Source organism: Populus euphratica, unplaced genomic scaffold (assembly GCF_000495115.2).
Source record: "Populus euphratica unplaced genomic scaffold, PopEup_1.0 scaffold18.1, whole genome shotgun sequence".
NCBI classification, from domain to species: Eukaryota; Viridiplantae; Streptophyta; class Magnoliopsida; order Malpighiales; family Salicaceae; genus Populus; species Populus euphratica.
The window spans coordinates 157,873-227,324 of NW_011499881.1; the positions used below are offsets into that span (position 1 = coordinate 157,873).

Consider the following 69,452-nt stretch of genomic DNA (forward strand, 5'->3'; position numbering starts at 1 on the left):
TGGCACGTGTGCTTAACAACCCTTTAGCTTGGCACCAATGATTTTTTTCAGCATTCTTTTCTCTCTGTGTTTTGATTTTCACACTGTCCCTAAAGATTTTTAGAGTTGTCCTTCAATTTTTTTTTTTAGATTTGATTCTTATTGTTTTTAGTTAGCACAGCTCAATGGGTGGCACGTGTGCTTAACAACCATTTAGCTTCACACCAATGATTTTTTTCACCATTCTTTTCTCTCTCTGTTTTGATTTTCACACTGTCCCTAAAGAATTTTAGAGTCGTCCTTCAATTTTTTTTTTCAGATTTGATTCTTATTGTTTTTAGTTATCACAACTTATTTTATGTTAAATAATTCCTAAAATTAGATTTTTTAAAATTTTTTATTATCTTTTGATTTTTTTTGTTTGTGAGATTTGATCTATATTTTTTATTTTTATTTATTTTATTTTTAGTTATTTTTTTAATTGATTTTTTTCAATTACATCTTTTAACATTTGATTTCATCTAATTTCCATGTCAAAATTTATTTTTATTTTTTAATTATTATTTATTTTATTTTAGATAATTTCTTATTGGAACTTTACATTTCAATTTTATCTCTTTATATTTTATTGATTGAGATTTTAATTTCATGATTTTTTTTAGATTTATTTTTTATGGGATAATTTTGAACTCAATACTTGAATTACATGTTTGAAATGTTTCCCGAGTTAATTTAATTTTTTTTATAATTTTTTTATAATTTTATTCTTTAATTTTATTTTAATTTAATTTTTAATTAAAAAACAAATAATTGACTCCTGGAGGACATGATTGTTTTTTAAAAGTGTACCGTTCTCGGATTGATTCTTCCGTAAATAAAAAAATTTGTTTTATTTTTAAACAACCCTACCATTCATGTTGAAAATACATTGAGCACAAATTTTCTTTCCGAACAAAAACCCAAATCAACATATCCACGTGTAAAATCAAACATGCTTGAACAAAATGAAAAAACACTTTAAATATATAAATCACTCAAATAAATATTTAAATAATAAAACGAGAGAGAGGAAATAACATTTTTATCCTTGAAGAAATGCTGAAGATCACAAGAGCAAGCGCCGCGTGGATTGTATGCTGTGGCAGCTAAAGAGACACTGCAGGTTCAGGCTGTGGTGAGGTTAATTTTTAAAATGTTTTTATTTAAAAAAATATATTAATAATATTTTTTTTATTTTTAAAAAATTTCTTTTGAAATTAATATACCAAAATAATTTAAAAAATATTAAAAATATATTATTTTAAAATAAAATTTTTTAATTTTTTAAAAATATCTTTAAAACAGTGCCAAACACGCCAAAAGCAATGGCAGTGAGAGCGTACACGCGCTTGGAACGCATGTACGTAAAGAGTCTTTTTATGTCTGGAAATGTAAATGTTTATATTGTCTGGGCTTCTATTCAAAAAGGAAAAACCTAAACCAGAAAAATAATAATATATATTTATATGTTTTTTTGAACTAGAATCTCTCTGCAATCATGATTTTCCATATATCGTTCTCCTTTTTTTTTTTCCTTGCCTCTTTTTTACTCTCTAATTTTTTATTTGTCTTTTTATTATTTTATTTTATTTTTAATATATGTTATCACACAAAATAAAATAAATAAAATACTAAAAATGACAAAAACTGATTGAACTTCATTAAAAATATATTTTTGAAAGACTTTTATATTATTAAATAACATGAAAAAATTAGGGAAAATCTAGGTTATGATCACATTATTTATTTATGGTATCAAGTTATTCAAAAATTTATTTTTAGTAAATTTGAAAATACGAAATCAAATCAAAGTGGTTTGATTGAAAAGTAACAGATGTATAAAAATTTCAAGAAGTTAAATAAAGATGTAATCAATTTTATTATAAGTTTAAAAATAAATTAAAATTCTTAGATAATCAACCTCTACATTAAATTTTAAAATAAATCAAAATTATAAGGTAACTAACCTTCACATTAAATTTAAAAAGATTTATCAAACTTTTTGAGAGACCCGCGCGCCATATCAATCTAATTTAACCAAATTAACTGTCTTGATCAAGATTAAATCTTGAATTAAGGAGCAATTAAATTAACCACCAAAACTACGATGAGTTTAATAACACTTTTCTTAAGCGTGCATTCGCTTTGCTCTCCACGTATCTCTGCTTCTTTGCCTCTCCTCGAGGAAAGGAAGGTGCAGAGAGTTCCTTGAGAGAGGGTGGGAGATTTGTAAGATAAAGATAGCCAACAAATTAAGATAATGCAAAACATGAAGCTAAAACCACCCATACTCGTGTACTTCCTCTTCTCTCTCGTCCTCTCCCTCACTCTCCTTTTCTTCTTCTTTTCGTTCAAAATCACCACCCACCCACCAACCCTATAAGGCAACTCCGACCTTAGAATCCGACCCGGTTACATCTCTTACGGTTCCTACAGACAACGCCAACTAAAGAAGACCCTCAACCCAAAACTGAGAAATATATGGACAACCCGTGACTGGGACCGCAAAATCCAAGTCTTTGCTGGTTTCTTTCAGGTTTGGAAGCAAAAAAACCTTCTTTTAATCGAATCCAAAGCCTTGTGTTTTGGTGCCCGTGTAGGGCAAGAGTTGGTGATTTCCAACACCAGCCGTTCGACAATAGGACTTTTGATTTTGAGTTTTCAAACTTGTTTGATCACGCGCTGTTACCGGACAGGTTCGTTGGAGAGGTCGAGCAGACGTTGAAGCCTGTTGGGATATGTGTCCTACACGTGACGCTTTCTAGACGGGCTGATAAGTATTCGGCTAATGATTTGTATGGTGCTAAACCGCTGGCCAAGTTGTTTACGAAATCTAAGGTTGTTCATTTTTAGATGGGTTGTGATTAGTTGAATTTGATATCTTGTTATCATGCACAAAATCTTTTGGAATTTCTGGTGTTTTTCTGTCCTATTCAAGATTGGTGAAAAGAACAATGAAAGAAAAAGCTCTCAAATACGTGCAGAAAAAGCTTGACAGAGTCTGATCAATTTGTCCATTGATACGCTTCCTCGCACAAACCTGCTAGCCAAGTTCACGAAAAAGCTAATCAATGTACCTGTCCCGGGCAGTTTAAAGCTCCAATATCAGTGTTTATGTCATTGATTGCATCTTTTTTTCTTATATTTCACAAAATGAAGTTCGTTGTTCAAACGAAGAAAGTCTTACAAGAACTTTTCGAGATCTTGGAAAAAAAGAAGACGAATAATTGTAAACACAGAAGGTTATTGACACAACCGAACTTAAAGAATAAGAACCAAAGAAGAAAGAAGACAGAAATCTTGAAAGAATGAATCACACAAGCATGATTAAGCAATTCTCAGTTGTTTAACTGTTTATCGAGAGCATAGAGGCCGCGGGAATTTTGAAGACATGAACAGGAGAGACCTTTTAAGAATAGTGATGGATCCATATGGTAACCTCAATGACCTTTTAAGAATAAATTTTGGGTAAATTATAACTTTCTGAGGTATCGTGAGATTAGTAATCTATAAACACTATCTAAAATTTGAAGATTCCACCCCAACTCCATTTAAATGTTCAAGAAGCTACTGGAAGAATCTCTCTCTGCCTAAAATTCAACCCCAACTATATAATTTTAACCTTGAGCTAATGAGGCTGAGGTGGACAATGGTTCAAGGTTAAAATTGTTTTGACTAATCTAAATTTAAAATTTTACCTTTATCGTTGAAACCATCCCCGTTCGCAGCCCTCTGAGGCTCAGTTGGAGCGGCGTCAGCAGCTGCAGAGCTTCAAGCATGTTCAGTACTTTTCTGATGTTGTGGTCAACAAAAATCACCATCCTTTTGGATTGTGTCTCAGGATTCAGTGATTCACAGTTCCATTAGCCTTAGACGGATTGACTGCTTTTTCAGATCTCAGGTCAGATGGTTTGCAGTACTTCTCATGTCGCCTAGATTATAGGCGCAATGAGTCTCTTTCCTCTCCGAGTCCATCAGCCTGATCACCTGCAGGTTTCAGATTATCGTGAAGGATGATATTCTTCGAACTCTTTTCATGCTCCCCACGTTCAGGGGCATCTGACGTGGGAAGCATGTCAAAAGTCCATGTTAAAAAAGAACTATGGGTGAGCGAACGAGCTTATTGACTATAACTGATATAATTTTTAATCCAGCCCTCAATTGAGCTAAGATTTTGTTTGCGTGTTTATATTCATAATAAGCCTAGAAAATCTTGTTCCTATTTTTTTTTATTCTCCTTATTATTTTGAACTATTTCTAGTTAGATTTCAGAATTTTGTTTAATATAAGTTTCGTTAAATAAATCGGTTTTAGCTACTACTTAAATAGTTTTATATGTTATTTTAACAGTACAGTTTCATTTTTATATAGTTTTGGGTTTGAAAACCTTTTTTTTTTCCCAATAGAAAATAAATCGTATATCCACTTTTGCGTTGGTGGTCTCTGTGTGACTCGTATCAATGTCCACAAGAGATCACCATGAATAAACATCAATGCATGTCTTCACGCTTTTCTCCTTTTTGTCAATTGAAGAGAAACAGAACATGAACGTTTAAGATAAGCGGGCACACTCCTTGGGACTCACCTAGTAAAGAGGGGCTTTCATCTTCTTGGACAGGATCGACATATGTTTTTCCTTCACAGAGAAAGCTCAAGACTCTGAAATTGTTACTCCCTGGACAGGAACAGGTGCTGCATCAGGTTCTTTGCTGAAACCCTTTGGGTTAACTTCCACGTACATTCTATCCCTATACATCTTCAGTAGACGAACTCCCTCCAGGGATTTCTTGATTATGAGAATTTTTAAAGGATAAACAGTCTACCGCAGCATGTGAACTTTTCTATATTTAAAAGCATATTAAAATTAATAAATGTAACATGCAGACAAAGTGCAGGTAACTTAATGGGGGATAAGTAGCCATAATTAACATTGAAATAGAAAGAAAATGAATAATCATAGTAATTTAATTTCATATATCTAATTAATTATAACTGTAAATTAATCAATAAAGTGGCGTGTTTATTTTTATTTTTGTGACTTCAAATGATAAGTACACGATCAGCATCCTGAAAGTTTAATCCACAGACCAAATTCCCAAGCTAACCAAAGTTGAGCTTATACTGTTCATTCCATCTTCCTGGAATCTTTAAGTTGTCCCTTCTTTCGAATCGCGAGGCAAAAACTCAGTCTCCAGAAATCAACAATTGATTCTGGCAACAATTGTATCAAACCCCAGAGAAGGGAATGGGGCCAGTAAGGTGTGCAGCGAGGTTCATAGCCTATGGCACGCAGACCTGCCCGGGCATAACCATCTGCTGATGGAACCCAAAAGGAAGATCTCCTTATTGATGCCATCTTTGTTGCCACGTAAAGCGGAACCTGCATCAAGAAAAACCTAGATTGATCAAAGAAGCATAAAACAAAGAAAATCGGATGCTTAAACCAATACCTGATAGTAAGCAGAATGTTTATCATTCTACCTGATTAAGATCTGAAATTATACTTGAGATATTTATGCAAATCAAGAGACTAAAACTCAAGATGGGAGACCTGCATCTCTCTTGATAAGCACAAAAGAAAAGAAAAAAAATTATTTGCAAGATGACTGGTATGGTCAGAAAGGGCACACAGATCACAGACATCAGATAGGCAAGGCTTGGTGATTCAAATACTCAAAGCTAAAGCCTTGTCAGTTATCAAACTCGCAACTTTAAGAATGGTTGACCAGACGGTAGCTCTCTTGCATGTGGGGTGGCCACAGTACTGTTGGCTACTCTATACTAGCTTGACAAACATCTATTTGGTTATTTTTTCCTACATGCAATAAGGTGTAGGCTTTTCAGTATGCTTTGGTTATGATTCCTCGGCTAGAGTTGTCTGTGTGTTTACCGAGCAAATAGCCATCTCATTGACGTTTCCTCACATCATCACTTGCCAGCTTTAAGTCAGAAAACATGAATTCAATTAGCAGTATGTTCTAGTATCGTCTCACATCTAAAACTCTACCGCTTCTCTCATAATTATACCAGCCAATTCAGACAAATGTGTAGAATCCAAGGAAGAATTCAAAAGACACGAGCATCAAAAGAAGAAGAAGAAAAATTATGTGCAATGTTGGATAGAAAAATATGATTAGCATGGCATATATACAGCATTTCCACATGATAAGTTCATCTTAAGCTGATAATGATAGGTACATTAATCAGGTTTATAACACTAAGGCATTCAGCAGAGCCAACAACACACGAAGAAAAAAAAAGTAGTTAAAACCATGAAGTGCACGAAAGCATTTGTGTATCTATAATTTTGTCATGAAAACGAAAGAAAGATGGCCTCTACCCAACAACTGTATTATAAAATTCAATCATGATCTTTCTTTTTGACAAAATAGAGCATCAGCTTGCATAGAAATTGATCATAATCCAGATTTTGAATTTTCAAAAATAAAATAAAATAATAAGATAGAAAATGAATGAATAAAAAATATTTGAGAATTGAGTCTAGACCACACAAATTTGAAGTTTGAGGATTGAATTATAAATTTGGGGGTAAATTTGGTCAGACATTAGAAGAATGGGAAGTTTGGGGACTTAATTGAACTTGATATTGTTTAATTAATAAAATCAGGGATCCAATTGTTAAATTTCATAAGTTCAGGGGCCACGTTGAAAATAGCCATTTCCAGAGACACAAACGGCGCCGTCTTGAACCACTATTCATCATCACCTTCTCCAGACCAGGGACCGATTCAACAGGAAACCAAAACCGTTTTGGACCACGTCTCCCATGAATGTCTCCTCAGCTGCCCATTTTCTTCCAGAGGCCACGTTGAACAGTCCTGCAATAACAGGACTGTTATTCCCCTGTTTCTTCTCAAAGAAACAGGGGCGTTCCTGCCTCACGATCGTGAGGCACGAATACATGAACAGAGGCCATTCTCTGGCTTTATAAAAGCCAGAGAAGGCCACAGAAAAGGGGAAACCAACGAGGTAAGACACTGGAAGATTACACACGGCAAGACGCAAACAAAGGAAATTCAAAGGAACTGGGGGAGCTTTTCCAGAAGAGAAAACACTAGAGGACAGACGCAGGGGACGAAGGAATAGCAACAACACAGGGGACAGAAGAAGACCAGAAAAAAACCCAGGAAAAAAAGTAAGAGACAGACACGAAACGAGAAGGGAGAAGACATCGTCCGGCCAGAGCTAACCGGTCATCAACATCGTCTTCGTCTTCAGCCCACAGCTGCACCAGGTAAGTTTGCATCTTTCCCTCTCTTTCCATTTTAATTACACAGGCACTGTGCACTTGCAGTTTAAATTACTCCCACCGTGCTGAGCGTGCGTGAAGCTTTTCACGCGTGTTACTGAGTGATTGGGCTGGATCTGCTGAGTCTAGCACAGTCTTTATAGGTTTGGTCAGACCCCAAGAAAAAATTACATGCATTGATTTAAATTATTTTAATAGTTTATTTACTGAAATAGAGTTAAAAATATTATATAATATTTATTAATACTAGAATAGAAAGCATAGATAATTAAATATTTAATTAAAATAATAAATATTACAATCAAATTATCATAATATAAACAAATAAATTTTTAATAATTTAAAATAGAATTAATAATATAATTGGTTCATAATTTAAGATTTGATAATATCTTTTTTTTTTTATATAACCAGTTTTATACCAAAAAAATTTTGTTGATCAATTAAAATTTTTAATAACAATAATATTAAATCAGGATTTCTTTAATAAAATCTTCCTATTTTAAAAAAATAAAATACGAAAAATTTATTATTTTTATTAATAATTTTTAAATAGAAAGAAATTTCGTCACCATTTATATTCCAAATTTCAGATGCGATCACATAAGCACATTCATTCAGACATAATCACAGATTGACCAGAACATCAGTGTAAACTAAATCTATTACATGCAGATCAGGATTAGTATTGAGAGCAGCAGAGCATTGTATAGTATGGAGAAGCACAGTACCTGACACTGCACATCAATCCCACTTTTCTTGTATTCAACATAAAGGCATCTTGAGAATTGATCAATGTACCTGATAAAATACACAGATTAAATAAATGAAAACTAATAGCAACCTGCTCCAAATCTCCACAAATTAGATCCTTATAAATAAATCACGACGAAAAATAAGAAGAGAGGCTTACGCTTTAGTAGCAGCATAAACAGCATAAAGAGGATCAGAAGGAATAACAATGGCAGCACCAGAACCAATATTAACAATAGCACCTTTCTTCTTCAACATCCCATGCAAAACAACTTGCGTAACTTTGGTAGTGCCTTCCACGTTCACTTTAATCAAATTCTTCAACAACCCCTCATCAACCTCATGAAAGAACCTCGCATAAGGATAAGAAACCCCAACATTATTAATCAAGACACCAACATCCAATCCTTCAATAGTCTCCTTGATCTTTTGAACACCCTCGTCAACATCGCCGCTGAAATCAACAACAACGTTCTTGATCTGAACATTACTGTATCTGGATTGAATAGAACTTGACACGTCTTTGAGTTTATCAGGATTCCTGCCCACCAGGACTAGATTGAGACCCTTTCGAGCCAATTGGAAAGAGAATCCCTTGCCAATACCGTCAGTGGGCCCAGTAACGAGAGCCCATGACCCATATTTCTTGAGATTCTTGGCAGGTCTGAGGAAACTAACGTAGACCCATTTGAGAGTAGCGGAAAGGAATTTCAGAAGTGAAAGAGAACCCAAAGTGAAGAGCAGAAGAAGCCATAAAGGCTGATCTTTGAGCTGGTCCATGAAACGGAGACCCATTCTTTAGTTATGCTTTTGGATCCGAGACGTGGTATTTGATGAAGACTTAAATAATAGAATGCTATGAAGAAAGAAGGAGAAAGAAAGGTAGGGAAGCTTCTGTTAATGTTAACACTGCAGAATTTTTGGATTTAAAAGCGGAGCTAACGAGGAAAACAGGGCGCGAGTGTGAGAGGAAAAAGCGAGTGGCAGAAGATAAGTTAGGCGAGAACAGACAGATGAACGGGGGAATTAACTAAGATTTGATGGAGAAAGCGAAAGGTGGCTGAACGGAGTGTGGTGAAGTAGATGAGATGAAAACCGCCCCATTAACTACTTATGGTGACGTTCATTCACAACATGGCTTCGTTGTGACAACTGCCAAAGGCCTTCCTTGTTCAAGATTCTTGTCTCCTGTTCCTCCTTTTTTGGTTCTTCGATGCTCGTCTGACGGGTGCGCCTATGTGACACTGTGATGTCAATTCTGAAAACCTGGGATACAATTTATCGTGAATAATTTTTGTGCTATTTTTTGTTTTTAGCATATTTTTAAAAAAATATACTGATAAAATAACATATTAAAAAAATTAAAAAAATAATAGAATTTATCATACGAGGCCACCTATCAAATCAGTAATTTACATCAAAGTAAAATTATTCATTGAAGCTTTCATTTTAATTCTATTTACAGCTTGATAAATATATATAATATAATTATTATTGTGCTTGTAAGTATGGTTCAGGAAGGATCTTATAATTCTGCATGAATAACTGATAGTTGTTTAATTATGATGAAATCTTTTGAATTTATATTTATTTTATATTTTATGTATAAAATAATACGAATTACTGATTTACTTTGTCGAGTTTTGCAATAAAAATCTCTTAACATCTTAAATGTAATGGATTTTATAACAATTACTAAAGCATTACTTCGAACTTTGAGAGATGTTGGATTTGATCTTTTTACTGGAAATGTGCAATTTGTTTGCACAAAATATGAAATTGACATATCACATATGAATACTTTGTATTAAAAAAACTACAGATCATTCATATTAATAATAAGGTTCAGTGACAATTTACCAACATTATCATCATGATATATTTAACCCAATAATATATTTTCAGTTGGAAGAATTAAACTCTAAATTCAGTAATAGGATAGTGAAACATGTTAAAATTGTAATTTGCAATAAAATGAAAGAGGAGTTCCTAACAGATTTTTTAATGATTTACATTGAACAAGAGCTTGTTAAAGATATTGATTTGGATTCGATTATAAATGAATTATATTTTACAAAATATTGAAGAATGCAACTTTAATAGTATAATTTATTTTTATTTTAAATTTTATATACTTTAAATTTTATTTTTTATATATTTTATATTATGTATTTGAATTAAAGTTTTACTGTTAACCTAGCAAATTTATATATCCAGATGAATGATTAATTTTAAAAAATAATTTATATATATTTATATTATAGCTCAGGATAGGAAAATTTTCTACTCTATCTTTGAATTTGTGTACATCATGTTAAAGAATATGACTTTTATAGTTTGTTACCTAACAACATCCAATAAAAAATATTAAGTAAAGTGAGGATAAAAATAAAATAAAATAAAATTAGAATACACCAAAACTTTAATTACAATAATATATATATCATCAAAAATAAATATATAAATCATCCTCCATATTTACATGGAGAATATATATTACAAATGCCATAAATTTTGTTTAAGTAGAGTATAAGTTACTTTTTTGGTTAAATTTGTCATGACATTCTATTAAATAAAAAAACTAAACATTTCAATATTAAATATGTCAATCTATTTATTTTATTAAATGCACATTTAATTTTTGTTCTGTACTTTCTTGATATTAAAAGAAAAAAAACCTCTTGATCCCATCAACGGGAGAGGCGCGAATGAGGTGAGTTGTTATAACTACATTTATGGTGAGGTTGTTTCCGATGAAAATTAATCTCCCTGATCTTGAGGAAGTACCTATCATAGGTCCTCCCCTTGTCGAGGAGTAAACATATTCAACAACTTGGGAGATTTGAAATTAAAAAATTCGTTTTTTTATAATTTTAAGTTTGAATAATATGATTGTTAATATAATATTTATTAAAAATTTTATAATTATTCATTTTAAAATTCATAAGATTAGTTAACTTATACACAATATCTATATTAATTTTAATTCATAAGATTAGTTAACTTATACACAAGTTAATATAAATATCTATATTAATTTAAAAACAAAAAATAAATAGTCTGTTTACACAACACAAATTGATTTGTATTAAGCCTTTGATGTACATTGATTCACTAAAAAATATATTAAATTGGTTTTTTAAAATATTTTTTAATAATTTTAATTTATTCTATAAAAATTAAAAAATAATTTATTTTAATTTATTTTTTAAAAAAAACATTAAAAAAAAAAAAACATTCTAGCTCACCGCTCCAAAAACGCCGCGTCGTTGGAAAAGACACCTTAATTTTTTCCCCAACTTGTGCAGAAAATTCTTCTCTCCCCCTTCATTCTAATTCGACTAATTGACCCCAAAATCGATAACGGAGGTTGAATTGACTGATAACTTGCTGGTATTTATGGGATTTTAGATTTTAGAAATAAATCTAATGATTTCTGAAAGCATGCATAATTGAAAAAGAAACATGAATAAGAGAAGTTTTTAAAACAGCATAAAACCCCATCAAGGATAGACTAGCTGCAAATTTCCTCAGACTCGTGCTGTGAGCTTTCCTCTTCGGTGGATACCAACAGAGAGACGCCAGGCATCAAGAACGCGCTCGGGAAGCAAGCAAGCCAACCACCATTGAAACGAGTGAGCCCAGTAGGGAGCACACCGTGCTTCATAGCCTATTCGGCCAATCGCAGCCTTGGCGTAAGCTTCTGGTGATGGTATGAACAAGGATGGTTTCTGAATCGAAGCTACTCTTGAAGTCATTTTTGTTGCAACATATAGCGGTACCTGTGTACGGCGCCTTGATTACATTAGGTATGTTCATCATGAATATTACCTCCTCCTTTTTTCGTATCCCACCATCAATATGTCATAAAACAAAGGTTTTTGATGAAATCAAAATTTATGGGAAACCTTCCCTTTGTTCTTTGTATTTTTTTCATTAAGCGAACGTATCAAGATGTTAATAGTCGAAGTGACGAGTATATATTAACATTAGGTATTTTTTTTCAATTAAAAATATATTAAAATAATATTTTTAAAATTTTTTTGGTATCAAGCGGTTAAAAATCATAAAAATACCTAAAACTACATTAATTTAATATTATTTACATGATAAATAATTTATTTTTTTAAAAAATAAAAAATTACTACAATGTCAAATGAGTATCTTAATACTATTATTTCTTCATAAAATGTAATGTTTGTACATTAATAACAAGATAGCTTATTTTTTCAATTGAAAACTTATCAAAATTATGCTTTTTTAGATTTTAGTATTTGACACATTAAAAATCATAAAAATACTTTGAAAAATATTAATTTATTTTTTTTCACAAGAAAAACAATTTAATATTTTTTTAGAGAAAAAACAGAAATTATTACAATATCAAAGAAGCATCTTAGTAGTTGGAGTGACATTTAGTTTCTTCATTCAGAAAATTTAATGTAGTTATTACACTTTACTTTGATTTATAACCAGAAAGACAAGTATGGTAGTAAAAAGTTATGGCGATACACAGAGATGGAAACTGTAATACCTGACACTGTACATGAATTCCACAGCGTTTGTACTCCACGTATAAACATCTTGATAATTGATCAATGTATCTGCAAGGACTCAGCAGCTCAAAAAATATCAGTTAGGTCATTATTAATAATTGAACAGCCCATTAAATTCTAATAAATCTAATTTCTCTATCCATTAAATAAATCTATCTATTTCACTTAGATTTTCATTATTAATATATTTTTTTTCAAAATATTTTTTTATATCATAACTACGTACTTAGAATACTTTTGGAATTTACTTGCTGGAATATGTGACTATAATTATGTAGACATATTCTTTCCAATAAAAACAATTACATTATGCACTTTTAAATTAAATAATAAACTAGACATTATAAACTTGCTATAAATATAATTACTTGGTATATATAATCATACTTCATTTGATTTAAGCAAATAAATCCATGTGAGAAAAAAATAAAAAATACCAAGGATGGCAACCCATTTGATTTCAGCCAAGCACTTGATTTTAAGTAGCATTTAATTACTATACCGAGATAAAAAAAATTATATATTTTTTATTTTAAAATGATATAAACTTATTTTAAACTTATCATGTTTATTTTCCTATTTCTCTAATAAATATGTTTATAGTTTTAGTTCTTAATTGTATTATAATTATGGGTGGTTGAAGTAAATTAATAATCTTTTTAATTAATACACTAAACCTAGCTACCAAACCTCCAAATTTGGCCAACCTCAAAAGTACACATAAAAATTGCTTCCTTGTTTTTCTATTCTCTATCACTAGAAGCCATCAAATGAATGAAGCAATTAAAGTTCATAGGAGTATTTCTTTTTTTAATTTTATGTGCTGCCCTTAATTAACTATTTAGTCGCTTAATCAAACTTTAATTTTTTTATTATCTATAGTAGCTTGTTTTATACATTAATTCAAGGCTTCCCTTTTAAATCTCGTTAGTTTGTTTTTTTCCTCCCCTTGAATGCTTATTATCAAAATCAAAAGACAGAGTAGAAAAAATAAAATTTTGTGTTTGAAATTGAAAATCAGTACTGGAAAAAGAAAAGGGATTATCGATGCTTATGGCATATATGCTCACGCTTTAGTAGCAGCATAGATGGTGAAGAGATGATGTGAAGGCATGGCACTAGCAGCTCCAGAGCCAATATTAATAATGGCACCTCTTTTCCTCTTGATCATCCCTGGCAACACTGCTTTAGTAACCCTACTAGTGCCCGCCAGATTTACTCGAGCAATATCCATCCAAACTTTCTCATCCACCTCGTGGAAAAAACTGGCTGCAGGGTACGTGATTCCCAAGTTATTTATCAGCACACCAACATCTAGCCCCTCTATGGCCTTCTGTATTATCGACTGGACACCAGCCCAAGTTATTTATCAGCACACCAACATCCAGCCCCTCTGACTGGACACCGGCTGAGGCTTTGCTTGAAAAATCAAACACCACAGTCTTAATCTTGGTGCCTGGATGCCCAGCTTGGATTTCACTCGAGACTGTTTCGAGCTTGGTGGGGTTTCTACCGACTAATATTAGGTTTAGATCCTTTTGAGCTAGCTGGTGAGCAAAGGCTTTGCCTATGCCTTCTGTGGCTCCGGTGATTAGAGCCCACGAGCCATAGTCTTTGAGATTGTTTTTTGGTCTGAGAAACGTTGCATACACCCACTTGAGAAGAGAGGTTGAGGTTTTGAGGAAGGAGAGGAAACCAAGTGAAGAGACAAGAATAAGCCACATGGGCTGCGTTAGGAGGTGGTTGATCCATGCTGAGACCATTTTTTTTTTTTTCACTTTTCAAGAACTCTTGATGAGAGAGTCTGCATGTCTATATATTTCCTAAGAATTTAAACACGTATGAGGATTTTTGGCTGGTCCCTGGTATTGAAAGTGATGTATGAATTAGCGATGAACATTTGGGAATGAGGACTCGGTTTGTTTGTCTGAAATATTTTCCAAAGACACTTTCTTAAGTTTATCATGTTAAGTTTTTTTCCACTTTCTTAAGTTTATCATGTTAAGTTTCCCCCCCCCTCTCTTTTTAATCTATGTTTGCTTACAACAAAGCAGGAAACTAGATAAAAAAATCATTTAAGAGATTCTGATTTAAAGAAAATCATCATTAGAGATCAAAAAGATCACTAAGAGATTAAGATTTTAAATTTGGATTTTAAAATTAAAAATACTTTTTTAATTAATTATATATTAATAATTACAGTCAAGAAATTAAATTAAAATCTAATAAAGTAAGTTAACAATATTATAATTAATGAATGATTTAAATAAAATGAGAGATATATATAATATAAATCAATAAATTAATGATATAAAGTCTCATAATAAAACTTTTCAATACAAGGAAATTATTGAATAATAGAAAATATACATGAACCTAATAATAACTTGGTTGTTCCCATCATAATAAGTTCTAACAGACTCTTTTAGGTTGCAAGATAATAAACCTAAATTAGTAATTAACTAACATAAATTCAATAATAAAATAAACCTTTAAACAATGTTTAACATGCTAGAAAAAATTTAAATTAAAAATAATTATTCAAAAATAAATAAATAAAATAAAATAATAAAAAATTCTTCATATTAAAAACAATTATTCTATGTAATTCAAATCTTTAATTTTCGTATATTTTTAATAGATTTGAGTCCTGATTTCAAATACATTATTCTCCCTCGTCTAATTGAATTATTGGGCATATGGTATATAGTTAGAAAACTTCAGATATTTAGTTTTTATCTCAACTTTAATCGCAATAAAATTCCACTAATAACTCCGGATATGTTTCAAATAGTACACAAAGGTCTAGTTTGATATATTTGACAAGATTTAAAGGTCTAGTTTGATATATTTAACAAGATTTATCTATTAATTTTGGCCCTCTGAAATATTATGTTTTTGAACTTCATTTGACTTGAAAATTTACCATAATATATTTTTATTTTTTTAACATTTCTCTATAAAATTTCAGTTCTGTCTAATATATGGTTTGAAAAATCTGCTCAATCTTATAAAATTGATCAACAAACATTTTAAGATTTAATTTTAATTTGACTTGATTCATATCACAAATTTAATAAATTTATAAAATCGAATCGAGTTTAAATTTGATTTTACTAAACTTTAAATTTTAATTTAATTTTTTATATTATATACATATTGACTCATAAAATCATATAAATTTACAAGTTAATTCTAATTTTAACAACAATGCCTGGATTTATTTACATTTTGTTGGGTTATTCAACATCCATTGTGGAAGAGACCGTTGGAGGTGTGAGGAAAAGCTAGCTTTTCAGAGGGAGATCGATGAGCTGAATACCAAAGCCAGGTTCTTAGAAGCTAGTTTTTGAAGAGGAGATCTGCTTGGAATCACCTAACATCAATCTTTTAGTCGTGTCAGTGTCTGATTTTGTTTTCAAGCAGAGTTAGTAACAAGTAACAACGGGTTCAAAAAACACATTTTACATGATAGGTGTCTGATTTTGTTTTTAAGCAGATTTAGTAACAAGTAACAACGGGTTCAAAATACATTTTGCGCTGTCCATCATGGACAGAATACGGTTAGACTACAGAAAATTTGGACCAGTTTTTACAGTATCAGACTCAAGGCACAGACAATAATTTTGTACAAGTTACCCTATATACTCAAAAAAGGGCTGCAGTTGAACTCGTTAGGAGCTTGGCTTTAATCAGCTGGCAAGGTACTTTGCCCTCGTCTGATGCCAGTTGATGGTGCCAAGTGAGCTCCAATCTACATCTATTTCCGTGGCAACGTGCAATAATCTAAACCTGCAACTACCGTTTAATGTGCATGTGGCCACACCAGAAAGTGTGAATGATTCCTAGGCTAGCGTAGAAATCGTCCCGATTATCATTACAGAACCTATAGTCACGTAATTTTTCCTTTCCTCTCCTCTCCTCTGCTCTGATAAAGAAACCACTGATCAATCACTGTCACTCCCTAGAAGCAATTCCCTTATTGGCTTTAGGCTACCTAAATTTAAGTAGTTAATCCGTCACTAAATCCAGCCCCACTGTCTTGAATCTTTGATCCACATTCTCAGGCCACACCGATTCAGAAAGGCAAAGGGTTTCCAAGGAAACCCGGAGGTTCACTCGTGTTTGATGCAGCTCCACATTTGGAATCTCACGACAGCTAACAATCATTTTTGAGGAGGTAGGTGTCTCATTGAATAGGGAGCTGAATGTAACGTTGGTCGAATATTCACTTGTCAAAGTTGACGAATCATCATCGTGCACATTGAAGAGGGAGTGTGTCGAGACAAGATCATAAATATAGAAGAGACTGATGGGAGAGAACCAAAGTAAACAAATAAAGAGGAAGGTTTCGGTAATGAGCTATATCTAGATTCCATGATGTCACTGTTCAAATCTGATGCAAGTTCGGGCTTGCGCTGGCTCAAGTAATGCATTCTGACCTCATACAGCCTTGAACGCTACAGTTAGAAGTATGATCCTTGCAATATGTGATGGATTCCTAATCTGTACAACTCGAGTGCATAAATTGATTTCCCACCTCAATATTAGCTCACCTACCCTAGTTGTCTTTTTGTGGGCATATGGGGATTCCTATCCATTTGCAGACCATTGATTATGGACCACTCAGTATAATGCATCCTGGAACATATGCGAAGTGCACCAGTTTAAGCACTTTTGTGTTCTTCGATCAATGTATATCCAAGTCACGATTATCACAGCCGAAGCCCTTTAAAACATGTTCTTGGTGGAATGGATCATCAGCACCACGCACTGAACTCAATCGAGGAGAGAAGTTCCAAACTGCCATCGATTCCTGCTCATGGCCATTGAATCTCATATTGGCCTCTTTGAACTTGATGAAAAACATGGATGACCAGTAATCCTTTGCCAAGTTCTTCAAGAATTTAAAAGGGAAAAACAGTATACTTCAGATATGCTTCCATAGTGATATATATAAATAACATCTGTAGAAACAACAGTAAGCCACCTACCGTCTTCATCAACTGCATCAGTTCATTTAGTGCATTATTAAACAAATCAGGGTGTGCCAAATTGGTGGTGGTCAGTATTTCTTGTCGTGTTCGATAAGATATGTTCACCTCCATTGATGCACCTGTATAATACCAGAATCAGGAAACCTATCAGATAACAGCACGCTCTCCATGCTTATGTGCACCACAAAGCCAAAAAGCTTACCAGAAATAGATTTTCCATTGGAGCAAAAATCTTAAGGCAATTCAAGTACAAATTTTAGCATGACTATCCAGGTTTTCCTTATCACAGTAGACTGATTAAATAACAGGGAAGTTTTATCTTGATATTCCTTGGACTAAAATAAGGTTAACTGTACAATATTCCTTAGAATATTAATAGAGGCTAGGTGGCTATCACCCCTCCTGATGAATAGATGAGACTGATCACTGATGAGCTGGAAACCGTGTCTTATTTGCAATTGTAATCTGAATGTTATTTCTTCGTTCATCTCCAGATTAAATTTTGATTTTTCTCAACAGTTTCTGGTGGATTCCAAAGGAACACCATCTCTCAAAATCCCAGTTGATTTCTTGCTTCTCTAGCCGAGCTGTTCCCTTGCCACTACTCCTAAGAATTATTTCCTTTTCATTTTATTTTTTATTTTTTTACAAAAAAAACCTAGGGTACATCATCGTGACACCAACTTTTTTTTAATAAAAAAACAATATATATTGGAACATCTGGTTAGAACATGGACTCTCATCTGTAATTGGGATTTTCTAGTTTCTGATTTGCAAAGGGAAATGTGCACTGATATGTGGATTGTTACTAGCAAAGGAGCACATACCGACATTGGATTACCAGTTTTACTTATATGCAAAGATGTATAAACATGTCAAGAGCCAGCAAACAGCGTGTAAAACACCAATTTGCATTTTTTTGACATCCTCAGCTGCCCAATCAACAAAACTGGTTGAAATTGTTGGCACCTCTAAACTAAGATATCCAAGAAGAGGCCATATCACCAAGTTGTTTTTGTTGGTGAAGATTGAGCGGAAATAATTAAAGTTCCTGAATGCATGCAAATGAATGTAATAGGTGAAACGTAGCACAAATTTCCTATATGCATCACAAACCTGCAACAATATACTTCTCAATAATATGTCGTGCCATGTAGATCCTTCTTACAGGGTCATCTACAGGAATTTTATCATGTTCATGCACTTCATTATAGAAATGCACGCTCTCCCCCGCCAAGCAGCTGCAGTTAAGATGAGAAGTGAAAATATAGAGAGTAAACTTTCAACTCAAGATTATTATTGTTTTGCCAAAATAAATTCATTTTTTCTTCAAATTGCTTCAATAGTTGCAGAAAAACATTATTAGGGATGCAAAAGCTTTTGGGAATCAGAAATTTAAGTTAGATCAAGAAATATTATGAAGCTTCTGGGAATTGAGAATTTAAGTTTGCAAATGAAACAATCTCAGAAACTAAATTTTCTGGTTATAAATCTCTACATCTAAATCATTTCCCCAGAAAAAGGTTTCACTAAATGATTAGGAAGCACAAAATACCTGTCAGCAAATGCCATAAAAGACTGGCGGAATCTTTTGTTGAGAAGAAGCTTGTCGAGTGGTTCGTTAGGATCTATGACCGGAACAGAATCTATTTGCAATAGCAGTCCACTATCAGGTATACCCAGAGCTTGACCCATTGTTTGAAATTCTAAAGGTTCTCTTTTCCTCAAGCTAATTTGTGAGAGCAAAGGCTGTGAACTTGATATAGAGAAGAAAACCAGAACCAGTACACTTGCCTGTGGAGCATACCTGAGGAATGTTAGCAATACACATAAGCAGAAAACTAACTACTTGAATCAAATCAACCAGTGATGCCACCAGTAAATAGAAATAGAGAAAGATCCAGACAACAGAAACATACTGTTATCAAAAGCAAAATTCTGGAGGCAACTTGGAGCCACCAGATGTCATCCCGAATTTCATTTGAAATATAAGCAGCAAACCATATCCCTGTAAGTAGAAAAGAGTAGAAATTAAAAGGAAAGACCACGGAGAGAGGTCAAACTGATCATCCATATACTGCTTTGACAAGCAGCTTACAATTAGTTGGTAATTTGACCAATATCTCAATGTCTTATTACCCTTTGGATTAATTGTTCAAGCAATTACTCAATCATTATCATATATGAATAACATATCAACTACTCAATTTTCAATTCTGGTTGAATTTTAGTGTGGTCCTTTCATCCAGTATCTATTTATTTTTGTTAACATTATATTAAAGCCCTGTATAATCCATTCCAGATTTTATGTACTTCTTGCAGACCTAGGCCTTCAACAGTAGCAGTCCCATAAAAGAAACCAACGAATTTGTAGCTGCTTTTCAGTCCCATGACTAAGCCCAGCGGACAACCCAAAAACATGCAGGTCCTACACATTAATCTTGAATTAGATTCAGGCCACTATCACATGGACCACAACAAGGAATCTAAGCGCAACTGTAGAGTTTTATATTGTTGCATCTGCTAGACACAATAGATCATGAGATTTGAACAAAAGAGCTTTTTAAACAAATAGATTCTGACACCATGTTGGTTTTAATAAATTGCTCTAGAAAGTTTATGACCCTTGGTAAAGAGCCAGTGATGCCTATGAGAGCTAACACAAGCAAACTTGAAAATGTAACTTTTGGGGTGTACAATGGCCTTCCCAAGGAAGCAAGACAAAGCTAAATGAGCTTATGGTATATCAACCCATGAAATACCATAGGTGGATTTGGTTCCTTGGAAAACAGATAAAACATAAAGATCATGACCAAGCTTAATCATGTCAAAATATTGTCCATCATCAAATGACTTTCATTTCCACTAGGCGATTGGTTCTCGGATTATGGGACTTCTTGCCTTATGCAGGGCAAAATGAAAGTTTGTAGAGAAAGAAATCCCAATTACAGTGCACTACATAGACCTAGGAGTCTCAGACAAAAGTCTTACCAATAGATAAAGACGAAACAAGTATCCCCTGCCATAAGTCTTTGAGTTCATTAAACCTGAACTCTATATGCCGAATTGCCCATGTTAATCCAACCAGAGCAGCAACATATATTGTGTGAAAGCACACGACTGGAACAATCCAATGAGTCCCCATGTGGCACCGATCATTCAAAGGTCTCTTCACATGGACGACTACAAATAACAAGACAGCCTTCTTGTAAGAAAAAAGAAATTGCAGCAGAGGGTCTACAGTAGAACAATCAATGACCTCATTTGGAAATGTACTGCTCTTAAGAGGGAAAACAAATGCCACTTAAATCTCTATGCAGTAAGTTGAACTTGACAAATTGGACTTTCAAATATGTAACATGATCCATGTTCAAGGAACACTTACATGCAGCTCCGGCAACCCATGGCAAGAGAATCAGAGGAAGAAAAAAATAAGATCTAATTGGTGGTAATTGCCTCCTGCAAGATCAATACCAAATAATTATAGAATAGGGAAAACAACTAAATGCCACAGGGATTAAGAAATATAATCTGAAAAATGAAACAAGTCCAGTGGAAAACTGCAGATTATAAAAGAGTGAACTAGTTGCCAAATGGTTAGATCAATTAGGTGTAGCTAGATGGCTATCGATGGATGATTCACAAAGTCCACCGCTCCAATTTCAATTAGTACATATGCACTTTGGACTTACTTGACAAATATATGATGCAGTTGGAAAGCTTGGGCTATTCGGCAACTCAGTAGCAAACCAAATCCAAGAGGACCTTCAATCCAAACTGAAAGCAGAAGATATTTCAGAGAATCTTGTTTGTATTAAGAAATATGCGTTCACTCAAAAAAGCAGATGTGAATGACAAAGTGAGGAAACAGCATGACTGATGTTAATAGAATCAAAAGAAGGGGGCAACCTGCCCAAACATAGCAAGACTGCCACCAGTGACTCTTTTCAAATTTCAGGAAATTGATAGACATCTGCGTAAAAGGAGAAAAACAGCTTAATATGGGTTGCAATGCTAAAATGCCCATAAAACAGACTTCACTGAATGAAAGCGCTGAAAACATAAAAGAAACATATGAAAACCTGTAGCCTACCACAATTGATAACAAAAGGTTAAAGCTGCCAAACACTTGAATAACTGGAATCCAGAAGCCACTGCCATTAGTACGAGGGATCTTGTGGATCAAAAAGGGAAAAAGTAACCTTGAAAGAAGCCTGGAAATAATTATGAAGGGGAAAAAAAACTCAGTAAAGGAGAACAAAACCATTATCATGACCCACAACATTCTTGACGTTAATCTGGCACGGTTGATCATATCTCTAATCACCCGGTAGAAACCATAATGTTAGTGATGAAGTCCTCTCTCATTAATCGTATTGATTCACTAATTACCAATCAGTAACAATACTCTATGTAATCTCTAATTGATTCAAAGTGGCAACTGGGGAGATAGGGTAAAATCCTGGCATCCTTCCTGTTATCAAACTCTATTTCATTGAGGCGAAGCATCAAACAGGTGAGAATCACAAAAAAGAAGACCCCATATTCAAGAAAACAGACAAGAGACAAAATTATCAATTTTTGTAAATAATTTGCAGTCCAATGATAACAAAATTATACCGTCCAAAACCATATCAAATAATAATGAAAACGGAAGGAAGAATCAATTAATATATAGAGAATATAAAGAAAGAAAGAAAGAAAGAAGGAGAAGGTGTGGAGTGGGTACTAACAAGAAGAAGACGAGGATGGCTATGGAAATAGCTATGTAATCGGAGGGGCAACCTCCTTGCACAGCACAGCTTCGACTCCCATTAACTTCTTCTTTCATCATCTGCTTTTGTTTTTTTCAGATTCAATTACACAGACAGACAAATCTCAATCTTTCTTAGGAATTTAGGAGTAAACCTTTTTACATGCTGTCCTGTTTTTGACTCGTCGACCTTAAAACGTTCAAAAGGCCGCTGTTTTAGCTTGACCTTTTTCAAAGTTAATTATACTACAAAAATTCTCCATTTCTCACGTCTTGGTTTGAAGCTTTCAAAGTTCCTTTACTCATAATTTGGTATTAACTTGCTTTCTCATTTTTATTTGTACTCAATCTTCTATTTATTTTTAAATTTATCTTTACTTAGTTCTTGTTTATTTAATGAATAGTAAGGTTGTTCATTGTTAATAAATCTTATCTTTATTAGTTTCTCGTTATAGAAAGTATAAATATAGAAAGAAGAAAAATATATTTGATTAAAAAAATATAAAGTAAATTTATTGATTTATTTTCAAATAAAAATATACTTATAAAAAACTGTAGCTATCATACTCTCAGCATCCCGAAAACTAAACCAAAAGGAACTCCAAAACTAGTCAAAATACATATCCGATAATCTCAACAGTAGCTTTTTGTTTGAAGATGTGTTTGTCATGTCAGCTCCTATCGCTACTAATGTTACTGAAATTCATGGAAAAATGAATTGCACTTGTGCCTGACAATGAAAGCTTTGTCGATTTATTTCATCCTCGGACCAATCATGGACGCTTCCCTAGTAAAAGCATGCTGTTGGTGTTTTTCTCTATTGGATAATTTAATAATGACAAGAAAAAGGAAGGAAGGGAAAAGGGAGAGGAAATGGCGGCGCTTTGGAGGTGGTCGGTTTTGTGGGTTAGAGAGTGGTGCCAGCCATTGTGATTCGCTGGTGGAGAGAGAGTAGAAGGAAGAAAATGAGGAGGAAGAAAAGGAATGGCAGCCATGGTTATTTCAGGGAAGGACATTCATAAAGAGTTGTTTCTTTTTTCTTATTTATTCTAGGGAAAACGATAAACCACGATGTCGTTGAAGATTTTTTTTTTTTTTAAATCCCAAACAATATCGTTTTGGATTTACTCTACTCTGATCTTGGGAAACTTGGAACTCTTGCTGTTCTGCGTCTTTCCATCTCCTGACTTTGGGATTCTCATTGCTGTGCAACCATACTATATTTTGATGATGTGCTTATAGCTTGGACTTGAGAGACTGGAGTTTTGTGTTCAAGATTTCAAACTAGAAAGGAAGAAAAGGATCACTATGCCTCTTTGGAGAGATAATCACGCTGGATAAACAGAGACACTGTTCACAATCTACAACTCATTCATATTACGATGGCTGCACATGTATGTACTCGGCAAAAGAACTACGCAGCATACTGAAGCCATATTAGGCTAGGATATAGCGTATACCTGTATGTGGATCCCTTTGCAGTCGTGTTTTTAACTGGTCATATGAGGTAGTGTTCATGTTGTAAAACAGGTAATAAAAAAATGATCATCTGATTTCTATTTTGCTGGCTTTGATGTGTGTCGCCACAGAAGCCCACTGGCTAGATTGTTCAGTGCATGAGAAGCCATTGGTACGACCAAGCTTGAGGATACAATGGTAGCATAGCCATAGACAAATCCAACAAAGGTTGCCCTGAAAGAAGTTAAACAATAGAACTATGATTTTACGTAAAGGTAACTGTCGTTCTGATAAACCAGCTGTAAATTAACTGACGAATATGGAAATAGAAAACAGAGATTCAGGAATGTTCTTCAAATATAGTATTCATAGACTTTGAGAAGTTGATGTGTACCTAATGGAATATTGGGGCATAAAAAGTGATTACTGATTCATTATTGGTCTAAATGAGAAATGGAATTAAAACCTTCCATTTAGCCATAGAATAAAATGAAAAAGAGCTTGAGCAGGTCAAAGCGCATAATAAATGTAGCATGGACAGGATAGACATGTAATTCCAGTTAACAAACTGTAGAAGTGAATACCAGACAGCAAAGGAGTACTTTCGACCGTTTCCCAAATGTAGAACACCAAATATGGTGGCAGCTAGAAGCACACTCTTCCAATCCATTCCAAAGAGTGGTAGCAGCGCACCTCGGAAAAGAAGTTCCTAGGCAATCCATGAATTCACATAAAAAATTTATCTTGGTTTTTCTGAGAAAGAGATTATACATGCATGTTTTAGAGACCTGAGATTATACATTCACTTACCTCAGTAACTCCCGGCAAGAATGAAACAACTAAGTAATCCAAAGGTTGAAGTGATGTAAGGACCTGCATGGAAAATAAAGAAGTAAAGACTGGTGAGGGCTTTCAGCGACAAAAATTTCTAGCATTTAGAGGTAGTTGGAAAAACTAAGAAGGTCCAACTCAGTAGCTGAACCATAAAAAAAAAAAAAAAAAAAAAAAAAAAAAAAAAAAAAAAAAAGAAGAGAATATTGAAAGATAGAACTTACGTAAACAAATTTCAAATCATTCCACATTTAATTCTAACTAGATGACTTTCTGTAGACAGTGATAGAGATGATAATAGATTAAATTAGAGATTGAATCAGAAAATTGAGTAGAGTACCTGCTGATTGGCTGCTTCTGTTGATTCAGCAAAATCTGGCCATGTCTTCAGTAGCGAGTATCTGCATGATGAAATCAGTATGACCAATCCTGTAATCAACTCAAGATGCCACATCTCAATACCAACTGTAAAGAGAAAGTAAAGATGAGAAACTCTTTTAAGTATGGTTCATAAAGAAGGAAAAAAAAAAAAACCCTCTTTAAAGTACTCAATAAATAGTATACACGCAGACATATAACTTTGTATTTGGTCAACAGAATAACAGCAGGCAGAGAATAAAAACAAAGACATCTGGATAGCACTTCAGATTGAAATTATCCATCATCAACTAGCAGCCATTTTGCCATGTATTTGGATAGGGACATTTACCAGATTCAGAGTGAATTATTTTTGGATTACAATACTATCAGGGAAAAAAACCAAAACATCAGCGAAGATTGATCATAAGTTCTATAGGATACAAAATTATGAAAATTATGATGATAAACGTTTTCCTTGAACATGGCCATGAGACGACATTTAAATTTGGGCAAGAATCTTCAATCTCGTCAAAAACTACACACCACCCAATGAAGCTTTAACCTTAACTATGATGAGTTGTATCCATCTTCTTTGACTGATAAATTTTTGCTTGGGCTGCATTCTTTGTCATAGCTCCATCTACATGGATGAAAATGTGACTCGGACATCTAGCATAGCCATCTACACCTAGACCAATAAAAGAAGAGAGTACTATGAACATTGAGTTCAGGTTCAGTGTCCCTCAGAGAGACAGAGAGGACTCCCATCTTGGTCCATGCCATGAGGTAATGGGTTGTCTTCCTGGTTCCTGGTCCATGTTGCAGGAATAAGTGGGATCATTCCAGCGTTTTAATGTAAATCTAGATGCGGATAGTTCTCATCGAGAAGTCCTTAATTTAATCATAAAATCCAACCGGCATATCCAACAAATGTGGATGATAATGGAGGGCAAATCAACTTTTTACTTTATCATATTTCTAGTGTCCAGCCAAATACTAAATGTTCACTTTATTTCTATTTGCACAAGAAACAAGGTTAAAATAATGAAAACAATTTTATGAACAACCAACTGGAAAATCAAAGAGGCAAAACATGAAAATTTATACATGAGACTTCTGTAGAGCAGTCGAGGATTGGCAGTCCTTCCATTGATGCGACATGAGACACCTGGAAATTAAAATCAGGGATCACCAAATAATGTGCAGATTATTCATGATGTCAAGCAATAAAAATTGTGCATATGGATGTTAATGATCCTTCCACTGATGCGACATGAGACACCTGGAAATTAAAATCAGGGATCACCAAATAATGTGCAGATTATTCATGCTGTCAAGCAATAAAAATTGTGCATATGGATGTTAATGATATCAATCTAAGCTCTACAACTTAATCACATGATCAGAAACACTAAGCATTGTGTATCATAGACAAGGAAAGATGGGAAAGTCAAGTCCATTAGTTTCTATACAACAAGAGACAAGATCAACAAAAGAGAATAACTCTGAAAAGATTTCATCCAGATGTTCCTGAGCAAGTATGCAAGAAAGTAAAGTAAAGCCTTGCCTGTCGAATTAATATACCCAAAGCAGCTATCAACGCAGAAGTGACAGTGCATGCCTGAAGCACATCACTTCTTGAAGCGATATTGTTTAGTGTACTTTGCACAGGCTCCACAGAATTATCGTCTAAAGAAGACTTATCTGATAACACTACTCTCTCTTCTTCTAAACCCTTCTCAGTACTTTCCAGAGCTATACCATTTTGTGACCGCTCATCCCTTGTCCATTTTTTCACTGATTTCCGTCTCGCAAAAGTCCTTGTGCGAAACTTATCGCCCTGAAAAATAAATAAATAAATTATTTTCAGTCTCAAAAAGATAAGACAACCCGCATAACAATTCCTAAAAAGAAAGGGGAAAAGTGAGTATCTTACGCTAGGTGATTTGGCAGGTAACTGCAATAACTGACAAGAATCAATTAGATAGAGGGCAGTGAACTTCCCACCTAGTTATAGTTATGTTTAAGAGAAAAGCAAGAACAGCTTTACTAAGCTCTCAGTGTCAGTGACTATATTCTGGAATCAATGAAAGAGAGAAAGAGAGAGAGAGAGAAGAAAGACTAACCCATGAAGGTAGAATTTGACCATGATACGTGGTTGGTTACAGAGTAGATATTAGCTGAGGTATTAGTAAGCAAAGCCATGGTAGTTGATGGCCTCCAACTTCAATTTTGATGACCTATAGAGAATTGGAAGAAACCTTGAAAATCAAAACCATTACAGCTCCGGTCATTTGTTTTTTCGTTCTCCGTCCATTTCTTTTTCTGCACTAAATTTTGTCCTTTCGCCACGTGGATGGTCATCAATTTTCACTAATCATTTTAGTGTCCAGCCGGGCTATGTATTATAGTAATATTTTTTAAACATTCTATATTAATATATTAAAATTAAAATTATTAAGAAATATTTAAAAAATAAAATTTTTTAATTTAATTGTAGAAAAATACACACAAATCATTTAAAAAGGAGATACAATCTATACATACAAGATACGTAGAAATGCAATAATTATTATTTTTAAAATAATTTTTATTTGAGAAAATATTAAAATAATAATTTTTATTTTTTAAAATTTATTTTTTATATCAATATATTAAAAATAAAAAAATAATTTAAAACAAAAAAATAAATTTTAACAAAAAATAAATTAAAATTCATTACCAAACATATCTGCATTACCAAATGTTTTGATAATCTATATATATCATGTCTTAAATAATAGTATTAAACTTATTTTGATTGATTTAAAAAAATTAATTCAATCAAATATGATAACATATAATTAATTTAACTAAATTTTTAATAATATGATGATCTGCTAATTAAATTAAATTATTGAAGAATGGGAAGGAATTGATTTGGGAATTTGAACAAGAAACAAAATGAAACGGAGCAGGATTTGAGTTGTGGAATTGACGGTGATTTGTTTGCTGTTGCTGATGGTTTCGTTAGGTGCGAAGTAGACAAATATTTCCCACTCAAACCCAAAATTTGGTGGTTTTTTGGTCCAGCCCGGAAGTGTTGAAAGACGGAGCGTTTTATAAAATAGATCGAGACGGTGCCGTTCTCTGATTTTCTATTGTTTTAGTGTACAAACGATCATTTCTCAATGTATTTTTGATATTTTTAATACGTGGAATTATAAAATTTAAATATAAATAAAGGAATTTCTTAAAGATAAATAATTAAGATAAATTTCTCTTATCTATTGCATTTATTATATTTATATCTTTATTTTATAACATCTAATTTCCTAATTTTTTTTTTAATTAAGTCCTTCCATCCAGGTTTATAGAAATGTATCATTCACCATTCATTCCAAGATTCATTTGAGCTTTAGAAGGATATAATTTTAATTTTCCAGAAAAATAATTATTTCTTAAAATTTAAATGGTTGAGAAGTTTTTTATTTTCAATTTTTAGAACATTGTGAGCAATTTTTCAATAATATCCTTATATAACCAATGGAGCTCTTGGAATAAAAAAACAATTGCATAGATTTAGATGAAAAACTTGACAAAAAGATATATTGTAGAATTAAATATTATACAAATATATAACAAATGCAATTAAAAACGTGTGGATATATGGTAAATTAGCCTGGCAAATAAAGCCATTTATCCTACAAATTGATGTGATTTTAATTTCTATTTTCCTAAATAAATGAAATCATATAATCTTTAATATCATTAGATTGGCTTCCAAATTTGAACTTTGTGGTGCCTGGGGATAGCCTTTAAAAATACTTTCTGTTTTTTATACCAGCACATCATACACAATTTAATGAGGCAAGTTCATCGGCTGGGAGGAGAGGGTGACAATCACTTACTCGGAAAGCAACATGGAAATGGCCAGACATGGAAATGGACGGTGACAAGCTGAAGAAATTCTCGCACGATTCCATCTTAGAAAGCAATAAAACTATGTAACATTATGGTACAAAAATATCTTGGAATGTCCATGCCCAATAATTGCTTTTTTTTTTTGACAAACAATTATACAGATCTCTCAGTACTTTACATTAACCTAATAATTATTAATTTAAATAAAATATAATTTAAAATATCATAAAAATAAACACAACCTCTTCCTTCTTAATATTATATATATATATATATTTTCAAAATCTATCTATCTATAATATTATCATATTTTTTCTATTTACAAAATTACTAATTTTTTATTTATAAAGTTACTAATTTTATCATAAGATAGCTTCCACATCCATCAAAATAAATATTTTACAAGTATTAATTATTACCGATCACAACTTGCTACTACTACAATTACAAGCATCGCCTATAACCAGTCACAATCCTTATAGACTTTTTATATGATCATGGATAATGAATTAAATTACTTTAACTAAAAGATCCACTGATTATCCTTCCTCAATTATAATTTCTAATAATTGACTCTCATCCTTCCCGTTCTTTAGTACTTTTCAATGCTTTTGGTTGGAAGGATCTATTTACATCCTTCCCCTCTCTTGTTGTCAAACAACTAAATGGATGATAACTTATCTAGCATTTCTCCTCCCCCTTTTCATCCATCTCTGCTCACAAACACAGCCCAAGTGATTTAAGAGTGGTAAACAAGATGAAAACTATATGCACAAATTCTACTCTAACATCCTTTTTCATTATAAGAAACATAGCATATGGCATGGTAGGACAAACGTGAAATGAAGACAACCTCAGGTGTATGTTTTCTAATGATGTCATTATGACTGTTCAAAAGGAGAAATACAACTGGGTACTGCTGATAAGTAAGCAAAAATGTGCTTCCACATGATCCAAAAATGGATCTCAAATTCACATATTTAGAGATTTATATTAATTACGAGGATGCTGACTTCCAAGAACTCAACAAAAGATGGGATCGATCATTTTGTGTAAGAATCAGGGCCAATAGTTCTTACCGGTCTCTATGTACATTTGGAGGCCAGCATCTCCCCTCTATACATCATTCTTCTTATTTACTTTCAATTCATATTAGGTACTCGTAATACATTAAGAAAAGGGAATCGTGATAATCTTTTGGCAAGCTATTGACGTAGAGATAGAAGCGTGACAAATCCTCTTTGGAAACCGCTTTTGTGTCAACAACTTCATTGTTACAAGTGAGAACCCATAGGTCTTCCGAGTTAACTCTCTTTAAGCTGCCACGGCAAAATGGGCAGGACTCTGATCTTGTGTTCCTGCAATTATACAAAAAACCATACAAGTGAAATTAATGGCAACCCTCTTCAATATCAAGCACTCACATTGGAAAAGGGTGTTGGTATTGCATCAAGATTTCAAGGCTTGTAGTTACCAGTTGCGGTAGCATTTGATGCACATTGCATGACAACAGTTAGGCAAGACCATTTTGGTGCAGGGCTCCAAACAAATTCCACATTCATCTTCCCTCTCTAAATCAATATTGGCAAGCTTGTTATCTCCTTCCACCTTATTTTTGCACAAACTCTCCATGCCAGAATTCTCTCCCTTGACATCTTCCAACTCTTCTAAGTTACTATGAAGCCGTTGAAGAGATGGTGATATAACACCTGTTGCTCGATTTCATGAAATGAAACAAAGTCAAATAAAAACATAAAATCAGAATGGTGGGGAATTAGTTGCAGTGCATTTATATCTATGGTCTATAAATCAAGAAATGCCAAACAAAACAATCTTACATAATTTACATACCATAGAATTCCCGAATTGTTGCTTTCCTTCCGTGCTTAGATAGGCTAGGTCTACCATCGCTATATACCTGCACGATATTAAAGAGCAAACACATAAAAATTTGCCCCAAATATACAGAGCAGGATGAAAGAATTGGAAACTTCGGCAAACTATCTTTTTAGAATCAACGGACCAAAAGGAGAATTGACCTTATATAAAAGTACATGAAAGAAATTTAGATATCTAGGGAGCAGGCAAATGCATGAACAATCTATCCGTTGTAGCAAAAAGAAAAGGAGAGGTGCCCAGCGATTGTAAACTAATTTCATCTGCAGACGCGCTCCATCCTTGCCCCTTGGAATTGCAGCAGCCCTGGTACACCATCATTCACATCGTGTAACAAAATTAGCAAGACTCAGTCACGCTATCAATATTTAGACAACACTGGTCACTAGAAAAAGAACAAAACTTATAACCATTTTTTTTTCCCTGAAAACAGAGAGCAGGCATAAAGAGAGAGGGAATCCCAACTATCTCCACCTCTTAGCACTTGGAATTGCATGAAATTTTAGCCAAAGCAGCTCGCTTTAGCCGCAATTGAGTAGGCAGACATAGCAATACCAGCACCAAAATCCATTATTTATGTGTGTACATGGATATTGCAGTCTTTTTTTTGTTGAACAAATAAAACTGAAACATAAACTCCCACTAGAAAACATCCATCTACAAATTCACAAAATCTGCCAATTGCTTGGTACAAACTAAAAAATGACCATAGAAAACAAGAAGAAAAAAATCCCTATCCTCTTTTTCCTCGTATCATTTCAAAACGAACTTTTGTTGTTGTTGCTGATCATAACAAGGGATTCTTAAAATCCCAACTACAAAAAACAAAAACAACCCATGTGATCAAAAGAGGAGTTGGAAAGAAAAAAGAAAATCAAATGACTCACAAAGCATTGGCATGCTGGATGTCAGCCTCCAAGACCTTGAGGGAGTCTTGGTAAGATGAGTTGCTCAACTGATAATGCATCATCTCCATCTTTCTCAAACTCAAAGCCGAACAAAACAAGCTCAACTAGGTTTGCAGGTGTGTTAAGCAATAAAAAACAACAGAGAGAGAGAGTAGCTAAAAAGCAGAAGGGATAGGGTATGTGCCTCTAGCTTGCTTTCTCGGGGCGGCTTTGACACTGACAACCCTTGGTTTTTTTATGGTCAGAGAATACGTATGTATAATTCTGATGTGGTGGGTGGCTGCGTCTTGTTCGTTTGTTGACGATGCTCTCCTTCCCCTTTTCTTTTGTTCTTATCTAATCTTTTGCTTTTAGCTGTTGCCTTCCCTTTTATTATTTCTTTATAGCCCTGCCTTTCCTCTCTCCTCTTTCCCCTTCTGCACTTTTGGATTTTATGCTATTTTTGTAGATAAATTATTAACAAAACTATGGGGTTTTTTCCTTGCTTCTCACGGAAATATGAGAATTTTAATAAAAACAATTTACAAATATTATTTTTATAAGATAAAAAGAGGTGTAATTGTATAACTTGTTTCGTGATTATATTTTTTAAAATATTTTTTTATTAAAATAAATATTAATAATATTTTTTTATTTTCTTAAAATTATTTTTGATATTAGTACATTAAAATAATTTGAAAAAATATATTAATTTAAAGTAAATAAAAAATTATAAAATTAATTTTTTAAAAAAATATTTTTAAAATCCGAAAATAAACATGCTAAATTCTCACTCTACAATCAAATACCCTTACAAGAAGTTAATAACAAGATTTGGTAGAGATTCTTGATAGAGTATTTTTTAGGTAAACTGCCTATTATTACTTAAGTTGGGTAATTAAAAAATAATTGTTTGAGTTGGCTTTTTTATTGCCCTGTGGATTTGGTGGCAGCCTGATTTTTAATCATAGAATAGAAATCCCTTAATATATGAAGACGTCGAAGCATATCTATATAATATAATATAATATGATATGATATAATATATGGTGGCTTTAAGACGATGAAAACCCTGTTTAGTCCTCTTCTTAAACAATATAATATTCAGTGGATGAGATAAAATAATAAAAGACTATATGGAGTTATTCACACAAACACCACCTAAAACGTGGAATCCAAGCCTTAGGACAAGGTCAACTCCATTAACTTCTTGTTGAAGAGTATGTTATAAATTGTTTTTTAAAATATTTTTTATTTAAAATTATATTAAAATAATATTTATTTTTGTTTTTTATAATTTATTCTTTACTTCAAAACAATTTAAAAACAAGTAAAAAATTAATTTACAGAAAAAATTGATATAACATGCCTTTCCAAACCAAAAACATTTTCAATACATCAAAACAATTTAAAATCTCATAAAATAATTAATTAAAAAAAATGGTATAACATGCCTTTCTGAACCAAAAGCATTAATTGATGCTTTTAGTTTAGGAACGTAGTCGTGGTGTGATCATGCCCGCAATGCAAACCATATTCCTAAATCAAAAGCATCAATTGGATTTGTGCGGTTGAGCTTCAAATCACGTTTCTAAAATAGAAACATTAATTAATTAATGTTTTTGTTTTAGGAACACAGGTTGCATGTTACCTGCGCCTGAATTCCTAATAAAAAATAGTGTTTGATATTATAAAAATTATTGTTTTTAAAATATATTTTATTTAAAAATATATTCAGATAATATATATTTTAATTTTTTTTTAAATTTATTTTTAACATCAAAATACTAAATATTTTATTTAAAAATATATTTAGATAATATATATTTTATTTTTTTTTAAAATTTATTTTTAACATCAGCATACTGAAACAAAAAAAAAATAAATTTATAAAAAAAAATATATTATTATTTTTTAAAATCCCACCGCATAAACAGACACGTCTGTAAGAGTCAGAAAATTCTGCTTGGGGCACCTCACCCTCTCTCTAGCTGTCTGGTAGGGCAAGACACTTATTACCTCTTCCAGAACATCACGGTATTAAATAGGAAAGTTAGTGTTTTTGTAGGGCAGGCACCTCTCAATTGCTTTTTCTTTTTTCTCTGGTCAAAGTTCACAACCTCTCACTTTTAAATTCTATTGTATCAGTTTAATTCAGATTAAAATATGAAAAAAGAAGAGTGGATATGGTGTAAGAGTATATGTTACAGATAGAGTATATGTTACAGATAGGCGAAGGCTGATGGAAAGAAAACTATCTGGCTGCTGGGACAAGGCAACCATTAGATTGGTCAGGGCTCTCAATCTCAAGAAAGCTTGTGAGTAATGTTTTCCGGGAAGATTGTGCCTTTGAACTAGCAGATTGTAGTTTTTGGCTGCCATCAGTTCCTTTTTCAATCTTGTTAGCTTCTTGTATAGCCAAAATTATTTCATGCATCCTTGGCCGAGAAACTGCTCGTTGTTCTACGCATTGGATTGCAACTTCAGCAATCCTCCAAATGGACTCAATCTTGACATTTCCAATTAGAACAGGATCTACAATGCTCATCACATCTCCTTTACGAATCAAGGACCTTGCCTGCAGAAGATAGCAGCTCACGAGGATGATTAAGCCTTGATTTGATTTCATATGTAGTGAGCATAATAGAAATATATGGGCTTCAATTCAAGAAAGATGACTATATGCCTTTGAAGAGAATGGTGATAGCAAGAAGTGCATACCCAATGAACAATGTTCAATTCAGAACCAAAATCTTCTATTGAGACAGGTTTTTTTCCTGATACCAATTCTAAGAGAACTACTCCAAAGCTGTAGACATCACTTTTTTCAGTCAATTGCTGATTTGCATAGTACCTGAAGAAGCAGTTACACGATTGGTGAAGCACGAGCAGAAGTAGTAGAGAATGATGGGTATGCACAACTGATGAAGGTGGCTTACTCCGGATCCAGGTACCCGATTGTTCCTCGCGCCACACTTGATACATGGGTTAAATCTTCTTCAGCTTGCCTTGAGAGCCCAAAATCTGACACTTTTGCTCTCATATTGATGTCCAGGAGAATGTTGCTTGTTTTAACATCTCGGTGTATGATACCGGGGTTGCATCCGGTGTGCAAGTATTCAAGTCCTACAAACATCTAAATATGAGTTTATATTGTGAACTTGTAAACCAAATACTAATGCATCATAAACAAACCAGAAGTTCAATATTAACCTTTTGCTGCATCCTCTGCGATCTGCAAACGAGCTAGCCAATCCAAGTGCTTCTGGTTGACAGGACCTATTAGAAGGTCATCTCATTGATTTAAATGGAAATGTTTCTAATAAAGAAACAGAAGGGTGGAAAATAAAGCAATTGTAATGTGCAGATTGCAAACCATGAATGTGATCACGCAAAGTTCCATTGTGCATGTATTCATAAACCAGAATACGCTGATGTTCTTCTTCACAATATCCAAGCAGAGGAACCAAGTTCCTATGATGAATTCTTGACAAGAGGGCAACCTGCAGGTACGTTAATGTAGCTAATTAACCAGCCCTTTGAAGTTCATTATGGTTGCTTCATTTCTTGGTCTGATCTTATGCTAACTAAGTTTCCTGTTCTTTAAACCTTCAAAGTTTCAAATCTCTAACTCAAACAAATTATGTGGGGTGAACATAAAGTTACCTCAGTCACAAACTGCTGCGTCAGATGAGTGGACGAGTCAGTCATTATCTTAACTGCCACTTCTTTTCCGTCTTTCATTTGCCCATAGTAGACAGTCCCAAAACTTCCTCTGCCTATTTTCTTGGAAAAATTCTTGGTAGCTTCTTCAAGCTCAGGGAGCGGAATATAGTATGAAACTCCTTCACCCATTATATGCCAACCCCGTGCTACAGAATACGCATTCGAAGGCTTGGCACTTGCACGCAAAGAATTACCTGACAGACTCAAGAATACTTGAGAAATGCACAAAAATTTTCTATGCAACATGAAGATAACTGAGGTGTGTGTGTGTGTGTGTATATACAGACCTTGGACTTCACTTTTTTTATGAGATGTCTTTCTTTGAAGATTACGCAAGAATAGTAAACTTCCTATCACAACAACTAATAGACCTGCAAGTATGCCAATCGAAAATCCAACTATCAACTTCGAGTGCATCTTTTTTCTTGCCTCTTTGTGTAGCCCAGGATTATGTTCATAACTGCAAGAGAATAATATCGTAGCTCTTTATAAATGTTCTGAGGCATACGATTTGATGGTTCTTGTATCTTATTCTCTATACCAGTTTCCTATGGAACAAAAGCTAGGCACATCTTTTATCATCATATAAGCCAAGGGGTAAGCGATGGCATAAAACAATTCGAAATACTCACTTAAAGATAACTTTTCCAGTTAAAAATTCTGAAGGTATTTCCCCACTAAAGGAGTTGTTCTGTATGTACCTGTCACAAGGGCACTTCACAGTTAATGAGTATCATAGCAGTGTCATGGAAGCATTACCGCTAGGATCAAAAGATTAAGTGTACTTCATATTGCAATCAAGAGTCTGGTGAAGTGTGAATCATCATATATAGTGTATAGAGACAGTTAAATAAATCAAGAGTGCTACTTACAGTGCCTGTAATTTAGGCAAACTGCCAAGGTACTTGGGCAATGGACCATTCAGTTTGTTGTTCTCCAGATGCCTGGATGACCATTGAATAAAGCAGGCAAGGACTAGTCAGTTGTTCTACATCTAAATTTGCAGAAACATGCACTAGTAGAAACTGCAGTTTTAGGATAGACTGATGGAATGTAAAGCATGAATTTCAAAGCTTACACAATTTTCAAATTAACGAGATTGCTTATGCCAGGGATAGGCCCTGTAAGGAAGTTACCATCCAACCACCTAAGAAAAAAGAAAAGGATTAAGATGGATCATAATATGAAGTAGTACAACTCAACTATTGCACAACATCACTTACAACTCTGTCAATTGCTCCATGTTGTTAATCTCAGGTGGAATCTCTCCTTTCAGGTTCTTTCCTGACAATGCACTGTTCAGCAGGTCAGCAGAGTCACTCTTATAAGGATCTTAGAAAGTCCGAAACATTAACTACTTAATTATGTGGAAAAGTTTATGGAGTCCATTGCAAGTTAGCAACACCTTTTAATATTGCGGCATTGGCTGTTCTATGAGCTTTTAGATCAAGTATAGCAAATGAATTTCCATGGCATGATGAATTTATTGTTTCTTTGAATTCATAACTGTAGCATTCAGTTAAGCATGGCAAAGCAAGTACTCTAGTTGACAAATCAATGAATAGATATGAATGGAGTAATGAGTATCCATAACAACTGCAACTACTAGCGTTTTTCAAACACTAAGTCTAAAATGCCAAAATGCAGTGTCCAGAATGAAATATATGAAAATGATCTGGAATTAACTAAGTAAGAAGAGGTTACATTTTTGTGATTCTTGGTGGTGAGGTTGAGGAGCAATTCACCCATTCCCAGTGAGCAGGAACACAAGGATCGCCTTGTTCATTTGCCCAAGCACTTTCAGCAGACAGAAAGCGAAGGGCATTGAGAACAGTCACTGGCAATTAAAGTTTTAATTATTCATACAGCTAATATTGGTCAAGCACGTTCTTTCTCATACTACTAGGAAAAATTAAGCAAAACATAATGATTTGGAACCCTGCGTACAGATGGTTTTTAGGATTAGTAATAGGCTGAGGTTGTAGGCTTACCATCTTTGCTGTCAGTCTTTGGTTCAATCTTTAGGTATTTACTAATCTCAATCGCATTTAAGAGTGGTCCTAGTGTAGAATCTTGGGTCTTGACAAAAGAGAATGAAAGAACAAAATCCAGAGACACATTCATGTAGCTGGGTTCATAAAGAGTGTAGCTTCCATTGGCATTTTCTGCTATATTTACCACTGCATTGCTGTAGTCAGATAAGTAAGGTTGCTTTAATTTGAATTTCCGAGTCTCATTGGCTCCCAAGTCTTCAATTTCGGCAAAATATGCATAAGCTCGGGCATTTGCAGGGAAATCTTCAAGATTCAATCTATAGCTTAGCATCTCTTCAGTGCCAACAACAGCTGTTTGCATTACTTTAACTGGAGGGTATTCTCTAGTCCTAGTGTCTACGTACTTCGATGTATTGATTTTAACTGTGCCACGGGCCACCCCTACAAGGTAGTTTTGCCTTTTCTCGAGATCTGAACCCCAAATTCTGTCATACGGATCATCCGGGTACCTGAGAGAGGCAAATGTTTTACATTTTGACATCTTTCCATGTTGCACAAGAACTAGATTTAATGGAGGAGTGGAAAGCTAATTAATGAAGTGCTCAATTAATTCCATGTTATCTTTCTGCAACAATTGGAAATCAGCTAACCTTATGGCATCCTTGCTTAAAGCACCAAAATTTACTCTAGCTGCTACCTCTAAGAAGAAATTATCCTCAAAATCAGTGGCATACATTGAAAGGTTGAAGGGTCGCAATTCCAGAGTGGATATGAAGGGAGAACCAGTTGTAGCACAGCATATGCACACATCAATTGAACTTGAAGGAGCCCTTATAATCATTTCCTTAACATACACTCTTGAAGCATCCAATACTACCATAGTCGACCACTTAGTTGTGTCCAAGTAGAGATCAAATTTGGGGTAGGCATCTTCATTTTCCGAACTTCCGTATTGAAAAGTGGCACGGACAAGATACCGCCTTCTCTCTTTGGTACCTAGAGTGTAACAGTACTTGTTGCTGTCTAAAGGAAAGTCTCGCCGTCTTTGATACTGTGTATTTCCATTTGAAACCTGTGCTTCTGATGATTTTCCATACTTCATGATTGTACCGTTGTCTGAAACCCATGCCAGTCCAGTTCTTGGATCAGTGTAATTACTTATGCCTCCACAATCTATACTGATAAATTCTGCATTTTGAAATTGGTTATATTAATTTCTTGGATTTTCATCTATATTACAAACTCCGATTCACAGCACAAAAAGAGAAAGGGATCATCGCCAATCTTTAAGAAATAGATTGCTATTACTGCTATCATCGCAAGAGAATGAAAACATGCTTAAGATCCCAACAAGAATACAAGTTGTTATCTATATCTTTGTGTTACAGCGTAGCTAGCACAGTGTACAAAATGAAAAGAAAATATCCTTAAAATAAACAATAAGGTTGCAGAGTCAAGAAGAACTCACCTGTAACTTGGCATATAACAGAAGATACAAAGAACAGATAAAGAACCAGAAAGTGAGAATACAGAGCCATTAAAGAAAGGGAGACAAAAACTAATCCTATGATCTATTTTTTGTTAGAACTTCAAGTGATTGATGAACCCCATAACTGTTTGTTAAGCTGAGCATCTAACACATCTTTCTTCCACAACCTAGTACTTACTTTTCACCTCTTTTTTTTTTTTAATTGATGAGGTTGTGCAATGTGTGATGTTATGGCCTTCTTTTCTCTTGGGAATCTTCTTTTTCCCAACAAATCAAAAGATTTTAAGTTCTGCTTTATTTCCTTTGTGAAAGAGCGTGACTCAAGCTGAACCTACAGGGTGGAAAAGGAAGCGCCAACTTTTACTACACACGTTTGTTTCTGTTGAAAAACCTTTTAATTTTGTTTTTAGTTTGGATATGTTATAAGAGCTTGAATATGATGTCAAACACAGAGAAATCCGTAGGGTTGTAACGAAGATTTGAAGGGAAAGCTCTGTCTCTCTCTCTCTCTCTCTCCCACACACACACACACACACACACACACACACACACACATCTCACACGCGCACACAACTCTCACACACAAACACACTGCGTGTGAGCGAGAGAGAGAGAGGGAGAAAGAGAGTAGACATTTGGAATTATGAAAGATAAATATTTTTTATTTTTGGAATTAATTTAATTTAATTATTAATTTTTTAAAAATTTAATTATGCATAATATTTCCTGAAGTTATTTTTTTTAATATGACTAAAAGGTTTTATCTTGAATTTTATAAATATTGGTATGTACAGGTGTGTTTTTAAATTTCCACAAATATATTAATTTAAAAAAATATTAATGTTCTTATAAATATCACTTTGATATTAATAAGAATAACTGGAAACAATTTTTTTATTTTTTATAATAAAAATAAATTTATTTTTTTATAAGTATTAAAAAATAAATAAATTTATTTTTTTCCTATGTTTTTCTACAAACTCTTTCTTTATGCTTTTCATAAATAAATAAATTTTTTAAAAAAACTTATAAAAAATATTATTTATAACTTTCAAGGTTTTACTGTATCTTAAATATATTTTTTTTGAATATATATTTATTGTTAACATACATAGTGGGGTAATTAACTCTCTAAAGATAATGATTGTCTCAAAATTTTCTTGTTATATCCAATATTCTGATAGAATATCCATTTAATAAAGATATTTAAGAATGTATTTAATAAAAAAATAATTTTTTTAAAAAATAATTTTTTATATGTTTTTGGATAGTTTTAATATGCTAAAATAAAAAATAATTTTTTTAAAAATAAAATAAAAAAAATATATTATTTTAATATATTTTAAAAAATAACTATTATTATATTCTTAAATTATGATTAACACAATCAAGTTTAGAGTAAAGTGAGCCAAATCCATTTGAGTCAACATCAATGACGTTTTTTATGTAATAAAATGAAATCATTATAATAAGATGTTGACCCATATTGATCCTATAATCCATAGATTGATTCGATACACAATTATTAAGCTTTAAAGGGCCCGTGGGGACTGGGAATCAAATACCAGCCATGCACGGACCAACCCTTGACGAAAGAAAAGGGGATAATGTTCTTACTGTTGAGGAATTTAATAATTTTCTTTACTTTAGCTTTCGCGAAACACAAAATCTGCTTCTTCTTTTTTTGGTCACTTTGGACCAACTTGTCTTTAACTTTACAAATATTTACAAAATACCAGTTTGAAAAATAATGCAGATAAAAAGCGTCTCGGGAAATATGATTATAATTGTTTTTTATTTTAAAATATATTAAAATAATTTTTTATTTAAAAAAATTATTTTTAATATTAATATAATTAAAATAATTAAAAAATATATTAATTTAAATTTTAATTTTTTTTTAAATATTTTTAAAACACAATACCAAATAAAAATATAGTTTATAAGAACACAAAAAAAGTTTTGGGGTGTTTATGAAAAGAGTATCGTAACAATTATTTTTTAAAGTATATTTAAATAATATTTTTTTATTTTTAAAAGTTTTATTTTTAAGAGTAATATATTAAAACTATCCAAAAAAATTAAAAAATAATTTAAAATAAAAGTGTTGTGTATATATATATATATATATATATATATATATATTGCCATCATCAATAATAAAAATAAAAAGTTTCTACGTGGGCTCCCAAATTTAGCCCTCCAGGTTCACAGGGTGGCCAATTTCACCTCAAGAGTTTATTTTGTTTCAATCAGCCCTCATAATTTTGGTTGTAGTTTCAACTCCCACTTCACTTATTTCCATCGGTAATTGAAACGGAAAAAAATAAGTAAATTTGAATTTCATCCTTGAAATTCATGAGATATTATAATATCAACCAAAGTATTAGAGTGAAAAACACAACCAAATAAGAAATAACAAAGAATCCTGCTTTACTTTCCTGGTCTTAAATTTGGTGGAAATACATGCTCATTTCGATATTTTTATCAGTAATTTGGTAAGGAATCCTTGTTTTACTTTCCAGGACTACTGTAATTGCCATCATCTGCCAAGTTGAGGTATGCGGGCTAGAAATTTGTCACAAACAAAGATCATTTGTATTGTTGTGGTTACAAGCCTAGAGGCAATCCTACACGAACAAAGATAAGAGCCGGTGAATTTGAACATGAAACTTCACCTGTGCTTTCTTAATTTGTAATTGAAAAGGGGGGAGGGCATCTCCATTATGTTTCTTACTTTCTTTGTGGGATTGGCTGAGTCACAAAGCTTTTGCCTTTGATCATTTCTTTGGTTTGTGTGTATTCTTCCTGTAACATTCCTTTTCTTTGCCGGTTGTGAAACCGTCTAGGGTTCAATAAAAAGAGGTGAGGTTTGATAGGGGTTTTGTGGTGGGGTTCTGCAGGGCAGCTGGTCTCCCAGGAGATAATGGTGTGAATTGTGTGCAAAATGAAATTGTCATATAGCCCCATTGCCCTTTTCATCTTGTTTTTGGTGGAATGGATGGACTGTGGCTTGTACAGATGCCCTCCCTAGTTATGTAGCCTTCCTCGCAGACTTGTATACAAGGTGGGTTGATGTTCGCTTCAGCTTGTACTCTATCACTCCTTCCAAGTATTTTTCTTGGAGGAGGTAAGAGGGCATAATCAGAGGGTTGTTTTTTGAAAAGCAGCAGAATCCATGGCGTTTAACCTACCTTTTCCAGTACCTGAGACTCGTGCGATTCTGTTTGATTACATGATCTGACTTGTAGAAGCCGAACTTGTGGAACACAACGCTAGCCATTATTGTACATACTAGTGTACGATGGAGAAGTCTGATTTCATCCACATGTGGCTGGTTAGAAAATGACGTTTCAGAGGTAGCTGCATGTGATCGACTAAATTGCTGGAAACCACCCCACGAACTATGAACCAGTTGACTGCAGGTGCTCTGAAAATTCAATAAACATCATCAGCGGCTGCTACAAGATGGAAGGTTAAGCACTTGGAGGTATGTGCGATGATTAATACATGTAAATACTAAATGGTAAGTAATAATAGAAAAGATATGCATGGCATTCAACTCAGCTTTTTGGAACCTGAGAGTGTTGGGGATGCTAAAGTCTAGAAACTTATTTCTCTTGAGAGTACCTAGTCTCGGTTTACTATGCTGTGTCAGTACGGCAAACATCATGGATTCAATACATGATAGTCTCGGTTTACTATGCTGTGTCAGCAAGGGAAACATCATGGATTCAATACATGATACATGACATGTTTGTTACCATCATGAATTTGCTTAAGAAATCAAGGTGTTGCCTCTTTATGTTTTTTATGCGGTTCGACCTGTTGATGACAGCTGAAACTTTTCATAGCTGGTTAATATATAGTAGAAAACTTGATTTAAACTCGTAAATCTATTCTCATCTTTGCACCTCTCGGATAGTAGACTTGTCAAGGAGATGATTGTTCTGCAACTGCTCTTTGAAGAATGTCAGGTGAGAAATTGTACAGGAAAAATAGTAACTAACGATATCTATTTCCAATTCCTTCATGATTTTGATGCGGGTGAATCCCTAGTAGATCCAATATTCACATCCACCAATGAATTTGGAGTGGATGGTTCTAAACGAAGATTAAAAGACCTGAGCTCAATCCAAAGAATCAACAGAACCGAAAATGCCTGTGACAGGACCAGGTTTCAGTTTTAAAATTGCTGAGCGAGCTATGTATCCTGAGAAAGACGTTTGAGTCTAGTTTCCATCGCATCAACAGTGCAGGATTTGGAGCTTTCCACCAAACGTCATGACCAATTTACTCACAAGCGTGCACGCTGCTACAACAAGAATTCAGCAGAACCAAAATCTCTCTGTCATATATTACAACTCGCATGACTGCCTCTTAGTCAACAAACATTCAGTGGAGCTTGGACAATCCTCCTCCCAGCTCACTTGCATGTCAGTAGCTTTACTTGTCAATAAAGACAGCAACGTGGGCTATAACTAGAGGGAGGTCCGCATGGAGACATACGCCTAAATGATAGATATATAGTTGAAAATTCCCTTCAACTAAGCGCTGAGTTATGCTTGTTTACTAAGCTGTCGACTACCTCTGGCGGATTCGATTGAGTCTTGAACTAGCAGAACTCTAATCTTCAAGAGGCTGCTTCTGTATCCTTATAGTGGCGAGCTTTATCCCTGTTCATTGCACCTTCTAAGTACTGGATTTTATTATCATTAATCGAACTTGATCAACAACTTCATTGCACCTTCAAGATAACTCCTGCCTTCCTGCGATGATGGGGTTGTCGGCTTGGTCAAAGCCAACAGGGAGTCTGGGCCGTCTGGCCCGGTCATCATAGCGCAACCTGTCTGGCGCGTCTGAAATCAACTCTGGTAGGTCGGGCATCACCCTCCAGTTCTCGTTTCTTCGAGCTAAAAGACAGGAGCCAAATGGACCCATTCCATCGACCTCACACAAGCCGTGGGCCAGGCAAGAACCTGTCAGGTAAACTGATATGAGTCGATTGAAATTTCGAGTTAAAAAAACTTGAAAGGAGTTATTTTTATTTTTTTAAAGACTCTGCTTTTTTTTTTTCCTAGCATAACTTTGATAAGATATTCTTCGATAAATTACTGAATTGACTTATTAAATTGTGTTAGGTTTAATAATATTGCACAAAACTTAATACCAGAAAATAAATCATTATATTAAATTTTAAATTTACTTAATCTTTTTATAAATTCTTTTTTACAGGACCTAAGTCTACTTATATAGTAGCAGAGCCATTGAGGGGTAAAAAGAGGCAATTGTCCCCTTAATTTTTTTTTTAATATTAATATATTAGTTTAGGAAATTGTTGCTACAGGAAAATGAAAAAGAGAAATTGTTATTGTTTATACTTGTTAACTTATACATTAATATAATATAATATAATATATATACACAATTCATTCAATAATTTTTTTTCCTTTTGATATAATATAATATAATATATATGCACAACCCATTCATAATTTTTTTCTCTTTTTCCTTTTATTTCTATATCAAATCAATACTACAACCTAAATATAGAATCTTCTTATTGACAAAGAGTATTTTTTATCTTCTGCCTTTGCTGCTTTATTCTTTTCATGAGCTGCTGTATTGTTTTTTTTTTTTCATGAGCTGCTATTCTCTGCCTCTCTGTATGCAAATTTCTTACTAAGTATAGTTAAGCAATTATTTTTTTTTGCCTTTTGCTTTATATTTTAGGTAATTTTTTTATTTTTTCTATTTATTTCATTATTTAATTGTAATTTTATTCTTTTATAATTAGTTACTAAAAATCTTAGGGTATATGATAATTTAGGGGTTTTGATATGAATATGTTCAAAATAAATGTTTAAATATACTAATTTAATCAATTAAATGTTTATTTTCTTTTTATAAAGAAATAAATTAATATTCATGCAAAACCACTATTATTGACATCTCTTGCATTGGTAGAGTAGTTTATTGAAATTTAATATTTTCACATGAGTTGTTTGTAAGTAAAATATCAAGTTTTTCAAGAATTGTTCCTCTTACACATGCATTAGGCATTGCTCCTTAATTAAATATCTAGAAATAATTAAGTATAATTTAATCAACATACTTATTATATGCATATAGATATGAATTGAAATGGCTTTTGATTTTGATGAATTGATGTGTATTTTTCTATAAATTTCATATGGAAGATTTAGAATTATTATGTAACTCAACTAGTTTTTATTTAACAGGGAATTATTGTGTAGTTGTGTTAGTTATTATATAGACACTAATGATGATAAAAAAAAATCCAGTAGATTCATATTAAATTAACATGTCACTAAACAAGTATTTCAAGCATAAATCGCTTGAGGATGAAAAGTCAATCAAAACTTCAAGTCATGTAACTCAATCAAGTTCAAAGAAAAGTCATATTGAAATCAACCCCGACACTCTCCTTGCTGACTTTGGCTTAAGAAGACCAATTTATGAATACTATATAAATGATAGGGATGCAATCCGAAGAGCTTATTTACAAAAAAAGCCTTGTCAACCTTCACATTGTGATTTTTCTCAAAAATAATTTGGGAATATATCAACACTACAACACTTTAATCTGGCTTGGTTTGGTGCATACCCAACATGGTTAGAGTACAGCATAGCCAAAAATGTTGCCTTTTGCTTGTATTGTTATCTCTTCAAGTCAAAAGAGGGTGTTGATTCATTTGTAGGTGAAGGGTTTTCAAATTAAAAAGAAGAAGAAGAAAAGATTTGATCTTCATATTGGAAAGTCTAATAGTTGTCATAATGCAGCTTAGATAAAATGTGAGAATTTGATGAATGAAAAACAAAGTATCATTACTTTTTTATCTGAACAGACAGTAAAGAGTCAAAGTGATTGTCGAACTCGATTGAATGCTTCAATAGAGTGTGCTTATTTTTTATTGCACCAGGAACTTCCATTTCATGGCCATGATGAATGTGAATGTTGAAGTAACCTAGGGAATTATCTAGAGCTCTTGCATTTTCTTTCCAAAAATAATGAAGCTATTAAAAGAGTTACTTTCAGTGAAGCTCTTAGACATAACAAATTGACTTTTCTAGATATTCAAAAAGACATTACTCAAGTTGCTGCAGAGGAGATTACAAATGTGATTATCAAAGATCTAGGTGACTTATTATTTTCAATTTTAATTGATGAGTCATGTGACGTATCAATCAAAGAGCAAATAGTTGTTGTTCTATGATATGTAGATAACAATGGACATCTAATTGAAAGTTTTCTTGGCATTCAACATGTACGAGATACAACTGCTAGTTCACTCAATGCAACTATTGAAGTTTTGTTTTCTAAACATGGACTAAACATATCAAGATTGCGTGGTCGAGGATATGATGAAGCTAGTAACATGCGAGGTGAATTCAATAGCTTGAAAGCATTTATTCTAAATAGCAATCCAAGTGCATATTATGTACATTGTTTTGCTCACAGACTTCAATTGACTCTTGTGGCTGTTACAAAGAAGCATAATGAAGTTGGAGATGTCTTCAATTTTATTTCTAGCATTATAAACATAGTTGGAGCATCATGCAAAAGGATGGAGGTGATTAGAGAAAAATAATATGCTAAAATCAAGAAACTGGAGAAATTTCTAGTGGACGAGGCTTGAATCAAGAAACTTCTCTTAAAAGGTATGGTGATACTCGTTGGGGCTCCCACTATGTTACAATTATTCGTTTACTTGCAATGTTTTTATCAGTTCTTAATGTGCTTGAGATTATAATAGAGGATGGGATGAACTCTGAACAGAGAACAGAAGTAGTCGTTTTAATAGATATTATGAAATCATTTAATTTTGTATTCATGCTTCATTGTTTGAGAATGATATTAACAATTACTAATAAGTTCTCACAAGCATTATAAAGAAAAGATTAAGAAATAGAAAATGTTATGAGTTTATTGAAAACATCAAAGGAATGATTCAAAATAATAAGAGAGAGTGATTGGGAATCTTTATTGGAAGAAGTGATATCTTTTTACATCAAACATGATATTGATATTCTAAACATGGATGATGAGTACAAGTTTCGTGGGTGTTCAAGGCAAAAATCTCAAGGGATTACAAACCTACACCATTTCCATTGTGAATTGTTTAACAATATCATTGACATACAACTTATTGAGTTGGATGATCGTTTTACTGAGACGAATACAGAGTTACTTTTTTATGTGGCATGTTTAAACCCAAGTAACTTTTTCTCTGCTTTCAACAAAAAAAAAAGCTTCTTCACCTTGCTCTTTTTTATCCCAGTAAATTCTCTATAGTGGATCTTATCGTACTTAGTGACTAACTTGATACGTATATTATTGATCTATGTGGTGGTGATGAGTTCTCTGGTATTGAAGGTATTGTTAGTCTTGCAGAGAAAATGGTAAAAACAAAGAAGAATTTGATATTTCTATTAGTATATAGTATATATACTTATCAAATTGTCATTACTTCTACTAGTTGCAATTGGTACAGTGGAGAGAGTTTTTTTTGCTATGCATATTGTCAAGAGTAGATTGCGTAATATGATGAGAGATAAGTGGATGAATGATAGTTTGGTTATATACATTGAAAAAGATATCTTCGATAAGATTGATAATGAAACTATTATGAAGCGGTTTCAAAATATAAAAACTCAAAGAGAACAATTATAATGTAATTTTTTTTCAGTTTAAAAGTATTTTTAAATTAATTTTAATTGATATGAATTAGTATATATATTTTAAATTAATTTTTAATGCATATCTATATAATGTAATATTCGTTAATAATTTGCCCCCTCATTGGAAAAACTCTGGCTCCACCACTGTACTTATATATTAATAAATAAATAAATAAACAAATAATCACTCTAATTTTTATTTATTTCTCTCTTCCCAATTCTTACTGAGAAAATAGAAAAGCATATGAACAATCATTTTTTGTTTTTTACTCTTTATTAATCTTTGAGTTATCGTTTATAGTATTTATAGTTTCCATGTATAGGTAGTTTGCCTAAAGGCAAGGGTTTTCTTTATACAGTTGCCGTTTAACCTGCAAAGAAAAGCCATGGTACTGTCACTTTATATTTAGTAATATTACTTTCTGGTTATAAAAGAAATAATTAATATGAGATTCTATGACTAGTTTCGTTATTCTAGTGATCTCATGTATTTTTATTTTTTATTTTTACTTTATATTCATTATGATTCTTAAAACTAAGGGTCATATATGCACGGAATTATTATTACAAGGTTAATTATAAATTTCTTGAATAAATTGTTTTAGTCTAAACTTAAACTTAAATTGTTTTAATCTTAAATTGGGATAAGATTGGAGTGGAGGGTATAAGGGATAAGATTTGAGTGAAGAGTTAGCTTGAGTTAATTTAAAATAATATAATTTTAATATTTTTATTAAAAAATTAAATTAAAATTTAATCAATTTAATTACGCACAATTAGCTACCTATAAAAAGAAGAAGCTTGGCATATCCTCGGAATACATTGTTCATTCCATCACCTAGCATCTTCCAGCAGGAAACTACAAGCTGAAACAGTGCCGAGAAAATATGAACACATAAAGTTAAAAGGAATAAATAGGCAAGGGTTAGAGCACCTGAGGCATCATAGAAGATATCAAGGAGAGAGCAATATTCCTGACTTTAAATTAAACAAGTGAAAAAGCAACACCCCACCGAAGAGAAATGGCTCGGATTACTTGTTAGTGGGCATTTCCTTTTAGAGCAATTGAGTTTTCTCCCCTTCTTCTTCTTTAATCCTTCTCGAAGGCAAGCCTTTCGAACCTTGATTGTTGAAAGCTGAAGCCTCGATCGCCTATATAAAATTATAAACTTAAAGAAAATAACACCGAGACGGGCCCATGGCTAAAAGAGATGGGGGATCAGACCCGCTAATAGGGCTCTTGATGTACTTGCAATTCGGTACTTTGCAACGTGTTTCGACCAGAACAAAAGCGTATCTCGCTGGGGATCAGCCTCTTGTTGCTGGTTAGAGGGCTCGAGTGATTGATTATTGGTGGGAAAAAAAAATATTGATTAATTAACAAGATTCCCTCTTTACATGAGCACCGAGTTTGGAGCGCTTGCGACTACTAATTCTGACCTCAAAATCTTGCTTTAATTTCTTAAAGTTGCTGCTGTGGCCTCAATTAACTACATCTTCTTTAAATGATGCATGTGTTCGAGAATATGGTGTGTTTTTTTTTTAAATAGTTTTTTATTTAAAAATATATTAAAAAATATATTTTTTATTTTTTTAAAAGCATATCAAAATCAATAAAAATATATTACAAAAACTTAATTTGATGTTTTTATACTAAACACAGTTTTAAAAGCATCCAAGAACACTTTTCGACACTCTAAATATAATTTAAATGTCTGTTTGGAAGTAATCTGGACAAATTCCAAGATACCAGTTATCATTCCTTTCATATTGAAATTACATTAATGAAAGATTGAACGTCATTCTATGCATACCATTGATCTTATAGGTAGCTAGCTAGGGTTTGGATAAAGTGGATTCCCCCTTGTAATTTCCAAGCTCAACAAATGATAAAAATCAAAGCGTGGGGAAGACGATCCAATCCAAGTGTGTCAGCATCCAGAGCACCAATGATGTCAGCTTTTGCAACTTAGGGGGTTTGGATTTTGGCAGTAGGTATTTTTTAAAATAATTTTGTATATATGTATTAAAATAATATTTTTTATTCTTAAAAAAATTATTTTAGAAATTAAAATAATTTAAAAAAATTAATTTTTAATTAAACTTTTGTGAAACATGATTTGACTGTATTCTCAAATAAATCCTTCATCCAAGAAGAATTGTTGTCATTTAGTGATTGGAAGTTGTGTTCAACGACATGTTTAGAATTTTTTTGCTTCAATTTTTTTAATAAGAAGCACCTCATTTGTTTAAGTTCGAGACTCGTACAAACTTACTACTATTTTACATTTAATTCTATTAATTCAATTAAAAATATTTATTATTAAAATTTTAATATTATATTAAATAATTAGTGTTTCGGAAAACTCAATAAATAAATTTATATTATTATTTAATTTAACCTTACACAACCATGTACATAAAATATATTTTAGTTTAGAAGAATTATTGAGAATCCATAGGTTTTCATCTCCTGTTGATAATTCAATATAGATTTCTTTTCTTTCAAGATAAATAAAGAGAGGGAAAAAAAACCCAGCTCAATTTGTCTTTTTATTTTAGCTAGGTTAAATTTTTAATTTTATTCTTATATTTTCAGTTTAACATATATTTTTGTGTAAACAGACAAAACACCCTCGAATTGGAAAATCAAATCAAATTATCAAAATCAGATATGAAAAGAGAATTATAAAGTGTTGTTGAAATTCATGTTGATTTGGTTGTGTTAGTAGTTTCGATTTCGCATCATCCACTCCTAACTATGATCACACCCACTCGAGATATCCAATCTGCGGAACAAACGTCACCCCCGCAAATCCCACTAATGCCCATCTTCCATCAAAACCCAGCCTGTGGAGGAGGTTAAGCTGTTCACTGGAGGCCGTGGAAAGGGGTGGAGATTCTGGATGAAAAACTAGCTTACTTTGCAGAGAGGTTCCAATCTTGAAATCAAAATCATTTTGAGCATATTTATAGACAAACTAAAGGTTGAATGAACAGGAATTGGAGGCCTCAATCTGATGATGTGTCGGGTATGTTAGATACCCTGCTAGCAAAGGAAGGAACTACGTGGGTTCAATGATCTAGAGTGGCTTGAATGTAGCAACGAGACAGAAAGCCATTGTCCCCTGACATGAATCAGATGCTTGCTGCTACCTTTACACATGAGGAGGCTTGTGAGGCAAATACACTAATCAAAAAGCCCTTGTCCCCTGTTGCTTTTGCTGCCATTTCTTTAAGAAATGGATGTTTGTCCAGTACTGTTAGGGGTGCTGAATGAGGATTGGAATCCACTAACTGTAAACCACTCATTCCCAAAGCTAACAGCCCTGAGAAATGCACTCATTTTCAAGCTTTTTATGGAAGCCCTAGCTTATTGGCTGAAAAAGATTTTGAAGGTTACAGTTAGTGAGCATCACAGTGTACACCTGGCTTTTGAAACTCTTCACTGCACGAAGAAGATGACAGGTAAGCAAGACATTATGGGGCTCGAGCTAGACAAGACAGCGGCGAGCATTGCTTCAACCGGTTTGATTTGGATAAGAACTTCAACTGAATTGAATTAAATAAAAGAATCAAAATATTGACCAGTTTGGTTTGGATTTATATTAAAAAAGAAGAAGAATAAATTTAATTTAATTCATAAATATGTTAGTTTGACTATATTTTATATATGCTTTGAATTTTTATTTTATAACAGGTTTTTTTCTTAAAAAAAAAATTGGTTCGTTTAATTTCTAAAATCAAAATCAAATACTCTAGAATTTCTTCAAACAATTTTAACCAGCCCAAAAAAATTGAAAACCATGCAATTAAGTTAATTTGGAGTCAATTTTCTTTAATATTTTAAATAATTTAATTAGTTTATTCACATTGATAATTTAATCTGAACTTGAAGAATATTAACTCAACTTGAATGAATAAATATATTTTAGACTTGATAGATAATAGGTAGGATGTAAATATTATCAAAATTAATCTGAAATTAACCCAAAATATATATTTATATTATATAAATATATTTATAGAATATTTAAATTTTTTAATATAATATGATATTTACATACTTTGATATAAAATACGTTTATATGAATAATATTTATCATTTTATTATTTGATAAATAATAAAAAATTCAACCTGCCTGCGGCACCCATTGCCGTCCCTACTCAACACAAGTAAAGGCATGTGATAGAGCTGAACAAGGGTTACTTAAGAAAGTTATGTTGAGACTGGGTTTCTGCCCGGAGGGGGTTGATGTTATTTGGTTCTTGTTAATGGCATTCCTCCCCGACAATTCCAACTTAGCAGAGGACTCAGGCAAGGGATCCTCTATCACCTTGTTTTTCATTTGTGTTGAAGGTCTTTCAGCTTTGGTCAATGATACTGAAAAGGGGGATTTAATTAATGTAGGAAAGGTTTGTCGTCGAGTGCCTTCCATCACCCATTTATTTTTTGCTGATGACAGTATTCTGGTTACCAGGGAAACTATGCGAGAGGTTGAATTTATTGCAGACATCCTCCCGCTATATGAAAAGCCTCGGGTCAGCTAGTAAATTTAGAAAAGACTGAAGTAGCGTTCAGCCAAAATGATCCAACACGTGCAGAAGATGTTCAACCAGAGATTAGGAGTTAAGGCAGTGCAGCGCTATATATGCTAATTAAATACTTGGGTCTTCCAGCTATGGTAAGAAGGCTAAAGAAGGCAGTCTTTTCCTCAATCCAGGACCAGGTTTGTAAGAAGGTGGGTGGCTTGAAAGAGAAATTTTTATCAGAAGTTGGAAGGGAACTTTTGATCAAATCAGTGCTAAAGGCCATTCCGACGCATTCGACATCGTGTTTTAGGCTTTCTGACACCCTCTATGAGGAGATGGGGAGTAAGATAAAAAAGGTTTTGCTGGTGCCAATTGAAGGATCGAAGGATTCACTGGGCTTTTTTGGGAGAAATTATGTAAGATAAGAAGGTCTTGTTTTAGCAAAGCACGGTTGGAGATTGCTTATAGCCCCTGTATTAAAACAGATATTTTTCTACAACCAGTTCTATATATAGAAGCTTCTGTTGGCCAATCTCCGTGCTATTCATGGAGAATTATTATTGGTGCTAAGGATCTGCTATAAGCAGGAACTAAATGGCGAGCTGGCAATGGAAATGATATCCGGATATTGAAGGATAAATGGGTACCAGATCTACCTGAGATGCGCATACAGTCTTTTGTTTCAGCTCTTGGTACAAGTGCTCAAGTGAGCTGATCAACTGGGAGACCAGGACTCGGGATGGTGATCTGATCGATTCCATCTTTTCACAAATGAAGCTCGGGGAATTCTATCCATCCTGATAAGTCTTCGTCGAGCAAAGGAAGATTTAACCAGGGCAATGGCCAGAAATGGTAGCTAACGTCTCTGTTAAAAGCGGATACCATTTTGAGAAAGAAAGACTGGAAGCTCGTCCATTGTTGACTAGTGAAGAATCTTGAATTTCTTCTGGAAGCTTCATATTATTCCTGAGGTCTATAGCTCTATATGGCATGCATGCCTAGATGTGATGCAATCCAATTCGAATCTTACAAGGAAGAGGATTACTGTTGATCATAATATTCGTGACAGATGCGTACCATTCTAATGGTGAAACGACTTGGCATATTCTGGTCCAATGTTCGTGGGCAAGGAAGATGTGGCTGGAGATCAGTCGTCTTAAAAGTGGGCACAGCACTTGAAACAAAGCCTCAATGATGATGAGATGAGGATAGTTTTTTCTCTTAAGTGGCTCTGACCCTCAGATTTGCATGCAATGTAACTATTCAGTGGTTGCAAATCTGAGTCGGGATGGAGAAGATTGGATTAGGGGTTGCCAAGCTCGATGATAAGGGTGAGGTAATGCTGACAGCTTCGAAACCAGTTGACCCTCTTTTTTCTGTAGAAGTGGGTGGAGCTTTTGCTGCTTAACATGGTCTACTTCTTGCTACTGATACGGGTTGTGCAGTGCTGTTCTGAAGACAAATCGTAATCCTCTTTCCCATGCCCTGAAGCCTCCACATTTCCTCCCTAGTGAATTGTGCAGTGCGGCGGTGGAGAGCATTCACATAGGCTCCAGCTTCTCCTCGTACTCACCTAGAAGTTCAAGCCATATCGCACATGCTCTTGGTAGAATGGTGGGTTGATCTCGAGAGAATTTGGATGGAGGTTACGTTGATGATTATGATGATGATTGGTGCACTCAGAATTATCTGCTATTTCATAAGAAGAATTAATAAAAATAGATTATGATAAAAAAATCAAGAATCATCCAATCCATTTATGGTATCTGTATGGGGATTATGGTGGGTTCCAGCAATTTAATCACTCAAAATGTTCCTATTATTTTTACTTTTGAAATAGCAGTAATTCTCATGAGCTAGCTACTGTTCTAAATTCTATTAGGGTTATTCAAATAATCAGTTGTTTGATTACTCTTCCCATGAAGATAATAAGAATTATATGGTGAATTACGCAGCATTAATTAACTATATTTACACCCGTTTTAATAAACAAAAAAAATTCCAGAAAAAAAACAACGATTCTCTAGCTAAAAGAAGTAGATTGTGCTTAACTTACCATTAGCCTTTCCTTTAATTATCTCATTAGAACTTACTGGGTCTACGCCCGAAGAAGAAGAAGAAGAAGAAGAAGAAGTTAACAGGATTAACTTTAAAAATTCTTTGAGATGCCTTTTTTTCCCGTTCAAACATTCTTTAATTCCACTTCAGGTTCCATCTTTACTACAAAGTAAATTCTACATTCGATTTCTCGAAGCTTACTCTTGTCTTTTTTTCTGTTCGGAGCCGTGAAATGAACATGATTTTATTTATTTATTTATTTTTTTACCATGTTCATATCTTGTAGTAACATGGTCAAACGGAAAGGATGGCCTTTTTTTTTTTGCCTTACAATAAGGTTACAGTGTTATTAGTTATTAAACTTCACATCATTAGGACATGGGAAATGATTAGGATTAAATTTATAATAAAATAAAATATTAATTTGATAAAACATCGAAGCATGATTATTAAACTAGCTCGGCTTAGTGAGTTGGTCTAGAAAAATTAAAACATCGAAGCATGATTTTAATTGGAAATTTTATAACCTAACTGAACCAGCTCGATTAAGGCAAAAATAAATAAATGAAATACTTCATGCAAATAAAAATAATTAATCTAAATTAAGTAATTAGATGATGCACGAGTCAATCAACTGATTTGATAATTCAACTCTTTTTTAAAGTAAATTCCAAGATGGTATATTAAAATCATGAATAAAAGCTCAAATGGAGAAGGGAAAGTTGAGGTGGCAAAGGTTATGGAAGGACTCAACAGGAACGTTTAACCGACGCCAAATGCCAATATTCTGGAGGGTGCTTTCTCGCTTTCTTTCTCACTCACATTCTCTACAGTGCATGTCTCTGTCTCTGTCTCTGTCTCCTCTGTTTCTTCTCTTAAAACCCAAACAAACTAACCAAGTTTTTACTTCAAAAACTCAGACAAGTTTCTCTCCTTAAAGACTGTTACGACTCTAATTATATTCTCAATCACCTTCTCTCTCACATACACTCAAATATATATACATACAGCACTGACTCTGTCTCCCTATCTGTCTCTGTCCATGATGGAAAATAATGGATTTTCTTCTCCTCGAAATGATTCGTTTCCAGCTGGTCTCCGCGTTCTCGTTGTCGATGATGATCCCACCTGGTTAAAAATCCTTGAAAAGATGCTCAAGAAATGCTCTTATGAAGGTTACTTAACCATATTTTTTCCACATCCGCTTCTTACTTGCATCTATACTCTTCTTAGTTGCTCCTTGCGATTTCTTTTTCACTTACAAACTGTTGTTTCTGAACTGGGTTTTGTTTCTACAATCCACGGTCTCATTTCTGCTTGATGGTGGCTTTTACTCTGTGTTTCTTTCCTGTTATTTGGTTTTTTTCTTTTTCATGGGCTCTGAAGGATAACTTGATTTCTCTGTTGTAAGCTAGTACATGGAGAATTCGAGATTCTTCATAAATAATTGATATCCTGCAATTTTTTCCTTCCTTTTTGAGCTATGCAAGTGACATGCAACTAAAGGGTTCCAAAGTTGTGCATGGAAGGTTGTTGTATTGTTTTTGAGCATTTTTGGAGTTTATTATTTTCAGGAATTATTTATCACCTCAGGTATCATTTCAAGTTCCAAAATTTTGTAGACAGGCTCATGGTATTGGGAATGTGGAGGAATTGTCTTTCTTGATTTCAAGATTTGAAGCTCAGAATATGCTTATTTCCAACAGAAATATACAAGTTAATCATCAATGATGTTGTTCTACTCTTTTCACAGATTTGTCCTTTTTTCTTTTTTGCAGTTGGTTAAAGTAATTAGAGGGTTTATTGATGTTTGCTCCACTATTACTAGCCAACTAAACTATTGAAAGTATGAAACACATCAATATCCTCCTACTCTTTTAGTATTTCCAGTTTTATTTAATTTTCATGTTCTGGGTGCATTTAACTCAGATTTAGTGATCTCGAGTATGATGAGATTGAATGGGTTATGATTGTTTGGCAATGTTGTTGTCTTTTATGTGTTTATGGTTGTGGTTACAGCTATCATCGCCGCGATTGTTGTTGCCATAACAGAGTTAAATTATATATCTGTTGTTTGAAGTGATTTGGAGTTGAAGGCCAAAACAATAGTTAAAAAAATCAAAATCATGATTTGATTGACATGATATTAATATGGACGTAAGGTATAAACTTTACTAAATTTTTTAAAGGATCTTTAATTAAAAGAAAGTACTGTCATAACAGAACTCATGAGCCTCAATTTTCAGAATTTTGATTTTTGGCCATTTAAGCTACTTCTGTAGCTGTTTTTTTTTTTTTTTTTTTTTTTTTTCCTTTCTTTTGTTCCTGCAAAGAAACTTGATGGGAGTGTGGTGGGAGGAAAAGCACCTCCACCGCAGCTCCAAACACCTTCCTCAGCTAATCATTTTACATGTTAGCATTGATTTTCCTTGGCATTTTCATTATATTTAGAAGGATACTGCAATTCCCTATAGAGTCATTGAACACTCAAAGTCAACCCGGTTTTTGGATATAATTGTTTTCAAGTACTTCTGTCTCTTCCATCGATATTTTTTTCCTTAATTCTTCTAATACTATTGAAGGCCTTTTACATCATAATTTTCTTCTTACTTTTTCGGTATTTCACACCCTCACAATAATATCTTGTTCAGTGAAAGTGTTTTCTTATGCTGGATGTGACTCTATAGCAAGATTCTTGGCTTTTGACCATACGTGTAGTGTCTCACATTTCCATTTGGAATGCTTTGTTTAGTGACCACATGCGGTTTGGCAAGAGATGCTTTGAACCTGCTTCGTGAGAGGAAAGGAGGATATGACATTGTAATTAGTGACGTCTACATGCCTGACATGGATGGTTTCAAACTTCTGGAGCTAGTTGGACTGGAGATGGATCTTCCAGTCATTAGTCGGTTCTTTTCTCTTACTCTGGAATTTTATTTCAATGCCAATATTTTCTATTTGCGTATGCATATACCCATGTCGTGCTTGCACTATATATATATCGGAATATTGATTCAGCTTCTGACCAGTTTCGCTTGTCAACTTACAGTGATGTCTGTTGATGGAGAGACAAGCAGGGTGATGAAAGGCGTTCAACATGGAGCATGTGATTATCTTCTTAAGCCTATACGAATGAAAGAACTCCGGAATATATGGCAGCATGTATTCAGAAAGAAAATACACGAGGTAAGAGATATTGAAATTCTCGAAGGGAACGAAAGTTTTCAAATGACTAGAAATGGATCAGATCAATATGAGGATGGGCATGTGCTCTGTGGAGAAGATCTGACTTCCATAAATAAAAGAAAGCATTTTGAAAGCAAGCACGATGAAAAAGACACTGGTGATAGTATTTCTACAAAGAAAGCAAGAGTAGTTTGGTCAGTAGATCTTCACCAGAAATTTGTCAAAGCCGTAAATCAGATAGGATTTGATAGTAAGTATTTATTTGATGTTTCATTTCAGAAACTTGGTGCTTGAATCATTTCAGGAATTATGAATGCTCGCATATTTTATGAAAAATTTATTAGCATTGAATTCTTTATGTGGTTTCCAATGATATAGCCACATCTTTGCCATCCTTCGATGGAGCAATGACAGGTAGTGTCTGTTTGGCAGAAGTTGGTCCCAAGAAAATACTTGACATGATGAACGTGCCATGGCTAACAAGAGAAAACGTTGCTAGCCACTTGCAGGTATAACATATGAAAATCAATCAAAGAATTTTAACATCTTTCTGTCATTTTTAAATTCAACATGTCTTATGAGTGTACTTGATTTTGAGAAGTACAGTATTCCTCATTGGAAAGGCTTTCTTACATGCAGAAATACCGTCTCTATTTGAGTAGGTTGCAGAAAGAAAACGATTTTAAAAATCCTGCTGGTGGGATAAAGCAGTCAGATTCACCTTTAAGAGATTCTGCAGGAAGTTTTGGCTCTCAGAACTCCATCAACTTGCAGCACAATGATGTTTCGAATGGGAGCTACATATTTTCTGGTAGTAGCTTAGTTGTCCACAATGGGGATCCTAGAAGCCATGACAGTGATCGAAAGAGACTTGTTTCGACGCCTGTGGAAGAACCCAAAAGAACCTTAACTGTTAACGTTCCCAATCCTCGTATACCCAGAAGTTCACAAATGGAATTTGGTCAACCCCTGGCACCTCCACAATCAGAAGTAGACTTTGGAGCATTGGATTCTACTTTCCCAACAAAGTATCCTTGGTGTGGAATTCAACTAAAAAAAGAACATAATCCACTTCATTTGAATGATGAATTCAGCCACCTTCCACTGCCTGGTCAAAAGCAGCTTACCCAAGCTGATTATCCACAACCTGCTCCAGCCATCAGTTCCGCACCATCCTCAACACCTTCTCATAACGAGTACAGGAGCAATGTTAACCATGCAAGGTCAACAGCTATTGCGGTTGACTCTAGCCCTATTCAAACAAAGACCGATGTGGCAAATCATCAAGCTGTTGAGCCCAATTCCAAGAGCACACCAAGTTTGGAAAATCAAGGCTTCAATATGAATTCCATTACAGAATTTGAATCTTCCCGAAAAAACATAAATTTGGGAATGCTACCTTTCACAACTTTGGAGGAAGACTTGCAAGTATGTTGGGTTCCAGGTGATTGCTATATGAATCTCGGACTCCAGAACATAGAGGTTCTGGAATACTTCGACCCAGGTCTTATCACAGACGTACCGGTAAACTTGAATGATGGGCTGAGGTTTGACTATGAGTTCTATGACCCCACAGAATATTCTCTAATAGATCAAAGCTTGTTTATAGCATGATCTTCCTCTCCCTTCCGTTCATGTTTAGTGATGAAGGATCACTTGCCTTGCCTTTTTCTGTACCAATACATTATAGGAGCCTTCTAACTCTGGGTTGGGATATTTTATTTTTGATCGGTCTGGTCTTGGATGTTGAAACACGTATAACAGGAGTGATGGCAAACAACCAGCATAATAATGTCTGTCACTCACCTCTGGTACCTGCATTACTGTGCTGTATGCTGCATCTGTCAAATTCCTTACAATGTATTAGCTGCCAGAAGTAGAAATCTTATCATCGCACATCTCCTTCTGATGCTTTAACTGAAATGGTTTTATGTCCATTCTCTGCTCATTTTGCTTGATTAGTATTAAGCTGACTCAATTGATGGCATTGCAGAACTCTGATAAGGTCCAATCCTTCGGCAGTACTGGCACGCACTTGTTTGGCCTCAACCTAAAATCAAGTGCACTAAGCAGCTTTATTAATCCTGGGCCCTTTGTTCACGCATTAAATGGACTGTTCTGTCTATGTAGGTTTTTTTAATTCAGATTGTGTTTAACACACAAGAAATGAACAAAGAATGGGAAATAATAGTCGAAAACATAAGAATTGGAATTTCTAAAGCAGCCAGTTTCTATCAGCATCTAGCTTTACTCGAGGACCAGAAAATTTACCTGCTCAGCGAAACAAAGTGATGCTAAGCTAATAATTGAGAATATACACAGATTTTATAGTGCTAATTGTACATAGCAGGCCATGAAACAATAGTGCCAATCTTTCAACATGTAATGAAAGAATGATCCCCTCGATTCTACTGTCAAACCTCAACATGCTACATATCGCCAAAACTATTCAACTTCCACAAGGAAACAGAAAAAATGACTGGTATAAAATTATACTTAGGCAATATTTGTTTTTGAGTCGCGTTGCACCGCAGCAAAAGCATCAAACTGGCCCTTAATGTTGAATGCTGTCATCAAAATTACAGTGCCATCAATGGATTATTTTCCTTGCGTAGCGTGTAGAAATGTAAATCTGCACAATCACTAGCTGGGTTGATCATACACAACACAGTTCAGATGCTCATAAGAGGCACCCTCGTATACAAGGAGCTCACGGCTGGATATTTGGAGAAGCATTCTCATGTGTGTTCTTCTCTGGTAGCAAGGTGATTGAGCGAGTTGAGCTATGGTTACTTCTCTGGATAACAGGCTTGGAGCTTGCCACATTGGAGGTTGACTTCCTCCCAAGTTTCGGTGATCGAGGTCGAGTCAATGGGATCTGCAGAACATGATTGATCTGTAAAACTAAAAAAAAGCAATGCATCTAAGCTTAGACCTAGAACCGTATCTCTACTTCTTTTCACCCCTGGTCCTATGGAAAATGGGAAAACCATCTCATCAACAGAAGAAATATATGAAAGATCAGATTTCCATGATTGAACTTCTAAAGTAGGCCGATGCGAGTTCAAATTTTGAATGACTGAACATCTAAAGCATGCCTAATTAGCAAGTTTGATTTCCTATTTTGTAGTATTAGGTTCTTCTAAATGTTAAATTTTGTACAACAGTTATAAATTACCAATGCAGCAAATTCTAGCAGCTTCATGCACATTGACCATGAAGTCAACATAATACTACCAAAATATTATTCATGAATATTAGATATGAGACGAACCTTCATCGTTGAATTTTCTGGAGACCGCAATCCTCGATGCAAGTCATCTCTTGGCTTCCCCCCGAAGACAGCACTCTGCCGTAGTTTCTTAATGTCATATTCTGCCTTCTCCTGCACAGCATTAACGGAAAAGGTAATTTTTTGAAAATGGCTTTATCAAGAAACAAGGATAAAATGCAAGTCCAATGTCAGAAAATATTTTTTGGATAGAATCATTGAGTATAGAATAAAGGAAACCCATCTTAGCATTTGTGACCCACAATACCAAACAAACACTACAATAAGGTTATGTGAGACAACCTTAGGTCTTGCTTGCAGATGCTTTTTTTCTGTGTCCTCCTTTGCATTGTTTTTCTCTCCAAGCTTCTCAAAGAACTAGGATAGCCAGAAAAAAACGAGATATCACACCATGAGATTATTGTAACAAGGAATAAATGGACAGAACTGAAGAAATGAATCTTGCCTCTTTTCTTTTTGCCGCTCTTTCATCACTTCTAAAGCTAAATGGAGAGGAGATAAGTGGAGGTCGTGATTTGCTTCCCTTTGCACTTGAAGATTTCGAGCAGCTGTAATTCTATATGTTTAGGAATTGAACATAGGAAAAATGTTGCTTCTCTGTTCTAGTTACTAGTTATTCATTCTCCATGAATGGTGTGCTATAAAGGTGAAGAATGCAAGAATGCTACAAACATAAGAATTAATTTTATGCTAAAAACTCAGTGTGTTATACCATCTAGTCCCACAGTAGCAAACATATGACCGTGGCATGAGAAATATGGCACAGACAAAAAAGAACCATTCAGGAAATCCAGGAGCAAAGTCCTTACTCTGAAGAGAGGATCTGCGATATTCCACCTGCTGTCATTTTTCCTGAAACTGACTTGTTGAGCTCTGACTTAGTTCTGCAAGGATACACTAAGTTAACGACAACAATTAGAATGGGTCAACTGCTGGTTTTTGTATAGACAACTACCTTCTATCTTGTGAACGCCGAAATACTGAAGGAAGAAGCTTTGATACACCATAAACAGATCCCTGCAGTTTAGACATGTAATTCATCATGTTGAGTTGCTACATTATTACTGGTGTGAGTATTAATTGAAGTGTGCACACATGAGTGTCTGTACTGCATAAAATGATACAGTTCAAATAATGATCATGGTATGAGGAATGGAGATACCTTGGTTGAAATTTCTGGAGTAGCGGACCTGTCTTTAGATACTCTGAGAGAACTTTTATTGGTGTCTTGCAAACGAGAAGAAAAATTGATTGACATGTGGATAGATTTCTGAGTTACTCCCTTTTTGTCCATCAATCCTCCAGCAGATTTCTTACTGTTTGTAGTTGCATTTGTTTCAGCTCTTAGTCTTGTGGAACTTGACAGTTTGGGAGAAGACTTTGGGAGTTTCGTTGCTCTACTCTGACTAGATGATTTTGATGAAGAACTCATTTGCTTTTTATTACTTGGTAAAGCTACATTCTCCTCCTCAGCAGCTACCTGAGTGGAATGGCAACTTACCTTACTGGCCGTGTCACTGTCCTGAGCATTTTCAATCTGCTTTGCATTTGCGACCTGAATAGATTTTTCCATGTCAACATTTTCAATCATGGTGGATAAGTATATTCTTACTGGTGTGAGTAATAATTGAAGTGTGTGCACACATGAGTGCTGCATAAAATGATATAGTTCAAATAATGATCATGGCATGAGGAATGGAGTTACCTTGGTTGGAATTTCTGGAGTAGCGGGCCTGAATTTAGATACTCTAAGAGAACTTTCACTGGTGTCTTGAAAATGAGAAGAAACATTAATTGACATGTGGATAGATTTCGGAGTTACTCTCTTTTTATTCAGCAATTCTCCAGCAGACTTCTTGCCGTTTGGAGTATCCTTTGTTTCAGCTCTTAGTCTTGCGGAACTCGGAAGTTTGGCTGAAGACTTGAGGAGTATTGTTGCTCTACTCTGACTCGATGATTTTGATTGCCTTTCATTACTCGGTAAAGTCACATTCTCCTCTTCAGCAGCTACCTGATTGGAATGGCAACTTACCTTATTGGGCATTTTCTCTTCCGATTTGGCCACGATAATGCCAGAGTCTTCGGCATTTTCGTTCTCCTTTACATTTTCCACCAGAATGGAGTTTTCCATCACAATATTTTTTTCTCTCACCTCTTCATTTCCTTCCACCTTCGCATGTTGTAAATTATCCTTTCGCTCGTCAGCATAAAATGCATTTGCATCAGAGGATTGAATTAGGCCAGCATCAACACTCCCCTCATCTTGTTCATTGATGATCACATCATTGGTTTCTTTGGGAAGCTCCGAATTAACATGAGAGCTATTGAGAGCCTCGTCTGCAGCTTCTACTTCAGGAACATTAGATGCCGCGTTTGCTTGCTCAAGCAAGGCTGCTGCTTTCATGGCAGCCCTCTTCTTGTAGTGAGCCTCAAAATATGCTTTTTTCTGGGCAACAGAACCTGGCTTGGAAAACCGCTCAACTTCTTCCAAGTAGCGATTGTGACTAAAGGTTGACCACTTCTCCCAAGCCAAAGATTCTGACATAAATCTCCCGAATGAGATTGATTCGGTCAGCGCTCGAATTGGATTGTCCTGAAACTCAAAAATGAATTCCATGTTTGCTCAATGATTTGCTTTGATGTTAACTTACTATTGTCATCCATTTCAAACTGATGATATACATAAAACAATTAACACGGAAATGCAAAGAAACTCCAAAGACTCGCTCAGTTTGTCATTAATAAAAAAAAAAAAAGCCATAATCTTGAAGATATGAAGGCCAGACAAATCATGCTCAAGTCTCAAATAAATTTTAACAATAGAAAGTAAAAAGGCAATGCGAAATGGCAAAAAACATCAATACAAAAGATGTCCAAAAACGAAAGGTAACAAGAGCCAATCCTTGGTGCATTTAATGCAATTTTCCTGAAAATATTAGCTGTTCAGTAAAATAAAAGAGACAGCTTAAATTATTTTCCTTTCAAGAGTTCATTCAAAGCTTTGAGCATAATCAAGAACAGCAGAAATCAACTAAATAAGAAACGAGTGAATCCTCGAAGCATTATGGTCTGTTTGTTTGCTCAGAAAGAAAACAAAAACGAGCAACAGAATCCCACAACAGCCTTTTTTCCATTTCACAAAAAACCCCATTCATTATTCTTTAAAGATGTTTCAATATCACAGGCAAGATCACAACAACTGAAGCAAAACCCACAAAATATTACCAAATAACACGAAGAGTTTTAAACTGCAGAACATCATAAGACAAGAAATGAAATAATATATGAACAAAAAGAAGTTTGAAGGACTAACCTCTCTGGCTTCTCTGGAAGCACTAGATGGATGAGAAAAGGATCTCAAAAGACAAGCTGATTCTCCCATTTCTTCTTCTTTGCCTATACAGAGAAAGTAAATCCTACCAGCAAAAATATTCTTTTTTAATTCAAAACCCTTCTCTACTGACAGCAGGTATTTAAGAGCTTTGCCAGAAGAGTCTGTCGTAGTCTCCCTTTAAATTTTGAAAACTAGACTCTATGCTCAAATGGGTCCATTCCAATATTTCAAGCAAGAAAGGCAAATTGGGTGAGTAAGAGTAAGAGGCAATCAGTTCTTCGCAGAGAAAGGAGACTTTTTTTCCAGAGTCAGTGAGAAAAGGGGGATGAATCTCTCTTCTTTGTTTTTGTGTGTCTGAATCTTGTTTGTTTGATTGATAGATTTCTTTTCCTTCCATTAGATTACATCCGAAGTATGGAGCTGGGCCCTCCCTTAATACAACTCATAACGGCTACTTTCTTTTTTAAAAAAAAAATTATTGATTTCTATTGCGATATAGATTTTTCTGTTTATTTAGTACTGTGATTGAATTATTTTTTATTTAAAATATATTAAAGTTATTTTTTTATTTTTAAAAAATTTATTTGATTTATACACATCAAAAAACAATATAAAAATATTTAAAATATTAATTGATATAAAAATATTTAAAAAATTAATTCTTTTTAAAAAAACTTAAAAAAACAAATGAATTCTAACTCATTAATTTGTTATCAAGATTTTGATTTGAAATAGTTTTAATTTTTTAAATTAAATTTTTATTATTAAAATAATATTATTTTAGAATTTAAATCATTCAAAATAATATTTTAATAAAAAATAAATTAAGTTAACTTGTAATCTAAACCTTAAATGTTATAATCAAGTTACTGTCTGAACTTAATAAATATAGATTTTTCTTGGTATCTATTATAAAAATAATAGGAAAAAAAAAAAACATGTTCAGTGACAGATGGAGGGAATCTTAGAGTAAGATTTTTTATTTTATTTTAATGTACGTAAAGTTGGCTATTTCGATGCTGATTGGTCCACAAATTTGAATTTGAACAAAGGAGGTAGACAAATCCAGTGTTTGTAATAGCGATTTAGCAACGGTTTTTGTCTCTAATTAATTACATAATTGCTGACATCTGCATGAGTCAAGGCTTATATTAAATGGACCATATGTTCTAACGAATTAAAATTAAAAGCCTAACTAGCTGTTTTCTTTCCATATTTTTAAATATTTCCCGAACGGTTAGGGATATTCTTTATTACTGAGATGTATTTCCTCATGAATAATTTCCATTCTGGAGGTATGATTTGAGAGTGTTGTTAAAATATAATTTTTTAGATTTTTATTTTTTAAAAAATAAATTTTAAATTAATATTTCTTAGTGTATTAATGTCAAAAATAAAATATAAAAAGATATTATTTTAATGAATTTTTAAATAAAAAATACTTTTAAAAAATAACAACTTCAAAAACAACATAAATCACCGTTTAACAATATCATGCATCGATGGATGATTACACAGGTATATCCATGTTGCCAAGCAAGCTCTAACATACACATTGATTTCCAAGTTATTTTTGAAAAATTATATTAAAAACTTGGCATATTACTTGGATCCCTCCATTGATATAGATTAAAAAACTAATTCTAAATAGATATTTGGATCGTAAAGTATCTTATCTTCATGAACGAAAACAACTTGATTGGTTCTTCGATGCTTATCATGGTGTTAGATCCAGTCTTTCTGGGCCATACTGTTTTTCCTGCCTTGAATCGAAATTATATGAAAAGGGATGAAATGATAGGATCCCTTTGTCGCCATAAAATGAAAAGGTTGATCTCGTAGTTTTTTTGTGGAGGTGCTTCGTTTTATTTTCCCATCAAAGCTGAATCGAAACCTGTACATTCTCGAAAAGAAGGGAGCCATGATGGTCCCAGGAGTTGCTTCTGCAATTATTTTCGGTGGAGCAACGCTAGATAAACGCTATGCATGGCCAGGTCTAGATTCAATCTTCTTGGATGGTGTTGGATTGTCATTTCTTATTTGCTTTATCAGTGATTATTCAAGGAGATTGGATCATCAGAGAATTGCTGCAACGATGGTTCAAAATCCAACACAGCCACCAAACAATCCATGAAAACAGCCACTGAAAACCTCCCACTCCCTACCGGAAAGATTGATTCACGTAAAGCTCGGATCATGGTTCGTGGGATGACCTAAATTTAATTTTTAAAAGAATAAAAAAGGTGGATATGGTTATAAATGGTTTGAGTTGTCGATGATCTAATTAAAATGAACTAGCTAGAGTTTTTTATAATGATTGCATGGAATTTTGATTGTTAATCTTAATCTAGATACTTTAAATCAACTTTTTACAAATCAACTTTTTCTTTTTCTTTTTTATTTCAATGATATGTGGGTCACGATTAATTTGACCTACCATAGGGTTTAACCCAAAATCACATGTCTGCTATCTCCTTTAGGGTAGGAATGAAAAGAGTTAAATCACTAATTGTTTTTGTATAACTATGAAATATGAGGGTGTATATTTACAAATTTTCTGATGGGTATATCGGCTAATGCATAAAATGTTGAAATAACTGTTTACACATATAAACAAATAAAAAGTTGGTTTAAATGTGTGAAAATATTATTTCTAATGTGTTTATTTGTTCAATACAAAGATAATATCTCTATGATATAATTAATTTTTTTAAACTCTAAATAAATTAAAAAAACTAAAAAGAGAATCATGTTTGTTTTTCTATGTACGTGTTCTATATATAGTAACATGTTTATTACACTTCAAATATCATAATAAAATATTATGTTTGTTAATATTATAAATGTGTTAATAAAATGATTATATTTATGTACGTGTTTTCTATATAATAACATATTTATTTGACTTATCATAACAAAAACGTTATAAAAATTAATAAAATAATTATATTTTAAATTAAATAGTAACAAATAACAAAATTAATTACAAAAATTAAAGAAATAAACTCAAAAAACAAATAAAATCACTCACATATTAAGTATTAAGTGCCATATTTTAATGTTATAAATATCAATATAATAATACTAAACAATTCACTAGAAAGGCTCATACACCATTTCTTTTGTTGTTGCTGAGTGGAATTTTAGTTAGTAAGATTTGGGTATTCTTTTGGGAAACTAATCCTCTTTGAGTTTTATTATATTCATTATTTTTATTTAAATTACTTAAGAATGAAATTGATATTTACACTATTTCCCTTTACTATATTACCAACATAACTAGACAAAGGGAGGAAATGAAAATTGTGGGAGCTTATTGAAACAAACCAAGATTTTGAAGTGACAGTGGAAAATTTAATGGAAGCTTATCCCATCAAGAAAATTAAAATTAGAATTCATAAACTATTCAATCGTTTTTGGTCGGAGCCTTAGATGATGCAATCCATAAACTGTAAGTTCCTCTCTTCTTTAATGGAAGCCATGGTATCTGAACCAGCCATTGCTTCTCTGAAGGCGCTTGCTCTGTCAATTTTCAGGTTGTAATGTGTCTGAAACTTTGCATAATTTGTTCTTCACAGCTCAAGCTTGTTGCATAACTTGAATTCGAGAATTAACCATGTGATCCAAACTCCTTTTCAGATTTGATCTCAGGTTTGATAGCCATGGGTAGCATAGCAATTAGATTTTCCTACCGCTCCAGATTTCTTCATAAAACCCTTGTTTGCTGGGATCATGGGCCAATGTCGCTGGTTCTCTTTGATGGTGACATGAGTGGACCGTTCGATGGACTAGGCTGCCTGGTAGGAAAATGATGGCTTGTCTTAAGGTTTTTGGAGATGCAACGACCTGTCATTTCCCATTGACATTAAATAAGTGACAACAGAACCACCACTTGTGGCTAGTTTATAATCACACAAGGGACACCTTAACCTCTTCCCTTTGTTTAATAATGTCTACCCGAAAAAAACGACAACGCAACCTCTTTTGTTTCTATTTCCTATGGACTGGCTTCTGATAAAACCATGGGACAGTTTCTCCGTCGAGCTCGGTATAGCCATGATAAAACCATGGGACAGTTTCTCCGTCGGGCTCGGTATAGCCAAGGAATATAAGGGTGGTTGTGACAAAATGGGTTGGAAGATTGGATGGCTAGAAGAATTTCAAGAATTTTGTCAAATTATGGTTAAAAAGGAAAAGAAAAGAAAGGATTTCTTTATTTTGACTTCCCGATAAATAAAATAAACCTATAAAATTAACGATAATTGGTTCTAGTAGTTTAATAATTGTTGCATAATAGGTTGAAAGATTGGATAGCAAAAAGAAATTGCAAGAATTTTGTATTAAAAGGTAAAAAAAAAATACCTTTTATTTTGGGCTTACAACAAACATAATAAAAAAAATAAAAAGAATTTCAAATGGTTTGACATTTATTTTTCTTTATAAAAAATAAAATACACCATCATTGGAAGAGTTTGAACTTTATAAATAGAGTATTTTATTGCTAGAATTTATTTTTTTATAAAAAATAAAGTACACCATCGCTAGAAGAGTTTAAATTTTATAAATAGAATATATTATTATTAGAAAGTTTTACTCTGAACAGACTTTTAAGTACTGGTATATATAAAACAAAAATAAATAAAAAAACCTAAAGAAAAGGATTCGACAGGAAAATGCTAAGGATCTTGTGTGCGCATCATCTCATCCAAGACTAACTTCTCACAATGCATATAAATATTTCCAAGATCGGGTATAAAGAAGGGATGTACATCATGCACATTCATCTTGATTTGTAAAGAATGCCTCCAAATGCTCATAACCTAGATAGATATTATACATGTAATTACATGCCACCTCACATGAAAGCTGAAATGATGTACATTGATCCACACTCATTGATGATGAAAAGAAATATCTAGCTATTCCAGATTACTGAAGCTGAGGCCATCCCATGAGAGCAAAGAATCCACATAAGCATCAATCCAGTAAGATTCAGAAGAACTTTCTTGTAAGACATATTCATCCATTGATCTTGATAAACACGAATCGGATTGCAGGTCAGTGAGCGAGGGAAAAGTTGACCACCCTGCATCGGAATCTTCTCTCAAAGCTTTACTGGTATTGTGGGCAGAGCAAGGATGGTCGTGGTCAAGCCTAGTTTCTACCTTTGAGACTGGATTTTCTAGTAAATTCTGGTCTACGTTAATGTTGCCCACTACTTCTTTCATAGCTGCAAATGTGCTTTCTTTTGCATCGCAGTTGGTCTCAGCCTGCTCAACCGGTGGCTCGTGGCCTTGTGGGTCTAGACCTAGGGGCTTTAGCTTCTTCTTAATTCTTGTGTTCCAATGGTTCTTGATCTCATTATCTGTACGGCCTGGGAAAAATGCAGCAATCTTGGACCACCTGTGTTTTTAAAAAGAAGTGATATCAATATTGTATTTAAGACAACATGAAT

The 69,452-nt window shown here is 33.6% G+C and overlaps 9 protein-coding genes across 19 annotated transcripts in view; 1 reads left to right on the forward strand and 8 right to left on the reverse strand.

Annotated features, from left to right (window-relative positions):
* Nucleotides 1–5,015: 5,015 nt before the first annotated feature.
* Nucleotides 5,016–8,979, reverse strand: LOC105129305 (very-long-chain 3-oxoacyl-CoA reductase 1-like). The gene is made up of 3 exons (XM_011031295.1): nt 8,202–8,979; nt 8,020–8,089; nt 5,016–5,398 (listed from the first exon to the last, which is right to left on the reverse strand). The coding sequence occupies exons 1-3, from the start codon at nt 8,834–8,836 to the stop codon at nt 5,144–5,146; spliced, it is 960 nt and encodes a 319-aa protein (XP_011029597.1). The 5' UTR covers nt 8,837–8,979; the 3' UTR covers nt 5,016–5,143.
* A 2,428-nt stretch (nt 8,980–11,407) lies between these two features.
* Nucleotides 11,408–14,409, reverse strand: LOC105129306 (very-long-chain 3-oxoacyl-CoA reductase-like protein At1g24470). Its single transcript, XM_011031296.1, has 4 exons — nt 14,005–14,409; nt 13,668–13,952; nt 12,576–12,645; nt 11,408–11,823 (listed from the first exon to the last, which is right to left on the reverse strand). The coding sequence occupies exons 1-4, from the start codon at nt 14,358–14,360 to the stop codon at nt 11,572–11,574; spliced, it is 963 nt and encodes a 320-aa protein (XP_011029598.1). The 5' UTR covers nt 14,361–14,409; the 3' UTR covers nt 11,408–11,571.
* Nucleotides 14,410–16,829: 2,420 nt separating this feature from the next.
* RGS1 (REGULATOR OF G-PROTEIN SIGNALING 1) lies at nt 16,830–22,732 on the reverse strand. Its single transcript, XM_011031297.1, has 11 exons — nt 22,328–22,732; nt 21,688–21,808; nt 21,504–21,567; nt 21,287–21,371; nt 20,980–21,053; nt 20,586–20,777; nt 19,514–19,602; nt 19,150–19,388; nt 18,711–18,835; nt 17,592–17,713; nt 16,830–17,494 (listed from the first exon to the last, which is right to left on the reverse strand). The coding sequence occupies exons 1-11, from the start codon at nt 22,426–22,428 to the stop codon at nt 17,288–17,290; spliced, it is 1,419 nt and encodes a 472-aa protein (XP_011029599.1). The 5' UTR covers nt 22,429–22,732; the 3' UTR covers nt 16,830–17,287.
* Nucleotides 22,733–23,639: 907 nt separating this feature from the next.
* LOC105129308 (CAAX amino terminal protease family protein) lies at nt 23,640–27,310 on the reverse strand. Its single transcript, XM_011031298.1, has 8 exons — nt 27,123–27,310; nt 26,933–27,003; nt 26,564–26,836; nt 26,104–26,164; nt 24,977–25,101; nt 24,616–24,678; nt 24,390–24,514; nt 23,640–24,039 (listed from the first exon to the last, which is right to left on the reverse strand). Exons 1-8 carry the CDS (start codon nt 27,199–27,201, stop codon nt 23,904–23,906), a joined length of 933 nt encoding a protein of 310 aa, XP_011029600.1. The 5' UTR covers nt 27,202–27,310; the 3' UTR covers nt 23,640–23,903.
* Nucleotides 27,311–29,760: 2,450 nt separating this feature from the next.
* LOC105129310 (uncharacterized) lies at nt 29,761–32,054 on the reverse strand. Its single transcript, XM_011031299.1, has 5 exons — nt 31,683–32,054; nt 30,939–31,101; nt 30,751–30,817; nt 30,374–30,608; nt 29,761–30,257 (listed from the first exon to the last, which is right to left on the reverse strand). The coding sequence occupies exons 1-5, from the start codon at nt 31,769–31,771 to the stop codon at nt 30,047–30,049; spliced, it is 765 nt and encodes a 254-aa protein (XP_011029601.1). The 5' UTR covers nt 31,772–32,054; the 3' UTR covers nt 29,761–30,046.
* A 1,672-nt stretch (nt 32,055–33,726) lies between these two features.
* On the reverse strand, nt 33,727–39,429 carry LOC105129311 (probable LRR receptor-like serine/threonine-protein kinase At1g67720). Of its 4 annotated transcripts, XM_011031301.1 has the most exons (15): nt 38,871–39,425; nt 38,053–38,590; nt 37,400–37,911; nt 37,113–37,245; nt 36,632–36,703; nt 36,487–36,555; nt 36,281–36,352; nt 36,041–36,109; nt 35,696–35,868; nt 35,349–35,602; nt 35,059–35,185; nt 34,896–34,961; nt 34,622–34,808; nt 34,404–34,536; nt 33,727–34,260 (listed from the first exon to the last, which is right to left on the reverse strand). In XM_011031301.1, the coding sequence occupies exons 1-15, from the start codon at nt 38,938–38,940 to the stop codon at nt 33,937–33,939; spliced, it is 2,799 nt and encodes a 932-aa protein (XP_011029603.1). In that variant the 5' UTR covers nt 38,941–39,425; the 3' UTR covers nt 33,727–33,936. The 4 variants fall into 4 exon arrangements, 2 of the variants coding, with proteins under 2 accessions (XP_011029603.1, XP_011029602.1); XM_011031300.1 differs by having other exon boundaries at nt 35,349–35,868; nt 38,871–39,426; XR_843039.1 differs by lacking the exon at nt 34,404–34,536 and having other exon boundaries at nt 34,537–34,808; nt 35,349–35,868; nt 38,871–39,428.
* A 15,555-nt stretch (nt 39,430–54,984) lies between these two features.
* LOC105129312 (two-component response regulator ARR11-like) lies at nt 54,985–59,294 on the forward strand. Of its 7 annotated transcripts, none has more exons than XM_011031308.1 (6): nt 55,269–55,360; nt 55,964–56,031; nt 56,938–57,090; nt 57,235–57,621; nt 57,750–57,880; nt 58,011–59,294. In XM_011031308.1, coding segments are annotated over exons 2-6 (1,647 nt in total). In that variant the 5' UTR covers nt 55,269–55,360; nt 55,964–56,030; the 3' UTR covers nt 58,986–59,294. The 7 variants fall into 7 exon arrangements, with proteins under 7 accessions (XP_011029605.1, XP_011029606.1, XP_011029607.1 ...); XM_011031307.1 differs by lacking the exon at nt 55,269–55,360 and adding an exon at nt 55,367–55,714; XM_011031309.1 differs by lacking the exon at nt 55,269–55,360 and adding an exon at nt 55,367–55,599.
* A 358-nt stretch (nt 59,295–59,652) lies between these two features.
* Nucleotides 59,653–64,382, reverse strand: LOC105129313 (TPX2 (targeting protein for Xklp2) protein family). The gene is made up of 9 exons (XM_011031310.1): nt 63,977–64,382; nt 62,369–63,256; nt 61,826–62,218; nt 61,619–61,680; nt 61,473–61,547; nt 61,109–61,211; nt 60,946–61,020; nt 60,646–60,756; nt 59,653–60,249 (listed from the first exon to the last, which is right to left on the reverse strand). Exons 1-9 carry the CDS (start codon nt 64,043–64,045, stop codon nt 60,082–60,084), a joined length of 1,944 nt encoding a protein of 647 aa, XP_011029612.1. The 5' UTR covers nt 64,046–64,382; the 3' UTR covers nt 59,653–60,081.
* A 4,404-nt stretch (nt 64,383–68,786) lies between these two features.
* Nucleotides 68,787–69,452, reverse strand: part of LOC105129314 (protein ODORANT1-like) — a 1,557-nt gene continuing 891 nt past the window's right edge. For both annotated transcript variants that reach the window (XM_011031311.1, XM_011031312.1), the window contains one exon: nt 68,787–69,400. In XM_011031311.1, coding sequence (XP_011029613.1) covers nt 68,917–69,400 — 484 coding nt within the window. In that variant the 3' untranslated portion in view covers nt 68,787–68,916. The remainder of the gene's footprint in view (nt 69,401–69,452) is intronic.

Coding starts and splice junctions, on each gene's coding strand:
- LOC105129305 (XM_011031295.1), bottom strand. CDS start 8,836: ATGGGTCTCCGTTTCATGGACCAGCTCAAAGATCAGCCTTTATGGCTT. Junction 8,090..8,201: donor GTTTATGCTGCTACTAAAGC/GTAAGCCTCTCT, acceptor GTATTTTATCAG/GTACATTGATCAATTCTCAA. Junction 5,399..8,019: donor GGATTGATGTGCAGTGTCAG/GTACTGTGCTTC, acceptor TTCTTGATGCAG/GTTCCGCTTTACGTGGCAAC.
- LOC105129312 (XM_011031303.1), top strand. CDS start 55,228: ATGATGGAAAATAATGGATTTTCTTCTCCTCGAAATGATTCGTTTCCA. Junction 55,361..56,937: donor CAAGAAATGCTCTTATGAAG/GTTACTTAACCA, acceptor TGCTTTGTTTAG/TGACCACATGCGGTTTGGCA. Junction 57,091..57,234: donor GATGGATCTTCCAGTCATTA/GTCGGTTCTTTT, acceptor GTCAACTTACAG/TGATGTCTGTTGATGGAGAG.
- LOC105129313 (XM_011031310.1), bottom strand. CDS start 64,045: ATGGGAGAATCAGCTTGTCTTTTGAGATCCTTTTCTCATCCATCTAGT. Junction 61,021..61,108: donor GAGCGGCAAAAAGAAAAGAG/GCAAGATTCATT, acceptor TGGCTATCCTAG/TTCTTTGAGAAGCTTGGAGA. Junction 60,757..60,945: donor ATCTGCAAGCAAGACCTAAG/GTTGTCTCACAT, acceptor AATGCTGTGCAG/GAGAAGGCAGAATATGACAT.
- LOC105129306 (XM_011031296.1), bottom strand. CDS start 14,360: ATGGTCTCAGCATGGATCAACCACCTCCTAACGCAGCCCATGTGGCTT. Junction 13,953..14,004: donor TTTTCAAGCAAAGCCTCAGC/CGGTGTCCAGTC, acceptor AATAACTTGGGC/TGGTGTCCAGTCGATAATAC. Junction 12,646..13,667: donor ATCTATGCTGCTACTAAAGC/GTGAGCATATAT, acceptor GAGTCCTTGCAG/ATACATTGATCAATTATCAA.
- LOC105129311 (XM_011031300.1), bottom strand. CDS start 38,940: ATGGCTCTGTATTCTCACTTTCTGGTTCTTTATCTGTTCTTTGTATCT. Junction 38,591..38,870: donor TGTTATATGCCAAGTTACAG/GTGAGTTCTTCT, acceptor TTCAAAATGCAG/AATTTATCAGTATAGATTGT. Junction 34,537..34,621: donor ATCGGGTACCTGGATCCGGA/GTAAGCCACCTT, acceptor CTGCTTCTTCAG/GTACTATGCAAATCAGCAAT.
- RGS1 (XM_011031297.1), bottom strand. CDS start 22,428: ATGATGAAAGAAGAAGTTAATGGGAGTCGAAGCTGTGCTGTGCAAGGA. Junction 19,389..19,513: donor GAATTTTGCTTTTGATAACA/GTATGTTTCTGT, acceptor TATGCTCCACAG/GCAAGTGTACTGGTTCTGGT. Junction 17,714..18,710: donor TGAGAAGTATATTGTTGCAG/GTTTGTGATGCA, acceptor GGTATTATACAG/GTGCATCAATGGAGGTGAAC.
- LOC105129308 (XM_011031298.1), bottom strand. CDS start 27,201: ATGGCTTTGCTTACTAATACCTCAGCTAATATCTACTCTGTAACCAAC. Junction 26,165..26,563: donor TGGGTATATTAATTCGACAG/GCAAGGCTTTAC, acceptor TTTAATTTCCAG/GTGTCTCATGTCGCATCAAT. Junction 24,679..24,976: donor CAGAAGCAGCCAATCAGCAG/GTACTCTACTCA, acceptor TTTTCCATGCAG/GTCCTTACATCACTTCAACC.
- LOC105129310 (XM_011031299.1), bottom strand. CDS start 31,771: ATGGAGATGATGCATTATCAGTTGAGCAACTCATCTTACCAAGACTCC. Junction 30,818..30,938: donor TTCATGTACTTTTATATAAG/GTCAATTCTCCT, acceptor AATATCGTGCAG/GTATATAGCGATGGTAGACC. Junction 30,258..30,373: donor ATCAAATGCTACCGCAACTG/GTAACTACAAGC, acceptor GTATAATTGCAG/GAACACAAGATCAGAGTCCT.